Source organism: Dermacentor andersoni, chromosome 1, assembly GCF_023375885.2.
Source record: "Dermacentor andersoni chromosome 1, qqDerAnde1_hic_scaffold, whole genome shotgun sequence".
Lineage (NCBI taxonomy): Eukaryota > Metazoa > Arthropoda > Arachnida > Ixodida > Ixodidae > Dermacentor > Dermacentor andersoni.
Genome location: NC_092814.1, coordinates 232570773 through 232628117, shown reverse-complemented (window position 1 = coordinate 232628117; position 57345 = coordinate 232570773). Strand labels below are relative to the sequence as shown.

Sequence of the window (57345 nt, the reverse complement as noted above, 5' to 3'; positions counted from 1 at the left end):
GGTACAGTTGATTAAGATAGGGCACTCAAACTCACGAATGTTGTTGTTTAGGCGAAGTTAATTAAGGCATAGGGAATTAAGGTGGACTTAATTGATGCACTCGAGCCCACGACTTTTGTTGGGAGTCGAACCCACGATCTTGCATTGTGGCATAATAGACAGTTTTAGTTACACGTACGTAGAGGCTTTGCGTACGTAGAGCTTCTACGTGTGAGCAGTGCGCATGCGTAGAACGTAGCGGGCGCGCGCGCGTCTCACGGACGTATGTGAGATTCAATTCTTTGCGTGCGTTTCTTGCGAACGTAGACAGCTTCGCGCGGGAGTTCCGCAAGATCACGAACAAGCGATAGCGGGCCGCGCGCGCGCAGACGGCTCGCATCAAAACACGGCGACAGGATTGAATTGGCTACCGCCGTGGTCACATTTCCCGATAGATGGAGCTACGGGATCCCTCTTGGCGTGCGTCGCGTACGTGTAGCTAAAAGCGTTTCAGATGGCGTGCACGTAAGGTACGTAGGCTGTTCACGTTTGCGTACGTGAAGCCTCTACGTACGTGTAACTAAAACTGCCTAATGTCTAAGCATGGAGCTGTGGTCGCAATGCTTTCGCATTCATCCACGTAGGGATAACTAAGGGCCCCCGGAAATTTGTTCATAATTTGTGCTCATAGCATTTGCATTGCTCTCGTGTGTGGCTGGCATTTGAGTTTTAGCCATTGTTTCTTTTTTTAAGACGCGTTTCTTTGGAATAATATTGTTTAGACATTACAAATCTACGACTTTTTGCCCTTTTCACTGGATGGATGGATTGATGGATGCTATGAGCGTTCCCTTGGGAATGGGGCGGTGGGTTGCGCCACCAAGCTCTTGTTATTATTTTTCCTAATGTCCTACATATATTTTAAAAAACGAGAAAGGAAACGGGAAGAACTCCCAACGAATTTTCTGAATCCCTATTGGGAACTTCGTTTTTGTACGCCTCCGTTGTTTGTCGTCGCCCTACTCACTGCTGCATTCGGGTAGCACCCTCTGGATTTATAATGCGGATCTTAAAGGCTATGCTTTTGCTGGTTGAATGCGCTGGAATTGATTTTGGCAGCCAGAAACACATTATAGACGTCGTGCTTTTTACACCACCGATTGTAATCAAAATTAATAACCATTCACATCGGCAGTGTACATAACTATTGCGGCTTTTTTAATTTGCCAAAGAAAAATGTATGCAAAGCGGCACGCGTGCGCAATCTAACGCAGCACTGACGAAGGTACGAGGTGTACACAGAACGAGGCGTACATGCTGCGCAGTATTCTTGCCCTGTGGGATACTGTCTGATTATCAGCCAGATTTGATAGCTTTATGGTTACTTAGTACATAGTACGTGAAAGCGATACGTGACACGCTAGGCCATTCGTGCATGCACACCCTACCAACTTTTATATTGATACATACATATTGCGTACTTCTTGTGGACGATGCACGCTGGCGCCCCGACGAAGACGACGAACGCTCTCTGGCCATCGAGCTGTCGGCTGAACTGGCCAGCGCTGCAGTTATCTTTCGTAAATATACGTTGTAAATAGTCTCCAGGGGGGGTATTCTGTAAGAGGCCACCTAGTGGACTGTCCATTTCGGCCGCTGCTGATTGGATGCAACTGCACAAGCGAGGAGTATACAATCGGCCCTAGCCAATCAGGAACGGCTGAAACGGACAGTCCACTAGGTGGACTCTTACAGAATACCTCCCCTGTTCTTAATCCTTCGTTCGCGTAACAATATATACCCTTTCGTTGTTGACAAACATAGACCCTGGACGGCTTCCGGTTTTGCTCACTGACATAGCCCACTAAATGTAGCGAGAAAGAAAGGCATTGGCGGCGATATCGAGTAGCAGAAGTGCGTTGAAATCTAAGCCCGCAGATTTTCAACACTTTTTCTCTCTACATAACAACAATTTGACAAGTCAAAGTTGCCGTCAGTTATACGAAAAATTTGATGTATTTTCTTGAGGCGTAATGTGCACGTCTTTTATCTCAAAACTTAAAGATAGACTTTGCGCACAGTGAAACAACATTAAAATGCGCTTGTTTTTAGGCGCAGCTAGTAAACTGATAAGACTCGTGGCCGGAAGTTTGTTGGGGTTGCTCTCGTCGGATGGGGGGATGGCGCCAATGCATGCTGCTGGCCGAGGGCTGCCGAGGAAAACCATTTCCCAGAACATGAATGCCAATTATTGGTTATGTTGGTGGCTATTGTGCGCATGCTACAATGAAAGTTCCAAAGTGTGAAAGTTGCCGAGGGCACTTGGTCGTTACGGGAAATGAGACCGCACAACTTGACCGAGGTGGCCTCAAATTTTCCTCTGCCCTTGTGATTACAGTATGTGTACGGAGGTTGTAGTTACAAAGCTTGTGACACAAAGTGCCTGCACACAGTTTCTCCATGGGCCCAACCAAAGGAGTGTCGTTCGGCAACTGACTCTAGACTCTCTGCCGAGGCTTGAGGACATAGATGCATGTGAAAATGGGCACGCCTACGAGCTCCTTGTCGCACTGGTTGCAAACTGTGCAGCAAACATAATGCTGAACAACTTGTGCACACGAAGGAATGATCATCTAAATATTAGAAAAGAACAGAGGGCAAAAAACCGAAAAGCTAAAATCTTTCTTAAAAAGTAATTTTTCAGACCTTGTACTCTGCACATTTAATTGTGTTAAATTGCACTGCGGGTATTTTATTGCAGTTTTCTGATGTGATTTCTTCGACCAACTTCTGCCTGTTGCAGTACAATGAGCCTTCTTTTGTTTGTGTCATGCATATTTTCTAGCCTAGATTTAAACGGCAGTTCGTTGTTTGGTAATTTGAAATTGTAGTGTTTTCTGCATCTCAATGCGGCATGTTTCTTTTTTTCTCATTGAACTAAACCTCAGACAGTTCTTGCTGAGGTTGGTGAATGACTTTTATTTGTGATAACTTGTGGCTGTGTGTGCTCTTCTTGTGCAGAGTGCATACAGATATATTGTGCAATTTGCTTTGTGCATTGGGATTTCTTGTGGATGCCTCTACCTGTAGCAGAGCAGTAAGTGGTTCTTTGCGTCAGGTATTTATCCTACTGTAGTGCACAATCTGGCCACGAGAGTGTTTAATGGACAGTGGTTTTTTCGCATGTCTTTGACTCTGAAATGCAATGTGTTGTGTTTGATGCCTTTGAAGTGCAGCATTTTTCAATCTGATAAATGAGTTAAATAATATTTTTGTCTAACGTATACAATTAAAATGGCAGTGTGGTTCTGGTGTTCCAACTTTTGGCATGGCTTTCTGTCATTATACTGTCGTAGGTTATATGTTCTGCTTTCTGTCATTATACTGAGGCTCCTAGGGCGTACATTAATAAACAAATGGCTATTTTCGGGTATCGTTACTGTGCGTGCCTCTTATCAGTGCAATGACTTCTTTTGGCTGTCAGTTATGATTTTATAGTACACAGTATAAAAGGCAACATGTGTCTATATTACCGCGCGATATCGTTTGCTGTCGTCCATTTCAGCCGCGAACATTGTGTAGTGGTAAATATGCTTACAGACAGCGTCTGCTGTGATCAATAAGTATGTATAATTCCCTTCGTAGTATTAATTATTTCAATTACCCTGATAAATCGTGCGAACCTGGCGGTCGAAGAACCTGTATGTGACATCAGTTCTCGCGAGGCGAGCGCGCAGCAAGCGCTCGAGGCCCTCCCAGCCGGCGTGTAGTGACGTCGTCGACGTCACATCACGTGACGCGCAGGCCCGAAAGCTATTTAGGGGTAATGGGAGAACACCCTGCCATTATATAGGTGTTCTTTCTGTGGCCCTGCCACTTCCCCGTTGCCAGTCACGATGCAGCCGACCTTGTTCACTGAACGCACGCTTGAGAGCAGCACGATACCACTTCTCAACCGCTCCGTCACGTGTTTTTTTTTTTTTCATATTTCGCGGGCTTTCTTTGCAACCCGGAAAAAGGACTACGTGAGACGTATCGTACAGGATATCACTCGATCGGTGGTTTCTGAAGGTGCTCTACAAATTTGCGTATCATACTTGGGGTCCTCAGCCAATAATTAAAAAGTTGGGTAATTAAACTTAATTAATTAGTGAGTTACGGGGAGAACAAAAAATTGCTTGAGTTTAGGCTAGTGCGAATAGTATGCGTTCGGTTCAATTCGCTTCCGACGCACCCTTCATTTTTAAAATCTTGGTTCAAGTTACGTGGGACACCCTGTATATATCATACTGGCTGTCAAGTTGGGGGTGAGGCTCTTACACGGATTTACACGGTAAGAATCTTCGTGTAATTGTCTACTTCGCTACCACTAAAACGTACAGCCAGTTCCACGCAGTGAAAGCCGTCAAAACAGCGAAGCTGGTGGTTGTTTTCTCAACTTTGAACTCGTGTTTAGCGCGATTTTCATGAAAGTATTTTCTCTCGTCGTCGTTTTGCTAGATTCGAGCTTCGGCTCCGGATTGCACACACTCTTCATTTGCGTGAGGTCGTGATCACGCCACAGTTCATCACACACCTTGCAGCTGTAACCGCACTCACGGTCGAGGAATTCTTTCTTGAACCGTCCATCGGCACCCTCCGTGGAAGGAATCTCTCTGCGTCGACGTCTCTGCTCGGCCTCTTACTCTCGAAGTTAGGGGTTAGCTTGCCTCTGCTGGCGCTTGGCTTGGGTTGCCTTCTCTTGAATGCGGGGGTTGGCTTGAATGCGGGGGTTGGCTTGCCTCCACCGGCGCTCTGCTTGCGCTTCTCGCTCTCGAAGCTCAGGATTTGCGCGAAGTCGGCTCTGCCGCACTCGTGCGAGCTCCCGCTGCCGCTAGCACCGTGTCGTCAGCCGCGGCCAATCGTGTGAGGCGAAGCTGAACACAAACTGAACGCGCGTTTCGAAAAATGATCTCCGATCGCGCCCCATGGCGCGAAAGGGCGCCCGCCGGCGAAGCACTTGCTCCTATACCAGCAAGATTGATGCCTTCAGGTAGCATGTGTGGGTTTATTGACCGGTTGCCTTCCCCCAAAAAGATCACGTTCTCGTGACGCCTGCGGCAGAAAGGATGTTCCACATCCGCCGCAAAGGTATGTGAGTGGTCGCGCTGGCTAACACTCCCAGGGTTCTACTAGGAAGCATAAATACCCAAGAAAGTGGATGGGAAAGCGGCGCCGCGGTAGTTCAATTGGTAGAGCATCGCACGCGAAATGCGAAGGTTGTGGGATCGTTCCCCACCTGCGGCAAGTTGTTTTTTCATCCACTTTCATTTCCATTAATTTATAGTTTCTTTGTTTCATTTACTAAGCACAAGTAATTTCCCCTATGTTGTCCTTAGTGTCAGTATTTGTTGGCTTATGATATGACTAATAAAAATCGGGCCCCTCGGTTAACTCCGTTTCTTCTCGTTTATATATATATATTGTACTGTAAAATAAGGAGCAGTGGGGCTGTGGCTAGGAGAGAGACAGCGACGACGAGAAAGAACAACCTTGTTTCGGTGCTCGGTCGGCTACACTACCTCTCGCTGCTTCAGCGTTCTAGTCGCGAACGTTTTCTGCTCAAAGTGCTTCGCGACATTTGGTGGAGGTGCTGGACTTATTGCAAACCTGGAACTCCGAAGCCGGACGATCCCTCTCACATCTCCCATGCCTGAGGAGACTAGTACTACCGCGCCACCCATGGCACCGCCTCCAGTCGTCTGTCCTGGTGCGCCACGCCAACGGGATCCTCCCATATTCAATGGCACTGACGATCATGACGTAGAGGACTGGCTGTCATCATACAACCGAGTGAGTGCACACAACAAATGGTCTGAAGCTGACAAGCTTGGCTACGTACCATTCTATCTTTCCGGCGTCGCCCATCTTTGGTTCCGCAACCATGAGGCTGACCTTTCCACCTGGACAGCATTCCGAACGGCACTTCAGGAAGTATTCGGTCGCCCTGCTGTGCGCAAACTTCGGGCTGAACAACAGCTTCGCTGTCGTGCCCAACAAAAGGGCGAAACCTTTACGAGCTACATTGAAGATGTAGTTGACATCTGCCGGCGTATAGACCCAGGTATGACCGAAGATGCCAAGGTCAAGAACATCTTGAAAGGCATAGAAGATGACGCCTTCCAAATGCTCTTGGCAAGGAATCCTCAGACGGTCAACGACATCATAACGCTTTGCCAGAGCTATGAGGAGCTGCGCAAACAACGGCTTTCTACGCGCCAAGCACTCGCTCCGGACGTCGCGCTTTCAGCTCTGAGTGATGGTGTCACCTCTACTCCTTGCAGTCCAGAAATTTTTGACAGAATCAAGCAATTTGTACGAGAAGAAGTGGCGCGCCAACTCTCTCTTCTGCCAGTCGCTCCAGCCTCAGAGCCGCGCTTGTCTCCAGATCTCCGTCACATTATACAAGAACAAGTCGCTAACGCAGTACCACTTGCTCATCAACCGCCTCCTACGCCTGTGCCACTTACGTACGCTGCCGTTGTCGCTAATCCAAGGCCTCCTTCTGCAGGTAATCAATCCAGACTTACCAGCGCCTTTTCCTCACCTCCGCAAGCAGCTGCAACATATTCTCCTGCCCCCCCAAGCAGCTACTGGTCGCCACAGCAGCCCGTGCGCCCACCTCGCCAATATTTCCAACAGTCTCCGCCCGCTGTTCTCAATCCATGGCGCACCCATGACAATCGGCCTATCTGTTATTCGTGCGGCCTACCTGGGCATGTAGCACGGCTTTGCCGTCGGCGTGGATGGTATCCTTCGGATTCTCCGAGGGCACAAAGTAACGGTTTCGACTCTCCGTCCCGTTCTGCTACTGCCGCTCAGCCCTTCGAAGCCTCGTCTCCTCTTTCCCGACCCTTCAATACCCGTCGGTCTCCGTCTCCCCGTCGGCGTTCTCTGTCGCCGCTTATCCGTCGTCCTGAAGCTATCCGAGAGGAAAACTAAGGACCGCAGTTCCGGAGGCAAGAACTGCGATCTTAGCGAACTCCTCAAGACCTCATTTATTTCCTGCGAATGTCCTTGAAGTTTATGCAGAAGACATTGCCGTTCATGCGCTTGTAGACACGGGAGCAGCAATATCAGTGATCTCGGACCAGCTTCGTCTTACCCTTAGAAAAGTAGCGACGACTTATTCAGCCATTTCATTACGTACAGCAAGCGCTGCGCCGATTGAACCCTTAGGGAAGTGTACCGTGCGTGTTGTTATAAGCGGTGCTTTATACCATATTGAGTTCGTTGTTCTGCCTCGCTGCTCCCATGCCATGATTTTAGGATGGGACTTTCTGTCCTCTCATCATGCCGTTATAGATTGCGCCCGTGCTGAACTCGCGCTGTCGCCATTCGGCACCAACGTTTTTGAAGATACTGATGACACTTCCGGTCGTGTGTTCGTCACCGCCGACACCGAGATTCCTCCATACTCTGCCGCACTTGTACCCGTTTCCTGCGTTGGGTTTTCCGACTCCACAGTTTTTTTCACGCCGTCTAAGCTTGTTACTCGCCGCCATCCTTTCTTGCTTCCTTTTGCCCTTCTTGCCATTCGACAAGGTTCGAGCGCACTTTATGTATCAAACCTGTTTCCTTGCCCTGCTAGGCTGCTCCACAATGAGTGTCTTGGTTATGCCGACGGAATCGAAGCCAGTTTCCTTTACGATGTGCCTGACGACCCGGCTTCTCCTCCGGTTGACACTCTGGGCCTTCAAGTTTCTCCTCCCACGCCGCCGTGTGACCCAACATTTTACCAGAGTATTGATCCCAACCTCACTCCAGCGCAGCACGCCCAGATCGTCCATCTTCTAGACCGCTTTCGCACGTCATTCGACCTACAACAATCTCGCTTAGGCCGCACTTCTACTGTTGTCCATCACATCGACACCGGCAACCATGCGCCTTTACGCCACAGGCCGTATCGTGTATCCGCCACGGAGCGTAGCGTGATCGCTGAGCAAGTTGCAGACATGCTCGAACGCGGTGTCATACAACCTTCGCACAGTCCCTGGGCTTCTCCTGTAGTGCTGGTAAAAAAGAAAGATGGCACAATTCGCTTTTGCGTGGACTACCGGCGACTTAATAAGATCACACGCAAGGACGTTTATCCGCTACCCCGTATTGACGACGCGCTAGACTGCCTCCAAGGCGCTGAATTCTACTCATCCTTAGACTTACGATCCGGGTACTGGCAAGTGCCAGTGGCTGAGTCAGACCGTCCGAAAACGGCCTTCATCACACCTGACGGTTTATTTGAATTCACCGTGATGCCATTTGGCCTGTGTAATGCGCCTGCCACATTTGAAAGAATGATGGACAACATCTTGCGCGGCCTCAAATGGCAGATATGCCTATGCTATCTGGACGACATCGTTATCTTTTCACCGGACTTTCCTTCCCACTTACTTCGACTTGAACGCGTCCTAAAGTGCATCGCCGATGCTGGCCTCCAGCTTAACTTGAAGAAGTGTCACTTCGCTGCCCGCCAGCTGGTCATCCTCGGCCATGTCGTGTCGAAAGAAGGTGTACTCCCTGATCCGGCGAAACTACAAGCTGTTGCCCAGTTTCCCCGACCAACGACTTTGAAACAACTGCGCAGCTTCATTGGATTAGCGTCATACTTTCGCCGTTTCATCCGCAATTTTGCCTCTATAATAGCACCTTTAACGCAGCTTCTTCATGGTGGCCACAACCTTTCAACCTGGTCACCGGATTGCGATGCCGCCTTCACGAAGCTGCGTCGTCTCTTGACGTCACCACCAATCCTGCGCCATTTCGACCCAAGTGCTCCAACTGAAATACACACGGATGCCAGTGGCGTTGGCCTTGGGGCCGTTCTCGCTCAGAGAAAGGCTGGCTTCGATGAGTACGTCGTTGCCTTCGCCAGTCGTGCACTCACTAAACCTGAATCGAACTATTCTGTCACAGAAAAGGAATGCCTGGCTATAATTTGGGCCATAACCAAATTCCGTCCGTATCTTTATGGCCGCCCGTTTGACGTCATAACTGATCACCATTCGCTGTGCTGGCTGTCGTCCTTAAAAGAACCGTCCGGTCGTCTTGCTCGATGGGCCCTTCGACTGCAAGAGTATGACATTCGCGTGCTGTATCGTTCTGGCCGAAAACATTCGGATGCGGATGCCTTGTCTCGTTCGCCGCTAACAGACGAGGCTAGCTTCCCGAAGGCTTCATTGTCCGAGTCTTCCCTTGCTGCCACGGACATTCTTCTGGAGCAGAAGAAAGACCCATGGATTGTGTCCATGCTACGTTTTTTGTCCAGCCCATCGACACCCACTACCAATCGCGCATTACGTCGCCAAGCACATCACTTCTCCATTCGCGACGGGCTCTTGTACCGTCGCAACTACCTCCCGGACGGCCGCAAATGGTTGCTTGTCATCCCGCGACACCTGCGTTCGGATATTTGCGCAGCGTTCCACGACGATCCCCAATGCGCGCATGCAGGGGTACTGAAGACATACGCGCGTCTACGCCTTCGTTACTACTGGCGGGGGATGTATCGATTCATCCATCATTATGTCCGCTCCTGTCTGGTTTGCCAACGCCGTAAAGATCCCCCTCGTCGTTCAACCGCGCCATTGCAGCCTTTGCCTTGCCCAGCACGTGCTTTTGATCGAGTAGGCATCGACATTTATGGACCTCTGCCAACCACATCAGATGGCAATCGCTGGGTAATCGTGGCCATCGACCATCTTACGCGCTATGCGGAAACTTCCCCTTTGTCCAGCGCTTCTGCACGTGACGTCGCCTGGTTCCTCCTGCGCCACATCATCCTTCGCCACGGAGCTCCCAGGGAACTACTCAGTGACAGAGGCCGCGTCTTCCTCTCCGACGTCATCGAGGCTCTCCTCAAAGAATGCCGCATCATTCATCGCACCACTACTGCGTATCATCCGCAGACTAATGGCATGACCGAGCGCTTTAATCGCACTCTTGGTGACATGCTGGCCATGTACGTTGCATCCGACCAAACCAAATGGGACCATGTTCTACCTTTCCTGACCTACGCTTACAACACCGCCACGCAGACTACCACGGGATTTTCGCCCTTCTTTCTCCTGTACGGACGCGAACCTTTTTCCACAATGGATACTATCCTTCCGTACCGCCCTGACTCCACGGAAACGACTACCCTATCCGAAGCTGCTGCACACGCAGAAGAGTGTCGCAAGCTTTCCCGTATATTTACGTCAGAAGACCAGCAACGCCAGAAGCACCATCGAGAAAGTTCCAATGCTCCTGTATCGTATGCTCCTGGCTCGCTAGTGTGGCTTTGGGTTCCAGCCTCTACCACCGGACTGTCACCGAAACTCGCGTCGAAGTACCAAGGCCCATACCGCGTGATCAACCAAACGTCTCCAGTCAACTATATTGTGGAACCCCTCGAGCTACCTTTGGATCATCGCCGTCGTGGACGCGAAATTGTGCATGCCCAGCGTCTCAAGCCCTACTATGATCCGCCTGTGCTGTCCTACCCGTAGGTCGCCGGGACGGCTTCCTTTTCCGCGGGGGAGATAACTGTACTGTAAAATAAGGAGCAGTGGGGCTGTGGCTAGGAGAGAGACAGCGACGACGAGAAAGAACAACCTTGTTTCGGTGCTCGGTCGGCTACACTACCTCTCGCTGCTTCAGCGTTCTAGTCGCGAACGTTTTCTGCTCAAAGTGCTTCGCGACAATATATATATATATATATGACCTCTGTATACGTGCAAGTGGCGATGTTTTCATCCCTAATAAATGTTGTAACTTGTTAGAATAGCTTTTCTTTTTCATGAGACATTAACATTGTCTACTGAAAGAGAACCAATACCGAGACACATCATCCATGCACGTGCATTTCAGACGCCGCTGATGAAAGGCTCTGTCGAAGGTGTCATTGAAGCCTGCAGGTGTTTTTTTTTTTTCGGGATAAAAAGAAAGGCGTGCAAAGCAATCTGAACCGAGGCAAACATACAGCAACATATTCATTCTCTATAGGCATAGGCTATCCATACCATTAGAAATAATTGTTAGTTGGCTACCTCATTATCTTTAAAATCTCCAAAAGATAAAATAAACTTTGTCCTATGTATATATGTAAATATGTTGTGTTTTGCATGGTGTTCACATTGGAAATTGAAAAAAAAAAAGAATGTTGAAGTGAAAAAATACGGATGAGGTAGCCGCTGCTGGCGCTTCTAATGCGCTTGTCCTCCTATATTTTCATTATTTGCAGAAATAAACCAAATGTATGAATTAAAAGCCGTGCATGACCGCGCCAACAGTGATGCAGTAAGCATTTGGCCACAATAAAATTTTTAAGAGAGCTTTGCTGGGCGAAGACTCACTCAAACATAGTAGGTAGGTCATGAGAGACTGGGAAGCCTGAAGTCGCAGAGGTCACGACTCAGCTTCGTATACCACTCTTTTGTTCGATGCCGGCTGAGGGCCTCCCAGGCACAGTCGAAGGCCTTTTCTATGTATGGCTTCTAAGCGCTCGTATTGACTATTTGTGGGTGACATCAGATTAAATCAGATATCAGATAAGGGTAAGTAAGAGGCCGCGCTCACATTTTATGCAACGCTGAAGACGCTTCGCGTCTTGGGAATGCGCTGCTCGAGACAGAGGGAAAGGTAGGCCCACCATGTAGATTCGAAGATAGCACATGCAACTCAAGGGTACCACGATTGCAGTCAAAGATCTGCATTCCATTTGCAGAAGCCAAGTCGCTAGTTCTTGAACATTTGGACACGACTTACCCGAATAACCTCCAAGTATACAAGATGGCCCTGTTCTGCTGCGGAGCTGCGTTCTCTATTCCCTCTGAGATTTGCGTAGTCTGGCCATCTGGACTGTATAGCCTCGTCGACAGTTGTGGAAGGCGCGGTAATATCTGTTACTCTACGCAAACTAAAGACTTTGCCTCCACAGAACATGGTTCTCCTTACGGACTAAAGGCCGCGTTGCAACAACTCTACCGTGGTCTACCGCTCATCAAGATCCCGCGCAAATCACAAGCCATCGTGAAAGAACTCGGCAATAAAGGCTTCACAGTAAACTTTCAGTCGATTCCCTCCCACACTGGCATCGCTGACACCCGCCGTGGTTGCTTAGTGGCTATGGTGTTGGGCTGCTAAGCACGAGGCCGCGGGATCGAATTCCGGCCACGGCGGCCGCATTTCGATGGGGGCGAAAACACCCGTGTACTTAGATTTAGGTGCACGTTAAAGAACCCCAGGTGGTAAAAATTTCCGGAGTCCGCCGCTACGGCGTGCCTCATAATCAGATTGTGGTTTTGGCACGTAAAACCCCATAATTTAATTTTTTTGGCAATGCTAGCTGGCAACAAAAAAGTTTATGCTCTTGCATGCACAGCGCATTATCATCCTACCAAAGTCAAGGCCCCTAGAGAGTAATCAAGTTTTAAAATCTGACATTCGAAATCACTTTGGGTCACTTTGGTTTCCACCACATATGCCCTGCGTAACCAAGATATTACGTCGAGAGGAAGCCTCATTTCTATATCGAATAATGACAGGATCTGCTAGTACACCAGAATGCTTATTTAAGACGGGCTTATCAATTCTCCGGACTGTACGGCATGCAATGAGATAGGAGACACTGAACACCTTATTTGGTCGCGCCCGAAATTCAAAGATGAAAGGGACGCTCTCCTGGAAAATCTGCAAGAAAAGGACCTTCCGCATGCGTGCCTGCAGCACCTTGCGTTCTCCGAAGGAACAGTTACAGCCAACAAAGAAACTTCACGACATGTGGTGAAACACCGCAGTGACATTATAAGAGCCGCTGGGGCGGAGCAATTGCCGGCCTTGATCGCCAGGCTAAACTCACCTGTTGTCAAAACTCACCACCACCAACACTATAAAATTTTAAGAGGTAGAGACAACTTAAAAGAAACGTCAAGAGATGTGGGTAACAGAACTCTGGTAATGACACTTTAGAGGGGGGGAGGGGCAGGGTTAGGCTTCGGCCTCGCCTGGGGCACCCTCCCCCTCCCCCCCCCCCCTCCCCTCTAGTCATCTCTTATAGGGTGTACGAAAAGTAATTGTGCATGTGGAAATTGTGGTCTTAAAATTTGAATTTTTTGCTTACATCAGCGCAGTGATCACTACAGGAGATGCTGAAAATGCCCACCACCGGCTTGAGGACACGTCTGCACACGACGTTGCATATTGTTAAACAGTCGGTAGGGGCCGGGTTGCTGAAGTTGTGGGTGCAATGTGCTGGGTAATGGCGTGACTGTAGCTCCTCATGCAGTGTGTAACAATTGTTCTTGTGCACCGCCCTTTGGGTGCACCCCACAGACGCTATCAGATCTACAGGTCTCGCGCTAAGCGCTATCATATCGCACGTGAAACTGCGATGTCATTCAGAATTATCATCATATTTCTTTATTTTTTCACTGCGCAGTTACTTTTCGGACACCCATTACATGAGCAAACGGCGTCAATGTGTTAACCAAATTCTGGTAGATAATTGACGACACCTAAATACGCAGACGGCCCGTCACAGGTATTCAGGAGAAAAATTGAAAAATAAGTTAAATTTTGCACCTGTGATAGTTTATCCCGGGATCAAGTCTTGGAACTCTCGATTTGCAGTGACTAGCCCACCGACTTAATTGAGCTGCAGATTGCGCTCGTAGGAACATGTGTAATGCTGCTTTTGAATCGTGGCGAGCCTTTATGGAAGGAAAAAGAAGTAGCCTGACGAAGAAGAGGAAAAACGGTGGATGTTAACAATGAAGTTATCTCATGGTAACAATAAAATTCAAACAGCGCTAGACGACAGGACCGGAAAGAGAAGACAAACACGGCGCTGAAAGAGAAGACAAACACGGCGCGTCTTCTCTTTTTGATCTTGTCGTCTAGCGCTGTTTGAAATTTATTGTTACCATGGAACACCAACTGAACACCAACTCGCCCAATCCGCTGCCCTTCTGAAGTTATCTGATTTGGTAGAAGGAAAAAAAGAAGGAAGGACTGAGGAAGCTCGGCGCCGAGGACACCCGTACAAAAGAGGACCCGTGCAACATAAGTCATATATAGCTATAGTCGTGTTGCAGCTCGAGATCTGTCCCATGCACCCGCAAAGTAGCTTGCTGATTGTTCCTTTGTCTCACTGCCTCATTTTTCTTCTCATATGCAAGAGCACAGGCCCCATGAAGCATTCCTTGTACTTCACCGTTCCGAGTAGTGTTCTCCTCTGCATGGGCATCTTCGCACTGACACGATGATGAATAAACTTTATTGGTCTGAGCAAGCAAAGTCTTCGCCCGAGGTGGGCGGCCTCCTCATTCCAGGAGGCCGCGGACCCGCCGTGGTTGCTTAGTGGCCATGGTGTTGGGCTGCTGAGCACGAGGTCGCGGGATCGAATCCCGGCCACGGCGGCCGCGTTTCGATGGGGGCGAAATGCGAAAACACCCGTGTACTTAGATTTAAGTGCACGTTAAAGAACCCCAGGTGGTCCAAATTTCCGGAGCTCCCCATAATTTACAGCGTGCCTCATAATCAGACCGTGGTATTGGCGCATAAAACCCCATACTTTTGTTCTTTCTTTGTTTTTTGGAGGCCGCGAGCCCTGGCCGCCTGTGTTTTCCCTGTAGCTTAGTGTTCGCTGCCAATTTATTCTCTTTTCGCTTCCTCCAGTCGCACTAAACCAGTTCCTGCACGCTGCGCGCACCAGCTGGCGGTGATGCCTGCTTCGCTATAACGTATGAAAGGCACGCTCATGAAAGGCACCATTGTTCTCTGAATATATTGCTTCATTAAAAATCCCCGTGCAACGGCTTTCGTATTGATTACCAGTCCGAGGTATGTGAAGGCGCCCGTATAAAACGAGTGGCTTGTCGCAGCTTCAACCAATACGCTCTTTTGCCTCGTTAATAAAGACCACGTTTTCTCAGTCATACAGTGTACTATAGTATATTCCCATCTTCGTTAAGCGTTAGGCTCTGCATCGCTTTTCTGTGGAAATTTAGACCATTTGTCTTTTCAACGGGCATAGCGGAGACGGGCTGAATTCGTCGCCCATCTCATGCTCGATTTCATTTTCAAATGGTCTACATTGTTCTTTGTTCTCAAAAAAATGACAGACTTAACTTGAAATAATTTTATAGATTCTTTTCTTTGATTTAAATTTTTACCATTACTGCCTCATCGAACACTATGATATACGGTACACCATCGACCGTTTTCTTTCTTTGTTTCTTTCTAAGCTTCCCTCTTTCTTTCTTAAGGCAGGAATACATTATATTCCTTTAAATTTCTTTCTCCCCTCTACACAGACGTTCGCAGTAAGGTGGAGACGGGAAGTGATCAACCCAGGTCCCAGGGCACTGATGAATACAGGTCATCTTGTCAAAAGATTGCCTCCAGCGTCAGGCTCAGTGGTACATCCTCAGTGGTCACCCACTGTTGATCAATTCATGCATCCACGAGTTTCACAGACATTGGTTAGATCCACCTTAGTCTAATCACTGAAGAAACGGTAACGGTCCTCATATAATGCGCGAATTTGATTCAGTGTTTAACGTGCAAATTTTCTTATCGTGCTATATACAGACGCAAAAGTATGTTTCAGAAGGTGGCTGCGCTTTTTAGTAAAATGATGAACGAAGCTAGTTGGTGCATGTTCATGATTTCACTGAATGTTCATGAATGTTCACTGAGAAGATTAAAGAGTTCGTAATTTCCGCTTCGTCTTTAGTATACTCGTGGTCTTTCATTCTTTCTGTGGCAAAGCTCGGTGCAACACGATCAAATACAGTTATTCCTCAGTTCGATTTAGTCTACCCAACAGCCGGTAGCCCAGTACAAGAGGCCGGAAGCCAATAAATCCATCTATACCCAACACATGCTTCTCTAACAGCGTTACCCGCTCTGCGTGGTCATCGTGTGAGCTGCCAGTACGTGACTGGCGTGTACGCGACACGATGTGTATGCGACATGCCTAGATGACACAAGGTAACTTTGACGCTGGACGGGATGTGATATGTGAGTCACAAATCGAAACATACACCGATCTTCAAAGCCTGGCTCTTTTGACACTAATAAGGAGACGTATAGGCATCATTATTTCGGTCGATATAGCTGTTTTTACGTCTCACTACGACCAGGCTATGAGGTGTGTAAACTTTAATAGAGGGCTTTAAATAATTTCGATCTCCCCGGAGTTTCTCAACCGGCACCGAAATCCTTATAGTACACGGGCTTTTTCGCACTCCATCACCAGCGCAATGAATGCTGCCACGGACGAGCGATCGATTCCAATGATTCACCACTGAGGCGAGTGGTCATCACAGGTCGGTACGCTAATGTACGTGCCTGTAAAACTTAAAGCATTAAACTTTCAGCTCCAGTGCGGTATAACCGAGTAAGCTGATCACGAAGACGTTTCCAGGTTGGATATTTACAGCCTCTCATTCGGCAATATAAACTCACAAGTAATATTAGTCAAAGGGAAATCTGCAGGCGTTTAAAGAAAAGGTGGGAGGGCATGGAGCCGGGACGGACGGAGACCGTTGGCAGTTTTTACGGCATTGTATACCTTAGGAAGAATCCTCAAGGTAAGAGCTAAGATGGCCTTCTCTATATTGCAGCTTCTGGCTGCAGCGCTCGCACCTTGCACGGAGCGAGGAGGGCGCGCGTGCGTTCATCTAAATTGCAATCAGGTGGTCTCCGTCCGGCGTACAAGCGCCGCAACAATAAGGCTTTTTCCTCTCTCGAAAGGGAGGAGGGGGTCAGGTGACAGAAACAATGCGTGAAACACTACGGTCGTTTTCCTATGTCCGTGACACGGGGTGCCAGGAGGAAACATTAAGAGGAAGCTTTAGCTCGGGCCCAACTACGACGCGGCCTATTCAAATACATGTAAGAAGCAGAAATGCATTTCTGAGATAACCCCTGGACCGATTTTACTGAAATGTCTTGCATTCGAGAGAGAAACTTAAATTCTAGTGACTGTTGCAGGCGGAATATCTTTTAGGTCCTGAATTCTGTTAAAACAATTTTCTAAAATTCGGAAGTTCGAAAAAAATAGAAGCCCGAAGTTTACAAATTAATATCTCTGCATCAAGAACAAATATTGCGGTTCTGTAAACGGCATCCATTAGATCCTTCAAAGCGGACAATTACGATATGTCAATTAATACCTTATGTGAATTTGTTCTATTGTGTACAAGGGTTCTGCAAAAGCTGTATTTCCATATTGCTGATTTTTTTTTTTTTTTTAGATTCATGTGCAACATATCAATTTTGTGCGATTTACATGTACTATTAGATGCAATTCACAGAATTGTGATATCATTTTTAATTGCTGAGTTACAAAGTTGTAAACTTGATAGGGATACGCTTCCCTTCCAAGGGAAGGGAAGCGTAGCAGGGGGCGGTAGAAATTTAGGTGGGCGGATGAGATTAAGAAGTTTGCAGGGACGACTTGGCCACAATTAATACATGACCGGGGTAGTTGGAGAAGCATGGGAGTGGCCTCTGCCCTGCAGTGGGCGTAACGAGGCTGATGATGATGATGATGATGATGATGATGAAACTTGATAGTTTCATTTTCTGAAAATTTGGATTTTTGCCAATTTTTAATAAGGACATCGACGACCTAAATCGAAAATTCGAAACCAGCAGTCACCAGATCTTCAGTTTTCCTTTTAAATGCAACAGACCTCGTCAAATTTGGTGGAGTGGTTGCTGATAAAAACGAATTCTGCTTTTACACGTATTTATATAGAACAGAAAGAAAGCGTCGCAGTTGAAGAAAAATTTGTCCTGGTCCAGAAATCAAACCCGGGACCAATGCGCCTTTCCAGAGCTGTCGCTCCACCACCTAACCAGAAGGCTAGTAAAGAAGCCTAATCTACAATGACAGCCTCAGCGCAGTTAGGCAGCTCAAGCAAGTAACAAGAACGCTGCGTATTTTTGAGCAGATTGACAAACTTGACAAGTCTTCACGTGTGAGCATACTATCCACTGCATGAGTTTAGGCACTTGGTCATGACCACAACAATGACACTACGGACCGCAGTGCTCACTCTTTCTCGCCGCCTGTAACACCCCTTCTGTCCTCATTGCCCAAAAATCTATCTTCCGGCGGGACACGCGTGCCCCTGCTCCCTTTCCCGCAATCTTTCTCGGGTGGAAGTCCCTCTCCGGAGTCTTCGGGCCGAAGCGGCCATCACTTGTACCTGGGGTCAATCAATAAACAGTGGCGTCACTCGACCTACAATACATTATGGTATCAGTTTGACATGTCACATTTGGACAGGCCGCCATTGGAATATGAACCTGGCAACGTTTAACGCTAGAACGTCATCTAGTGAGGCGAGTCTAGCAGTGCTATTGGAGGAATTAGAGGGCAGTAAATGGGATATAATAGGGCTCAGTGAAGTTAGGAGGCCAAAAGAAGCATATACAGTGCTAAAAAGCGGGCACGTCCTGTGCTACCGGGGCTTAGCAGAGAGACGAGAACTAGGAGTCGGATTCCTGATTAATAAGAACATAGCTGGTAATATACAGGAATTCTATAGCATTAACGAGAGGATGGCATGTCTTGTTGTGAAACTTAATAAGAGGTACAAAATGAAGGTTATACAGGTCTACGCCCCTACATCCAGTCATGATGACCAGGAAGTCAAAAGCTTCTATGAAGACGTGGAATCAGCGATGTGTAAAGTCAAAACAAAATACACTATACTGATGGCAGTGGGGGAATATGGCATAGGCACTAGGAATAGCAGGGGAGAGTTATTAGTAGAGTTTGCAGAACAGAATAATATACGGATAATGAATACCTTCTTCCGCAAGCGGGATAGCCGAAAGTGGACGTGGAGGAGCCCGAATGGTGAGACTAGAAATGAAATCGACTTCATACTCTGCGCGAACCCTGGCATCATACAAGATGTAGACGTGCTCGGCAAGGTGCGCTGCAGTGACCATAGGATGGTAAGAACTCGAATTAGCCTAGACCTGAGGAGGGAACGGAAGAAACTGGTACATAAGAAGCCGATAAATGAGTTAGCGGTAAGAGGGAAAATAGAGGAATTCCGGATCAAGCTACAGAACAGGTATTCGGCTTTAACCCAGGAAGAGGACCATAGTGTTGAAGCAATTAACGACAATCTTATGGGCATCATTAAGGAGTGCGCAATAGAAGTCGGTGGTAACGCCGTTAAACAGGAAACCAGTAAGCTATCGCAGGAGACGAAAGATCTGATCAAGAAACGCCAATGTATGAAAGCCTCTAACCCTACAGCTAGAATAGAACTGGCAGAACAATCTAAGTTAATCAACAAGCGTAAGACAGCGGACATAAGGAACTATGATATGGATAGAATTGAACAGGCTCTCAGGAACGGAGGAAGCCTAAAAGCAGCAAAGAAGAAACTAGGAATAGGCAAGAATCAGATGTGTGCGTTAAGAGACAAAGCCGGCAATATCGTTACTAATATGGATGAGATAGTTCAAGTGGCTGAAGAGTTTTATAGAGATTTATACAGTACCAGTAACACCCACGACGATAAGGTGAGAGAGAATAGTCTAGAGGAACTTGAAATCCCACAAGTAACACCGGAAGAGGTAAAGAACGCCTTGGGAGCTATGCAAAGGGGGAAGGCAGCTGGAGAGGATCAGGTAACAGCAGATTTGTTGAAGGATGGTGGGAACACTGTCCTAGAAAGATTGGCCGCCCTATATACACAATGCCTCATGACCTCGAACGTACCGGAATCTTGGAAGAACGCTAACATAATCCTAATCCATAAGAAAGGGGACGCCAAAGACTTGAAAAATTATAGACCGATCAGCTTACTGTCCGTTGCCTACAAAGTATTTACTAAGGTAATCGCAAATAGAATCAGGAATACCTTAGACTTCTGTCAACCAAAGGACCAGGCAGGATTCCGTAAAGGCTACTTAACAATAGACCATATTCACACTATCAATCAGGTGATAGAGAAATGTGCGGAATATAACCAACCCTTATATATAGCCTTCATTGATTACGAAAAAGCATTTGATTCAGTCGAAACCTCAGCAGTCATGAAGGCACTACGGAATCATGGTGTAGATGAGCCATATGTAAAGATACTGGAATATATCTATAGCGGTTCCACAGCCACCGTAATCCTCCACAAAGAAAGCAACAAAATCCCAATAAAGAAAGGCGTCAGACAGGGAGATTCGATATCTCCAATGCTATTCACAGCATGTTTACAGGAGGTATTCAGAGACCTTGAGTGGGAAGAATTGGGGATAAAAGTTGATGGAGAATACCTTAGCAACTTGCGATTCGCTGATGATATTGCCTTGCTTAGTAACTCAGGAGACCAATTGCAATGCATGCTCACTGACCTGGAGAGGCAAAACAGAAGGGTGGGTCTGAAAATTAATCTACAGAAAACTAAAGTAATGTTTAACAGTCTCGGAAGAGAACAGCAGTTTACGATATGTAGCGAGGCACTGGAAGTGGTAAGGGAATACATCTACTTAGGGCAGGTAGTGACCACGGATCCGGATCATGAGACTGAAATAACCAGAAGAATAAGAATGGGCTGGGGTGCGTTTGGCAGGCATTCTCAGATCATGAACAGCAGGTTGCCACTATCCCTCAAGAGGAAAGTGTATAACAGCTCTGTCTTACCAGTACTCACCTACGGGGCAGAAACCTGGAGGCTTACGAAAAGGGTTCTGCTGAAATTGAGGACGACGCAACGAGCTATGGAAAGAAGAATGATAGGTGTAACGTTAAGGGATAAGAAAAGAGCAGATTGGGTGAGGGAACAAACGCGGGTAAATGACATCTTAGTTGAAATCAAGAAAAAGAAATGGGCATGGGCCGGACATGTAATGAGGAGGGAAGATAACCGATGGTCATTAAGGGTTACGGACTGGATTCCAAGGGAAGGGAAGCGTAGTAGGGGGCGGCAGAAAGTTAGGTGGGCGGATGACATTAAGACGTTTGCAGGGACAACATGGCCACAATTAGTACATGACCGGGGTAGTTGGAGAAGTATGGGAGAGGCCTTTGCCCTGCAGTGGGCGTAACTAGGCTGATGATGATGATGATGATGATGATGATGATGATGACGACGACGATGATTTTGTTAGCGTTCTGAAAATTGTGCCGCTAGACACTGCACTGCACAGTTAGCAGATAAAATATTCTACATAAAATCTATGTTTCCACAGATGCTATTGTTTGTCATAAGCAGCCCAGCGGAGTGTTCTTAAAATTATCACATAAATAGAGTAACTCGTGCGCGTCGCTTCTCATATTACGCTGCTCACGCCACGTCTCACGCCACGTATATACAAGTGCCTGAAAGCTTTCACCATGCACGCTGTTCCATCAGCACTTCTCTGCTTCAGTCCATTATCTCCAGGCGCAGACGTTTACCGCATTCGGCTACAAACCGCGGAGAAAACAAAGGCTCGAGTGATGACAGCACAGCCGCCGCTCAGCTAGCTGCGCCCTGCAGGCACACATATGCACACGAGAACGAGAGAAAACTGAAAGGCCAAGACATCGGAAGGATGACTATTCATGTAAAGGTTGAAAAAGATCCAGATGCGGTATCCTTACGTGACCTTGATAAGATATCCGAAATTAGGTGTCGTGCGGATGTCTAGAATGTTTTCATCGGGAAGGTACGTCTCTTAAGCTAATCACGCAGTTAAATTGACCACAAACCAGCAGAAGTTAATATTTAGGTGCGAAGGTTCATGCGATAAACATGCACTCACACAGCCCGCACATTACGGATTGTATTTACATTACGATATGTTTGGCAACGCCAGAAGAAGTGAAGAAAGCCTTAGGAGCTATGCAAAGGGGGAAGGCAGCTGGGGAGGATCAGGTAACAGCAGATTTGTTGAAGGATGGTGGTCAGATTGTTCTAGAGAAACTGGCCACCCTGTATACGCAATGCCTCATAACCTCGAGCGTACCGGAATCTTGGAAGAACGCTAACATAATCCTAATCCATAAGAAAGGGGACGCCAAAGACTTGAAAAATTATAGACCGATCAGCTTACTGTCCGTTGCCTACAAAGTATTTACTAAGGTAATCGCAAATAGAATCAGGAACACCTTAGACTTCTGTCAACCAAAGGACCAGGCAGGATTCCGTAAAGGCTACTCAACAATAGACCATATTCACACTATCAATCAAGTGATAGAGAAATGTGCAGAATATAACCAACCCTTATATATAGCTTTCATTGATTACGAGAAAGCGTTTGATTCAGTCGAAACCTCAGCAGTCATGGAGGCATTACGGAATCAGGGTGTAGATGAGCCATATGTAAAAATACTGGAGGATATCTATAGCGGCTCCACAGCCACCGTAGTCCTCCACAAAGAAAGCAACAAAATCCCTATAAAGAAAGGCGTCAGACAGGGAGATACGATATCTCCAATGCTATTCACAGCATGTTTACAAGAGGTATTCAGAGGCCTGGAGTGGGAAGAATTGGGGATAAAAGTTGATGGAGAATACCTTAGCAACTTGCGATTCGCTGATGATATTGCCTTGCTTAGTAACTCAGGAGACCAATTGCAATGCATGCTCACTGACCTAGAGAGACAAAGCAGAAGGGTGGGTCTGAAAATTAATCTGCAGAAAACTAAAGTACTGTTTAACAGTCTCGGAAGAGAACAGCAGTTTACGATAGGTAGCGAAACACTGGAAGTGGTAAGGGAATACATCTACTTAGGGCAGGTAGTGACCACGGATCCGGATCATGAGACTGAAATAACCAGAAGAATAAGAATGGGTTGGGGTGCGTTTGGCAGGCATTCTCAAATCATGAACAGTAGGTTGCCACTATCCCTCAAAAGGAAAGTGTACAACAGCTGTGTGTTACCAGTACTCACATATGGGGCAGAAACCTGGAGGCTTACGAAAAGGGTTCTGCTGAAATTGAGAACGACGCAACGAGCTATGGAAAGAAGAATGATGGGTGTAACCTTAAGGGATAAGAAAAGAGCAGATTGGGTGAGGCAACAAACGCGGGTAAACGACATCCTAGTTGAAATCAAGAAAAAGAAATGGGCATGGGCCGGACATGTAATGAGGAGGGAAGATAACCGATGGTCACTAAGAGCTACGGACTGGATTCCAAGAGAAGGGAAGCGTAGCAGGGGGCGGCAGAAAGTTAGGTGGGCAGATGACATTAAGACGTTTGCAGGGACAACATGGCCACAATTAGTACATGACCGGGGCAGTTGGAGAAGTATGGGAGAGGCCTTTGCCCTGCAGTGGGCGTAACTAGGCTGATGATGATGATGATGTTTGGCAGCGGTAGGAAGTTCGCGTTAAATTATTCAGTCAGCATGGGGTACAGACATCCTTTTAAAAAGCTTCACTATAGTACTCTTCTCGAAAAACTGAGCGAGACGTTTGCCTTTGCGCGATGTTGTATTCCTTAGCAACTTTTAAAGTTTCAATAGCGCGCGCTTCCTGAAGGCCGAAAGTAGCGAAAGTGACGCAGGCCCGCAGGCGCCGCCAGAAGGCTACGCTAGCGACATTCGCCGGAACTACGTTTTCTCCACAGCCTCAGCCAGCCTGCCTCAGCTGCTCGAGTGCTGGGCATGCGTGCTGGCGCCCTAGCTTTGGAATCGTTGCGGTAAAACGGATCGATGCAAACAAACAGCGAGCTGCGGTGCTGGTTCCGAGCGCTCGTTCTTTGCTTCGCAGGGGCCAGGGAAGTTTAATAATTAGGAATAAGACGCCATATAGCAACAGGCTACATAGAAACAAGTGCCGCGTACGCAGCCAACCATGTCCGAGCTTCGGAAAAGAGCCACGGATTCCGAGCAGAAAGAATCGAAGGTAAGCGTTGTTTCCTTTCCGTGTTCAGGCTCCCCGGGCGCGATGCTCCAGCCATAGAGAGCTCTGTCGTAGAAATCGCCTTATCCGTTGTGTGCCGAATTCGCAATTCAGGTTCTCTCCTTAAATTTGTACCTTCGCCATTTCCTTGAGCTAACTGGCTCTTTTCCTTGAATGATCAGCGCTTTCTTTTTCAATGTTCGTAAAAATCGTCCTGCACCAAGATTTTGACTGCTTATGATCGCCGCCGCACGATGTTTGTTTTGGGTTTTTCTGGCTAGTTTTAGACTGCGCATGCGGTGAACAGGCGACGCTCAGTGCAAGCTATTTGCCGAAGAGGTGAGCTTGTGGCCATCCCTCAGTGATTATAGCGCGCGCGCTCGGGATCTTGCGATGCTCGGGCGAAGTTCATTGAATCTGCAAGCTGACGTTGCAGTCTGAGAGTGATTTCTCTTGATGCCTCCCACGTTAGGAGCATGCAGTCGACTCTGATGACGAAAAGCTACCAGAGGAAAGCCAAGTAGACAACCTGACGAAAGACCTGCCTCAGGCGACTGACGAAACCACAGCTGTTTTGGACAATTACTTGAGCGGTCTGTCGAGAAGGTTCGTGCATTTAAAGTGCCTTCTTTTACCTTCCTAGCTCGATGAACAGATGCGCTGATTCCTGAATGGTACGATGCCGTTGATATTTGTTTACCTGTGTGCTTTGACTGTTTGTTTTGGTGCGCTAGATGGAGGAACTGGGTCGTCAGAGGAATCTTCACGCTGCTCATGATGTCATTTTTTGCATTCGTCATTTGGATGGGACCTTTGGCTCTAATGATTCTAGTAAGGCTACATTTTGCACTCTTTTTTACTGTTATTTTGTACAAAGCAAGCTATACTGTAAAAGGTTAAACGTGCCAGGTGAAAACAACTGACCGAATGCCTAGCTTGTACAGCTTTGTTTTATTTTTAATTTTGGGTAGCTTGAACTGTTTGCAAATGGCAATTGGACTGTAATCCAGTTGGATATTTTAACGTGGTACATCTGTTGACATTTACTAGGTGAATCAGCACTGTTTTCTATTATTTGTAATTCGTGAACACTGCAAAGTAAGATCGCCTCATTTGTTAACATGGTTAAATGGCTTATTACCTCATATAAATTGTTAATTGATAGTTCTCGGTTTCCAGGAATTGACGTGTGCTGTGCTATGTTGCTATTGATGCGGTTTATGCAGTGCCGCCCTTACTTAAGCATTATAGTCTGCATTGCCACAATGTACTTGTAGGCCTTTAGTGTTCTTTGATGTAGTTATAGTGAACTTAAATGCAGACTTTTCGAAAGCGCTAGTTTGATTTAAAATTTGTTGCCATCACTCTAGCTATTTCGTGTGAGAAATGTCTAGAGCTTTGGCAAGAGCTGTGCAGTTAAATAGAGAACCTTGCTTTTGTGACTTAGCTGTAATTTGGTGTGTTGTTGCCAGGTGGGGTTGTTTAAGATATGGCTTAAATTGTAAGCACCCAAACTTTGAAATGCTTTGCTGTGAAGCACCATTAAAATAGAGAAGTCATTTCTTATATATTGAATGTGCTGAGTATCTGTAGACACTTGTGTTCGCAGAAAACAGTTTTTCATGCATCACCCGTTTTATGCAACGGTTCAAGAGGTAGCATTTTGCTTGGCAAAATCAATTCAACTTTTGTAACAAATTCAAGAGCTTAACATCTCATATGTTACTTATAAAATTGTCCGATGGCCAGAGCACTGTTGGCACTGTTGTGAGTGGTTGTCATTAGCATACGCAATTGCGTGCTCTGTTTCTGCACCTGTTTCTGGTTTGCTGCCTGTTTCTAGTACAATTAGCTCACGACTGATTGAATGTGAGGGACTACTCAAGTGACAGTGCCCGCATTTTTCACAGACCCTAGCAATCCAAGTGAAGTGCTTCCAGGAGATTATTGCCATTGGCTATGCTGTCTACCGAGTGCACGGGCTTCCGTGGTTTCGCTCGCTGTCCTGGTACTTCCTCCTGACAACAAACTACTTCCTATATGGAGAAAGTCTCGTGGATTACTTTGGTGTTCTTATCAGTCGAACGGTATGTTATTGCTAATTATGGCCTCTTCATTGTATTTAATATTTCTGTGACCGGTTGTGTGAGAAGATTAAAAGAAATTGAGCTTAAATCTATGATATGCTAGAGAAACTTGAGTACAGTAGCATTATAGTTAAAGTTAGACTACATTGGTGGGAGCAAGTCATTCATAGCAGGATATAAAATGAAGTTCCTGGTCTTACTAATTGATCTGCGTTATCAGGGTCAATGATCTGAAGGCATTATTTATCATGCTTTCAAAAAATTGACTCAACTGAGATATGCAATAGATCTCACTCGGGGAACTAGCTACGTATGCTACCATAAAAGAGAGTTAACATTCCTTTCCTACTTCATCTGGAAACTAGTTCAAAATGTGTTGGCAACTGTAGGGCCAGTTGATTGCTATAAAATGCAAGCCTAAACCCATTTATGGCTCTGCATAAAAGAAAGCAGAGACAGCTGAGATCAGGTCAAAACTCCCTTCACTGATGCAGTGTATGTAACACATATGTATTTAACATTTATATAATGTAATTAGACTGCATACATATGGACTGCAAACGGCAATACCAGCAATGATGGTAGTTTGTTGCATATTATTGCTGTTCTTTGTGCCATTTTTCTGTAGTTGGTAGTTTGAAAAAAACTGTTCGTTCAAAGGCATACTGAGAATTGTGACTGTACAAAGCAAAGGTATTAATGCACCAGCAGTGAGCTCAGCCTTCATTGACTGTATCTTTGTAGTAGAGAGAGAAAAAGAAAGAAAAAATGTTATTGAAAGAAAAATGGAAAAGGCGGGTTCTACATGATTGCTGGTGGGCCACCTAAATTAAATTGATTGTCTTGCTCTTTAACAGGTGTTGCAGCAAGCTGTCCTAGATGGCCTTTTCATGGGCACTGGCCCCTTGTGGCAGAATCCACTCTTTGATAGTACCTATAGTGAGCTCCACAGCCTAGTAATGCAGGTGTATCAGAGTGTGGATAGTCCCGGACTCATCCATAACATGTGGTGCACTGTAACTGGCTCACTTGCATCACAAGAACAACAGGACAGGTCCAGTGACTTGTTGATGTATCGGGCTCTGAAGGCGAGCATTCGGTGGTATCCTGCATAACAACTGCATCAAGAGGAAAACACTGAGTATGTCACAGTTATCTTTGCAGTAGACATTGGCAGACTATAGTGTGCACAAATGACAGCATTAAGACCTGCTTATGGGTTACAGGATGCTCAAAGGCTTGTCTGGTGTATGCACTAGTTTAATCTAATCAAATTGCCATATGCATGCTAATTACAGAGTTACTGTACTCATATCAGATGCAAAACAAAAGCAATATAACCACCACACCTAGTGCACTAAACACACGTTTATTGCAAGGAATTAGACAGATTTTGAAAGTGCATGTTGTCATTTGTTGGCTTGTGCCCACCAGCCATATTTCTATAACCAGCTGGCACCTAAAACAGTGGTAATTGTTCCAGAAAATATATTCTCAAGAGAAATTTATATGTGCTTAAAGGATGATATTAGTAGCTACTTTAAAGTATGGATGAGGTTCTTTAGCATTATGTGCTAAAGTAGCTTTGTAAGTCAGCCTGCCCATTTGCAAAATTATTGTGCATGTGTACAATCACAGCAGGTGAGCATTTATTTTTATTTCATTCAGGAGCCTTTGCTAGTTGGGCATTATTGTAGGGGGGTCTAAACAATAACAAGAATGAAAACATGGGAACAACAGGCACAGTTGTCACTTGCACATTGAACTAAAGCATACAGCTTGCAAGGATGAGAACAACATATTTACGGGAATGTTCACAGCACTCGCATCCAACTGATTCCACTTGGGAATTGTAAAAGGAAAAAACAAATGCGTAGGTACATCTGTACGACATTTTATTTCTCGAACCGCTTCATCATGACCATATGTGCAATATATAGTATGGGCTCGTCATGTAGAAGCTTTTAGTAATACCAGTTGCATCATTAAAAAAGAAATACAAAAATTTTAATTGCAGAAGTGTTCATCATTGCTCAAAAGCTTTCCAACCTAGTTAATCTTAATGCTAGTTGTACTAGAAATAATTTTGTAATTACAAGTGACAAAGTGTGCTGCACAGTTTGGTATGCATTCAAGCTTATATTATAGATAAGCGCTTGGCCATGAGAACCCCGTACTGTATAGGCATGTTCAAAGATTGGTTGCATATTGGAGATACACAGAACTTCTTTAAGGCTTTTTGGGGCAGATTTGGAATTACATTTAATGAAATTTAACACACTGTTGGCTTTACCAATTACATAGCCTATATGTTTCTTCCTAGATAAGTCGGAAAAGAAATAGGCACCAAGGTATTTAAGATATCTTATGGGATAAGTGGGGTACCAGACAGGCTACAACAAGAATAGAAGAGTTTGTGTTTCCTGGTAGAACTAATAAAACAAGACTTACTTACATTCCGATACATTTTTCATATTTTGCACCACAAAACCACATTGTCAAGATCGCGTTGTAAGACATCAACATCATTCGTTCCATGTATAGATCTATATATTACACCATCATCTGCGTACAGCCTGACATTTGAAGTTAACGGTTTGACCAAATCATTAATACACGGCAAAAAAATTGCGGTCCTAACATTAAACCCTGTGGCACCCTGGAAGTTGCATCAACATTTGAAGAACCATTCATGACAACAGACTGGTATAAGACAGGTAACTACTCTGCCAACCAAGAATAGAAGCAAGAAAGCCTAAAAATGACACTTTATGCACTAAAAGAGCATGTGAAACAGTATCAAATGCCTTTTGAAAATCTAGGAATATGGAATCAGCTTGAAGCCCCCTATCATATAAACTTAAGACATTATGAGAAAATTCACACATTTGTGTACCACATGCTAAACCGAACCTAAAACCATGTTGTACTGAAGAAACTATTGAATTCCAAATGTTTTATAATACTGTGCTATAAATTACATGCACAAGGGTTTCACAGCAGAAACTTGTCAAATAAATTGGTCTGTAATTAGTTGGAGTATTTTTCTTGCTGGACTTTAGTATTGGCACAACATTAGCAAAATTCCACACAGTTAGGAATTCCTGATCTTCTAGAGAGTTAGAAAACAAAATAGCAAGAAAGGGTGTCAAGGCTCTTGCATCTCTTCAATATGTGATAAGAAATGGTGTCAGGCCCTGGAGCTGAGTTTGAATTAAGATATCAAAGAGCACACATATAATTTGCAGAGATAACAATGCCAGCCATAGATTAAAAAATGTGGTGACTCAGATGGCATTTCACCTTGAAATTCTCCAGAAAATACAGATTGAAAATATTGATAGATTGAAAAGCACATTGAAGCCAAGCATGGTGTCGTCATGGCAAAGGAGGGATTCTACCTTGTTTGGGGAGTTATTGATACTGCCATATCCCTTTCACCAACTCTATACTGGAACAAAGCTTGGTGACAGAAGGAAAAAAATGCAGAAATGGTTTAGTGGTGGAGGAACATTGAAGAGTTTATAGTATCCTATATCCATTTTGATATAATCAGCATGCAGAATGATCATTTTTAAGTTTTACTGAATTTTTAAAAATTGCCTTGAGCAGATAGCATAATTCTTGTCCTTGAGCTGTATTATTCAAAGAAGCGGGCATTATTAGCATGAGAAATTAAAACGTATCTTCAACTAATTAATGAAAACTTTATAATTAATTTCCTAATTAATTAATTTCTGGCACATATTGCAATATACTAATTGTAGCCGGTGAGCTTGCGAGACTCGTCCACTTGAAATGAATTTCCAGGATTACACCAGTTTCGAGATATTATTTCCAGTGTGGGACAAAATACATGGGCATTCCAGTTACTTTCGTGCCTCAATGCATAAAGGAGTATTTAGTTTAAAAAAAATAGAACAGTGCATTTTTACGGTGAGTCTGATGGCAAATATCTCCAAACTGGTGTCATTTTGGAAATTCATTCCAACCCGCCGTGGTTGCTCAGTGGCTATGGTGTTGGGCTGCTGAGCACGAGGTCGCGGGATCGAATCCCGGCCACGGCGGCCGCATTATTTCGATGGGGGCGAAATGCGAAAAACACCCGTGTACTTAGATTTAGGTGCACGTTAAAGAACCCCAGGTAGTCAAAATTTCCGGAGTCCCCCACTACGGCGTGCCTCATAATCAGAAAGTGGTTTTGGCACGTTAAACCCCATAATTTAAAAAATTCATTCCAAGTAAATGCACTTTGCAAACTCAGCAGCTATGATTCGTGATTTGCAATATGTGCCATAAAGTAATTAAGAAGTTAATTGGTGGATTTTTAAAAGTTTACTGAATATGTGTTTTGATTTCTCATGCAAGTAATGTCTGCCTCTCTGAATAATCCAGCTCAAAGACTAGAATTGTGTTATCTGCAACAGGCAGTTTTTAAAAATTCTGTAAAAATTGAAAATCATCACCCTGTATTTTGCATCAGTGGCATTTATACAAGTGAAATTTGAGGCAGAGCACAAATGACTGTATTTGAGTTCATGGTAATGGTATCACCATATCCTGCACAAGTGCATCAAAAGGTGGACACAGAGGATGTCGCCATTATATTGATGGACATGTATATTTAAGCGATGATTATGTCTCAAGATTTGGAAATTATCCCAACAGACATTAAAGAACAAAATTCTTCCATATTAAAGACATCTTAGACTACTAAAAGTAGGTTCAGCACCTTGTCCACTTATAAATTTTTTGCTTAATTAGTGTAATATTTACAAAATTACTAGAGGCCTGTAAATCATGACTTTCATGAATCATCATGAATTTGAAAATTATGATAGTCTGGAGGTATTTCTTAGGGGATTTCTTAGGTTGCAGCGGTGGCGTAGAGGTAGAACACCCGCCTCGCGTGCAAGAGGTCCGTGGTTCGAATCCCGGTGCCGCGCAATTTTCCACCGGATTAAAAAAAAAAAAAAAAAATCCGCGTGTTGATAAAATTGCATAAACAGGCCTGGAGTGTGGCCTGATGCCGGTGACCAGAACCGGTAACACACTCCCTCACCAGAGCAGGATTGGCCACCCTGGTGCAGTACTTGGCCACAACCTCCTATATGAATACAACAATCGAACCCCGGCCCTCAGTCCCCAGCAGCCGCGAAGCAACTGACCACGGCGGCGGTCAGATCTGTGACGCTGCAGAGGGTGCTAAGAATCCCTGGCTCCGGACAGGCCGCCATTGGAATATGAACCTGGCAACGTTTAACGCAAGAACATTATCTAGTGAGGCGAGTCTAGCAGTGCTATTGGAAGAATTAGAGGGCAGTAAATGGGATATAATAGGGCTCAGTGAAGTTAGGAGGCCAAAAGAAGCATATACAGTGTTAAGGAGCGGGCACGTCCTGTGCTACCGGGGCTTAGCGGAGAGACGAGAACTAGGAGTCGGATTCCTGATTAATAAGAATATAGCTGGTAACATACAGGAATTCTATAGCATTAACGAGAGGGTGGCATGTCTTGTTGTGAAACTTAATAAGAGGTACAAAATGAAGGTTGTACAGGTCTACGCCCCTACATCCAGTCATGATGACCAGGAAGTCGAAAGCTTCTACGAAGACGTGGAATCGGCGATGGGTAGAGTGAAAACAAAATACACTATACTGATGGGCGACTTCAATGCCAAGGTAGGCAAGAAGCATGCTGGAGACAAGGCAGTGGGGGAATATGGCATAGGCACTAGGAATAGCAGGGGAGAGGTATTAGTAGAGTTTGCAGAACAGAATAATATGAGGATAATGAATACCTTCTTCCGCAAGCGGAATAATCGAAAGTGGACATGGAGGAGCCCGAACGGCGAGACTAGAAATGAAATAGATTTCATACTCTGCGCTAACCCTGGCATCATACAAGATGTGGACGTGCTCGGTAAGGTGTGCTGCAGTGACCACAGGATGGTAAGAACTCGAATTAGCCTAGACCTGAGGAGGGAACGGAGGAAACTGGTACATAAGAAGCCGATCAATGAGTTAGCGCTAAGAGGGAAAATAGAGGAATTCCAGATCAAGCTACAGAACAGGTATTCGGCTTTAAGTCACGAAGAGGATCTTAGTGTTGAAGCAATGAACGACAATCTTGTGGGCATCATTAAGGAGTGTGCAATAGAAGTCGGTGGTAACTCCGTTAGACAGGATACCAGTAAGCTATCGCAGGAGACGAAAGATCTGATCAAGAAACGCCAATGTATGAAAGCCTCTAACCCTACAGCTAGAATAGAACTGGCAGAACTTTCGAAGTTAATCAACAAGCGTAAGACAGCTGACATAAGGAAGTATAACATGGATAGAATTGAACAAGCTCTCAGGAACGGAGGAAGCCTAAAAGCAGTGAAGAAGAAACTAGGAATTGGCAAGAATCAGATGTATGCGCTAAGAGACAAAGCCGGCAATATCATTACTAATATGGATGAGATAGTTCAAGTGGCTGAAGAGTTCTATAGAGATTTATACAGTACGAGTGGCACCCACGATGATAATGGAAGAGAGAATAATCTAGAGGAATTCGATATCCCAGAAGTAACGCCGGAAGAAGTAAAGAAAGCCTTGGGAGCTATACAAAGGGGGAAGGCAGCTGGGGAGGATCAGGTAACAGCAGATTTTCTGAAGGATGGTGGGCAGATTGTTCTAGAAAAACTGGCCAGCCTCTATACGCAATGCCTCAAGACCTCGAGCGTACCGGAATCTTGGAAGAACGCTAACATAATCCTAATCCATAAGAAAGGCGACGCCAAAGACTTGAAAAATTATAGACCGATCAGCTTACTGTCCGTTGCCTACAAAGTATTTACTAAGGTAATTGCAAATAGAATCCGGAACACCTTAGACTTCCGTCAACCAAAGGACCAGGCAGGATTCCGTAAAGGCTACTCAACAATAGATCATATTCACACTATCAATCAGGTGATAGAGAAATGTGCGGAATATAACCAACCATTATATATAGCTTTCATTGATTACGAGAAAGCGTTTGATTCAGTCGAAACCTCAGCAGTCATGGAGGCATTGCGGAATCGGGGTGTAGACGAGCCGTATGTAAAAATACTGAAAGATATCTATAGCGGCTCCACAGCCACTGTACTCCTCCATAAAGAAAGCAACAAAATCCCAATAAAGAAAGGCGTCAGGCAGGGAGATACGATCTCTCCAATGCTATTCACAGCGTGTTTACAGGAGGTATTCAGAGACCTGGATTGGGAAGAATTGGGGATAAGAGTAAATGGAGAATACCTTAGTAACTTGCGCTTCGCTGATGATATTGCCTTGCTTAGTAACTCAGGGGACCAACTGCAATGCATGCTCACTGATCTGGAGAGGCAGAGCAGAAGGGTGGGACTAAAAATGAATCTGCAGAAAACTAAAGTAATGTTTAACAGTCTCGGAAGGGAACAGCAGTTTACGATAGGTAGCGAGGCACTGGAAGTGGTAAGAGAATACATCTACTTAGGACAGGTAGTGACTGCTGATCCAGATCATGAGAGTGAAATAATCAGAAGAATAAGAATGGGCTGGGGTGCGTTTGGCAGGAATTCGCAGATCATGAACAGCAGGTTGCCATTATCCCTCAAGAGAAAAGTGTATAACAGCTGTGTCTTACCAGTACTCACGTACGGGGCAGAAACCTGGAGGCTTACGAAAAGGGTTCTACTTAAATTGAGGACGACGCAACGAGCTATGGAAAGAAAAATGATAGGTGTAACCTTAAGGGATAAGAAAAGAGCAGATTGGGTGAGGGAACAAACGCGCGTTAATGACATCTTAGTTGAAATCAAGAAAAAGAAATGGGCATGGGCAGGACATGTAATGAGGAGGGAAGATAACCGATGGTCATTAAGGGTTACGGACTGGATTCCGAGGGAAGGGAAGCGTAGCAGGGGGCGACAGAAAGTTAGGTGGGCAGATGAGATTAGGAAGTTTGGAGGGTCAACATGGCCACAATTAGTACATGACCGGGGTAGTTGGAGAAGTATGGGAGAGGCCTTTGCCCTGCAGTGGGCGTAATCAGGCTGATGATGATGATGATGAAGATACTGTCATTATTATCAGATGTTTGTCGCTTTTAACATGCACAATGATATCAAAAAGCACATTGTGATGTTTTTTTATTGTTTTTGATATAGTCATTTGCAGCCCTGACACTTTCATGCACCAATATTGAAAAAAAGTTACCTTATCTGCCATGCCAAGCTATGTGATATCATAATGTGATTATCTTGTAGTTGCAAAGTTATGTGAAATATGTTTCCTAGGATGCTTAGCTTATCGCTTTTCATTTTTGTGGTCAATGTGCTTTTACTCTTAGTTGTCAAGGAATTTTTGTTTCATGCATAACTTTGTGTTTTGCATTAATTTATGGCCACGGGGTGCCAGAAGTGCTTGTTTGGTCTGGGTGCAGAGATGGGGTGCAATGGTTATTTGCTTGCTACTGCACTGTCTGACCAGAAGCTCGGTAAAGGCAGTCTCACAGACTGAAGGGATATGAATCACCCCTCACCGCACACACTCACACTACTGTCTCTTGTTCTTGGCACTTTTTGAAGTTTTATGTGTTTTTGCTTTCATTAGGACTCACTGAAGCCTCTTGTCCGCTGCCACCGCTTCATTTCATTTTGCCTGTACTTGCTGGGCTTCATCTGGTTTGTGCTGAGCCTTGTAAAGAAATATTACATGCGCCAGTTCTCTTTGGTAAGTATGTCGAAGAAGCTTTTGAAGTTTGTGAAATATGTGCAAGTGCATTGACTTGAACTGCTTATCTTCCTTTTTCTCTCTGAAGTTTGCCTGGACACATGTGACATTAGTCATCATCGTGACCCAATCGTACTTTCTCATTCAAAACATGTTTGAAGGTTTGATCTGGTGAGTGAGAATTATTTCATCTCATATGTGAAGTATTGTTGCAAGTGTTGTAAACAGCCATTAGCAGTGCCACTTAGTTATTCACTAACCTGCTGTGTGAAATTTCAGCATGAAAGTAATAGAAGTGCTTGAGGCTGAAGTTTCTCTTTGTCTATGCAGTGCACAGAAATGAGTGCACCCATGAGCCACTTGCTGCTTCTCATACTTTTATTCTGTTGCACTTGCAAGTAATGAAAAAGGACACTAAAGACAATTTACTTATTACCTCTGAAAATTTGAATGCGGAGTTCGTACATCACATTTTGAATGCAGAGTTTGCACATAATATTTTGTGGTTTTTACACTCATTAAAATGCATATTTCTCGAAAACGGGCAATAACAATCAATTTGTGCTTTGTGTGCTCCTGATGTGAATAAATACCACTCATGAGTGAGGCACGTGTGGTATTTATTACCATGCTAATGGAGCTGCATGATGCTTGCACAGTTTTGACCATGGCCAGGCCACGTTCATGACAAGCCATATCTTCCGTGTCCTTACAATGGTTTCACAATGCTGTTAAGCTTGCATGGACAGTGGTGCTAGATTTCCTTCTAGATAATATTTGGAAAACTTGAGTCTCGAAATGTAAGTGGATGAGGAGACACATTGTGCAAAGCAAGGCTCACAATTTTGTGGGGCCTCTTGAAGGCAAGATGTTGCTGTACAGCGCTCAACGATTGAAACGTGTTACTCGGGCAGCATGGCGGCCGGCGCTTTTTGTGCCACCGGTGATCGCTGGGTGACCACTGAGGAGGCCAAATGCAGTTACGATGCATCAAAAAGATTCCTGCTTTCATGTGACACAAAAATACATCATCTCAGTGTCACCAGCGCCCACCGGTGGCACAAGAAAGTACGGGCCGCCACGTTGTCCGAGTATTGCGTTACAATCGCTGAGCACTGTACATTTGTCACATAGCTCCTTCATTGACCAAAGGCGCTCCTGAGTATAAACAAGTAATGACTATCCTAGCATATACAGATACAGACTGCTGTGCACATCCTTCCAAACTACAGCTCATTTTATGGTTTCAAATTCATCCCCCACTAAATTGATTCATGGCACCAACCAGTATCCAGATGGTACGAGTAAGTATACAGCGATGGAGTTACCGTATATGTATACACATGTGTAAAGGCTACACCCCTAAACTTGGATCTAAATATTTAAGAAGAAAAAAAATATTTCAAAAATTATCCCCTCATGCTTGTGCTTCACAGTCTTTTGCAAGTGTGCCCCTCATCGGCCACAGCTGTGTGGCACACGGTGTATGATCTCCTCATGTTATTGCTGCAGTGTATAGAGGTATATCAGGCTTCTCTTTGGTATATTTGTTGCTTTTACGCATTATAATTTGTTAGAGAGGCACTCGTCAACTAACTGTTGATGTAATAACTGAATTCATATCCAGGCACTCCACAGCTTGTCTTGTTGCACTTTCCCTCAGTGCGTATGCATTTGTGCAATGTGTACGATCACTGCGCGCTAGCCTAAAACATCGACATTTGCACACAGACTTTCTGAGCTTTGTACATGCTTACGTTGGTGCCTAAAGCATACACAGGCACTATGAAACGTGACATTCACATTTTGCGTGAGAACCCCAGTAGCTTTTTTCATTGTGCAAACTTGCATGTGGCACGACATCCGAGCCTGCATATGAATATGACTGGCTTCACCTTTGAACAGCATGCTTCCAGTGAACTAGACTCCAGCTGCTTAGCACTGCAGTTTGTGCTACCGATGATAAGTAACTGAACCTAAAACAAAGGCATCCAAAGGTTGTCGCATGTATGTTCCGCAAAGCAGATATGCATTTATGCACTTTTTACTCATCTGGACTGCACCCAAGAAATTCATATCCATAATTGAAGGCCTCATTGAAAGTTTTGATTATACACTGAAACTTTGAAACCTTTCTGCCTTTCTTATCAAAGCCTAAGATCCACATGACGTTCAGGTCTCTACTCCCTCCTTCTGGCTTGTGTGCCCTCCCCCCACACTTTCTCTTTCTTGTTGCACAGCACATTTCTGGTGACAGTTTTTGCACACTCTGCATTTCATGGATATTCTCAAGTTGTTTGTGTTGCTGCTGGCTATTTGTGCACTGCAGGCAGGATGCTTGAACTTGAGATGAGAGACGAGCCAATGTTTTTACTGGTGGGGAGACTGGCTTTTCTGAGAAGGAGAGTGTGCCCTGACTTGTGTTAATATTGTACGCACAGTACCCCCAATAAATTTGGAGAGCTGTTGACTCTGCTCATGCATGTGTCTTTTGGGAGGGACAATCGCATAGATGATCACATGTGAGGGAGCACCATGCCCTACGTTTAGACTAGTGGCAGCGCAGTGGCTGCAGGTTCATGCAAGAGCTTGTAAGCAAATTGCACGTACTGATTGTGTTGGCCATATTCAAAAGGCTCTGAGACTTGGCGTAGCCCTTTAATGGATCTCAGGACCAGATTATTGCTTCTGCTGCAGTGTGGGAAAAGTGCTCTGGTTCCTTTACATCTTTGTCTCTGTGGGGCACTATATTGAACTACACAGTTGTTGCTCAACTGCTTCACTGTGGAAATATTTTTCTTTAATGCAGCATTTAGGCTGCTATGTTGTGCCAATCAGCTTCTGGTCTGTGTGCACCTTTTGCAGGTTCATAGCTCCAGTGTCTATGATTGTCTGCAATGATGTCATGGCCTACATGTTTGGCTTTTTCTTTGGCCGGACACCATTGATCAAGCTGTCGCCAAAAAAGACCTGGGAGGGCTTTGTTGGTGGAGGCATTGCAACTGTCATCTTTGGTGCTGCTGTAAGTTTCTATTGCTGTAGATAGACAAGCAAAGTGAAGGATACGTTAACTGCTTTGTTCAACCCCAGGAACACCTTCACACCTGCACTTGAGAGAGGTTACACAGAACTGCATAGTAATATTGAAAAGTGGGGTGGGCAATGTGCAAGAACACAACACAAAGAAGAGCAGCATTTGTGTCGTCTCCTCTCCTTTGTGCACTGTCCCCCTTTTCAAGATGATGGTACACCAACTAGTCCAATTATCGACATTATTGAACTGCATGTGTAATTTCATCAAGGCCAGGTGAGGTGTTGTGACTAAGTTGTAGAAGAGCAACACAAAGTTCAGCTAGTGTGAATTGATTCATTTGTCTCGATCCGGGTTGGCAACTGGTGGAGAAAGTGGGGAAGGGTTGAAGTCTTGATAGAAGGTACCCTTTACTTCCCAGAGAAGCTCAGCAGTGATGCAGCCACGTTAGAGCTGGTATCTTTGGAGTGCACAGGGGTGCAGCAGCTGCACCAAGAGTGTGAAATTTGTTGAAATTTCGCCACGCTGCACCAAAATGCCCTGACTAGCTGCAAAAGTTTTTAGCTGGACTAGATTTAGCAGAAAGTAAGATCTGTGTTGGCAACCTGCAGTTTTGCCATCATCATTCGTGTGTCAAATGTTGCCGATCCAATCTCTACTCATGGAGACACATCAACGGTAAGGCACTGACAGAGTATACTAGTAGTGTGGGTGTGCTTGGTATTGGGCACCCAGAGTGTTGCTTTTGCAATGCTGCTTGCTGGTTGCAATGCACCTTTTAAAGCGAATAGCTTTATTTGGGGTTTGCAGCTGTTTTCATGGCAGGTTGGTAGTACGATGGTGGTTGAACTTGGAGGAGGGAAGGCGAGGAAACATGCAGAGTAGAAAGGTGCAGCAAAGAGATGGGGGACTGTCGCTTGCTCGTTTGTTCAGCCTATTCGCTTACATTGACAATCATCGTCGATGGTTTCTGCATAATTTCTTCTCTGTTAAACTGCCCCAAATTCGGAATTTTGTGCTCCAAAATGGAATTTTCTTTCTTCATAGGCTGCTCCAAAATTTGATATTTCTGCTTCAAAACTAAGGTTTTTCTGCCCCAAAAATTGCTCCCAATCCTATTTCAGCTGTTGCACCCCTAAATGTGTGATAGGGTTTGGATTGAACCATGTGCAATTGAAATAGTTTGTAGAGCCATGGTAAATGAGACGGACACACGTCTTTTCGGTATCAAGGTCTAGTTTATTTCTGTTCAGAAGAAAGAGAATTGAAAGGGCGCGCACAGTGCGCCGGAAGTGACGAGAGCTTTAGAGAGAGAGGAGAAGAGAGAAGTGCGGTGCGCGGACCTAGTGCTAAAGGAAAGCAGTAAATAAAGTAATCAGAAAAGGGAGCTTGCAGACGACATTTGGCGCAGTGAGTCGGATCATGGGTCCGTGTGCCTGGTGTCCAGCACTCATGAAGGTCCGCTTGCGGGACGCCCCGCGGAGTTGTTTATGGCTGCAGGGGTGGTGCGCAGTTCCATCGCCACGCCTCTACAGATTGCTGCCCCCTTAGAGAGGAAGCTGAAGCAAAGAACGATGCTCACAATGCACAAGTGGCACTTGTGCAAGTGCACTTGCACAAGCGCACTTGCAAGGCGGAGTCCGCATGTCCTGGGAAGGAAGGCACAGTGAGATAATTAAGTGTGGGTGCTTCGCTGAATGCTGGCTTGAGTCACTCAAGCGCAATCGTATCTCGTGTCCGTGTGCCTGGTGTCCAGCACTCACGAAGGTCCGCTCATGGGAGGCCCGCGGGACGCCCCGCGGAATTGTTTATGTGGCTGTGGGGGTGGTGCGCAGCTCCATCGCCACGCCGCTACAAGTTCTTGGACTTGAGCCCTGTGAATCCGGCCATTCATTTTTTTGCAAATCTGACTCCAATGCTGTGCTGCAAGCTCCTCCGTGCACTCCTGACTTTCTTGGGTGATTTCAAAGATGCAGTGATGAAGAGACTTGTGCTTGTACTGTATCTTTTTATAAGTTTGGGACACTTCTTCCATAGGGCATTATAAAGGATGTCAACATAGGTATGATCCTCTGTGTTAGCTATAGAAGACAAATGCTGACAAACAACAGAAGGGATGTCCCAAGCCCAGTCCCCTAGGTCAGTGGTGTCATTGGGGAATCCTTCTGAATATGTGCTTTTTTGGTTCAATTTGTGATGCAGGTGGTTCGGTTGCGAGGAGTTTTGTTACCACAGGTTTTGCCGAGGAACACATTAATTTCAGCGATTAGGATTGATTAATTTCGGCTCAAAGGCAGTGGTTGTTGCCGAGGGAATCGCGAGTGTTTTCCCAGATGCTTTTATGAGCAAGCACCAAGGCAAGATGAGGGTCTTATTCTGTTCACGAGAGTTAACCTGTTCTGGTTCTGGTGTCATTGAGCAGAGATACGTAGTAATTGCTCATGATAGTAGGTATCTAGCTTGCTTCCAGTCACAGAGGTGTTGGAATAGCCCCATGTCATATGGAAGCAGTTGAAGTTGCCCAGAATGAGCAGGTTACGGTCAGGTCTTCTCACTGCACGCAGGAGACCTGCGTTGGAGGTGAACCAAGATCGATGGAACCTTTTGGGAATATTACATGAGGAGATGACTTTGAACATATCACATGACTGATTTTGTGGCATAAGTGGCACCTTTTGAGGAAATTAACACAGAGCTGTATGACTTTCTTTTAAGTGTCTTCATGCCCACCTCTAAGTAATAGGCGTTTTTTGCAGATATCACAGTACCTGTGCCAGTTCAAATACTTCGTCTGTCCGATTGAGTACTCTGAAGAGTTGGAACGCATGACTATGGACTGTGAACCTTCACCACTGTTCCAACCAACAGAATATGGTTTTCCAGAGTGGATTGAGACAGTGTGCAATCTTGTGAGTGCCACCTTGCATTTATATTACACTTTGCCTGTGTCACTTTACTCCTGTACTTTTGCATGTGTTGTCAGTTTTTGTGGGCAGTTTGTATGTTAGTAGGTATCCATTTGAAAATTTGGACCAGCTGAAGCATCACAAGCCTGTTCAAGTGAAATGTAAACTGGCACATTGATTGTGCTGTTAGTGCAAGTTTATATTTAGGGACTGGAGCTCGTGCCACTAAGCAGCTGTATCACTGAGAGCATACACCTCAGAAACCAATATTTTATTATTTTAGATAGTTGTGTTATAAAATTTAAGCCAGTGATAAACGATGTTTTTTCTTTTTTTTTTCAGAAGTGTGATTTCTTATGTGGCTTGACTTTCTGATATGTGGCTTAAAACAGTAAAATGTTGCCTTTCATGTACAGGCTTTTTTTTTACTTTTTAACTTCTTACAGGCAGTTAACTTGGGAAAGATGTAATTTTTTGCCTTTCTCAATCTATAGAGAGTGCAATTGTGGGCTTAGAACTTGCTTTCAAATAAATTGTTTTCAAATAAATTTTAATGACCAGTACTCATGTTTCTTCTTTCATAAATAAATATCAGATATATTCTGAAACACTGATAGCTAGTTTCACTCTGTGTACAATGGAGAGTACATTTGCAAGAGTTAATACAGTAGACCTATCACAGGTAGATAGGCAAAAAATCATCCACAAAATGGGAACACCAAAATGAGGAGGCACTGGGATGCTATAGAAAAACATGCCTTGCTGTTTTTTCTTAAAGTTAAGAAAAACTGCATCTACTATCAGGTGTATTTCTCTACCTCTTTGATAATTATATACTGGTAGCTGTTCCCCACACATGATAAGGCAAACTAAACCAAATTTGTGACTATTCAAGCTAGCATGATTGTATTAAAATAATTTTTCCATTCATTTTAGTTGGAATTGTGCTTTCGTGTTATTGGTGTTGCATGAAAAAGTCTGTTAGCAATCTTTTCATCTGTTGGCTGAATAAAGTGTTGTAAGACAACTTTTTCTTGCGAAGGTTTTTTTTTTTTTTTTTTTTCAAACTGCCTGATTTTTCAGTCATTCGGTGACTCCCGTCACATCTGAAAAATAAGTCAGCGACTAGTTTTCATTGCAACATAGAAAAGCAAACATAAGCTAATGCACAATGTGACTGCCTTTGTTGAGTATGTTGTGTGACCAAAGGTCGTTATTAGCTTTTGATGATTGTGCGAATGGGGAAAGACTTGACTTTTGCTGTGCTTTCTGCACTGCAATGCTGTTGGCAAGGATGACGGAACCGGTGCCATTGCCAACTGTGTTGAATCCTTTAAATGAAAAACACAGCACCGAACAGCAAAAAACCTTGATAGCGAACGTCGAAGCAGCTAGGCCTAATGACAGCACTAAAAGACAACTACAGCTGCCAGCGAATCAGTATGCAAGAGTGCGGGTTAGAGGCTGTGAAATAATCGAAATGGCGGCCATGGTGTCTTCAATTAATGCCTTTTCGGACCTGTGGTCATGGCAGAAAGTCTGAAAAATCATACTGCGAAGGATTTCAGCACCTGAAATTGCAAACATCCTTATAAATTGGCTCTAAGGGTACGTGGCGGTGCCACAAAGGCGTTTGAATTATGAGGCATGTCCAAAAAATCAGTTGTTAATCACATTCAGTAATTTAGAATACTGAATTTTTGGATCGAACACAAATATAAATAAAATAGCCAATGCTATTTTATTCTTATTCAAAATATGGCATGTTTGCACACCTCTAGAAATTTTATTTGAGTTGTTTATTTGAGTTGTAATTTTTTTATGACATTTAGTTTCATTACTATGAGGTTCAACTGTAGTCAACATAATATATGCATACCAGCACGCAAGTGTCCTGCTCATACCATGTTGTTCGGTGAAACTGTGCATGCTGATTGACATATTGTAGTGTGTGCAGGACTGTTCTTTTGTCCTTTATGATATGAAGAATGCCTTTGCTTATGCACTTCATTGTTTTTGCAGTTGCACTTGAAGACTACCATCACACTCTATCCTTTTGTACTTCACTCGTTGAGCTTCTCATTGTTCAGCTCCATCATTGGACCTTTTGGAGGATTCTTTGCCAGCGGTTTCAAGAGGGCCTTCAAGATTAAGGTACGGCAGTCACATGCCATTGACATCCAAATTCATTAAAGGGGCCCTGCAACAGTTTTCATTACTCGGATGTTCCCAACAGTATTGTCTAGTGACATAAGTTTATTTAACCAGCTCAAAAAGTGCTGCAGGGCCCCTTCAAGACAGAACATTTTGTAAAGAGCATTATGTGATACTACATCCATCGAAGCAGCTGTCATATATGTTGCAAACTGTGTTTTATTGCCTGAATTTTACATTTTGGGGGGAGCCACATTCTCAATTGATCACTTTCAGGGATACTTTCATTTTTGTGTGGCATGGTATCTGGTTTGACACTTCGCTCTAGTGACAGGTGTTCTGCCTGTTGGCTTAGCCATTCGGCATATACTGAAATTGATATCCAGAAAGTGAAAAGGGAGAATACTGCTCCAATTTTGTAGAACTTGCTTGGAAGCTTGCTTGGAAGCAAGCATTGCTTGTGGTAAAATTCATGTGGCAGCCAGAAGCTGGGAGGCTTGTAAAAAAAGAAAAAGAAATCTTTAAGTTGAGCATTTTCTCCTTAAACACAATTTGAATGTTTCTCAATGGATACCTGTGCACAGTTGTATCAATTTGAGCATCTTGCACTGTGTACAGGTCCACTTACACTCTATGTCAGCACTTCCTTGCATTGCTGTGAAAGCTGCAGGGCTCCTTAGTTAATAGGAGGAGCAAATGCCCCCTAAGATGTGTTCATCTGTGCCACGTTGTCTGCTTGCTGCATCATCGAACCGCGTTTTCTGAATTGCATGTATGTTGATGCAAGAGATTCATCGGTGCTATGTATCATAACCTGTATTTAGATGAACACGACAGTGGACATTTTCTGTACTCCATTTCAGTAGTTCCTCACAACCTCCTTAGCCAATAGCAGGTGCAAATATAATGATACATTTGACTGGTCGCTTTCAAGCGCTCAGAATACATTCGCCTGGTTCATTCAGAGCACTGCGCTGCTGCCTAGAGTGCTCGGAGGTGCTCTCATCTTCACCCTGGGAGTGCAACTGAGATACGACAGAAAGTTGATCATGTGGCTACTCCGATTGCCCTGAGAGCAAGCATGTTCAGCTGGGGCAGGCTTTGTTTGGCTCCATCATTGAGAGGGCTCCACATTGTTGCAAACCGAGTTGGAGTGCGGTAGGAACCAGTCAAATGGTACCATATGATATGTTTATGCTGCATCATCTGCTTGGTGTCTGGTTGCCACCCTGCTGTCTCTATTTGTTTGGAGACCCACTGGTACAGGCAGCACTTGCTGGTGTTTGTGAGCAATGCGGCTCTCTTGATAACTGTGCTCATACTAGCACTCTTCCTAAATTATTTCTTGACTGCATTAAGCACATTCAGCACCAATAACCTCGCCTGTTTTGGCAAGTGCAAGATCTTAGATTTTTAGCGCTCTGGAAATAACAGCCGACGCCATTTTCCCGAATGACAGTGTAGTACCCTGCGACAACCCTCCACTGCGTTGTGACTGCTCTCTTCAGACGTTTATTAATCTGAGGCCAGAGTCATCGATCAAACTTTGCATATACACTTAACTAATATGTTTTCAGCAGTATTGTGTTATATATTTGTGCTTATTTCATAATCCATAGTTTTGATGTTCATAACAGCAATAGGGAAACATATGAAGCATCATGATCAAGAACGAACGTACTGTGTCCTTAAGAGTCGCAACTGGAACTATAAGCTACCTATATGGCATTTCTTTTATTTTTAGATCATACAGAATTTTCAAAAATCACCTGCAGCAGGTAGCACGGCTATAGTCCTTGAGCTGGATTACTTGACAAGGCGGGCATTATTCACATGAGAAATTGAAATGCATATTTGACTAATTTTTTTTGTTAATTAACCAAATGAAATTCACTTAAGTTTTATGAAGTAATTTACAGCACATATTGCAATTTACGAATTGTAGCTAGTGAGTTTGCAAGGCATATTGACTTGGAGCAAATTCTGAGAATGGCACCGGTTTCGATATAGCGTTGTCAAAAACTTGTGATAAAAATGCTCCGTTGTTCCCTTTACTTTTTAATGAAAACGCTGTTTTATGCACTGAAGCACAGAAGTAAATGGAACATCCAGGTATTTTTTCACACAATTTTGGAATGAATGCCTTGAAACTGGTGTCATCCTGAAACTTCGTTCGAAATGGATACACCTTGCAAACTCACCGGCTACAATTCATAAGTCGCAATATGTGCTGTAATATAATGAATTTTTGAATTTTTGTTAATTAGTTGAGTGTGTTTTGATTTATCGTGCTAGTAATATCCACTTCTTCAGATAATCCAGCTGAAGGACAAGAATTATGCGATCTGCCACAGGCAATATTTTTAAATTCCGAAAAACTTAAGAATGATTACCCTGTATACCTGTGTATGTATGTTATTCCATTTCTCACAAGCGTCGGTACAAAGACCACCAGGTTGTTCTTGGGAATGTTAATAAAATTCATCGCTTGATTGATTATTAAAAGTAGTCTTGTTGTTTTCGTCTTAAACAATTTTCCTCAAATGTTTCCAACAGTCTTTGTCAGCTGGTGGCAGTTACTTTTCCTGAGTAACTGGAACTGTTTTGGTGGGCAGGGTGAATCAGCTGGGCTGAATTCTGCGCCACATTAAGGAATTTTATGGTTCTTGTATCTCTTGATCATGGTTCTTTACCTGGCGATCTGCCGCGTCACGCTTTCACAGGCGGGGCAGATCTGGCGCTAGATAATGCGCCAGCTCTGCCACTAACTGCTATCGAGCTTGTTTGAGGGCGCTGCTTTTTGATGCAGGCGGACGGTTAGTCACGTGACATTTTTCATTTTTCGCAGGCTTTCTTTATCGGCCAGATAAAATAAACAGGCAAAACGTACGTGACTGAAAACATGCCAGCTTTGAGTTTCAATTTCCTACAAATTCTTCATTGACGACATTGCAGCATTCAGAGCAATAAATAAGAAAGTAGCTAATTATCAATTTGAATGGCATTATCAAAAAAGTTACTGGCGGCTACTCTACTCAACTGTGAACAATAGGCACTTGGTTATTTTTGCATAGAATGTCCTGTATTTTTTTAAAAAATGCAATGCATGATAGCTGGGACACCCTGTATATAGATATTTTAATTGTCCTAAGGCAATAACCTCTTCCCTGCCATAGACGAGTGGGGTTCATTTGCATGCTCCTGGTAAAAACACCCAAGGACAAGCACAGCTTGTCAATGATACTTCTCATTTTCATGCAGTTCCCATTTTTTTTTTTTCATTCACAATACTTTTCAGTTTCTTTCATTTTCTTGTATACTGCTGTTTAGCTTTAATTTATGATAAAGCTTAACATTTTATATAAATAAACAGTGTATAAATAAATTGACATTGTTTTTCATAAAGAATTCCACTGTAAAAAGATTTGGCCATTCGTTATCAGAATTCAGAATAGTGGCACAGAAGGGGTTAATCCGCATAATTTGGTTCCATGTTTACCATGAAGCTCCTAAATGTAGTTCCATATCCTGTACATTTTTAAATTGGAGCATAATTTGCATGACATTGTTGAAGTGGTACTGCTTACTTTATTGAAGAAGAGTGTTTGTTGGCCATTGTATGAAAAAGCTGCAAAAGAGTTGTAAGCGTATTTTACAGAATAATTGCAAGGTTATGGTTACAAAATTTTAATGCCATGGGTGTGACCATATGCAGGGGACAAATGTTCCAGCATTGCTGAGCATTCTTCAGAAATATAATGTGCTAAATTTCCGTGTGTTGATCAAGGTTGGAGCTTTTAAGGGCAACCCGGTGTAATGGATAATTTGCTATGGTATTGCGCTGTGTAGCACAAGGTCCCGAGTTCTGTTTGCGAACGCCACATTCCGATGGAGGGCGGAATGCAAGAACATTTATGTTCTGTGCTTTGTGTGCAGATTAAACCTACAATAAATGAAATTTGTGCGAGTTCGTAAGAATTCATACTCGACTTAAAGCACTAAAAACGAGGACACAAGAAGGAAAACCAGACAGGACGGGTGCTACTTCAGACTAAAGTTTATTTTCGGAAAAACATGCCTATTTATCAGTCGACACAGAGATCAAAAGCAAAGTACATCATTGCGCAAGTGCACTCCTAACCCCCCAATAGTTCAAGAAAGTTGTGAAAGTTACGGCTATGCTCATACAAAAACACAGAAAAATGAAAGCTCCGAAAGCTAAGACTTATAGAAACGAGCTCTGACTTTATCATGTGGGCACTGATAGCGTTGGATTTGCAGCGAAAAACATCTTATCGAGATGTGCTATTTCACTTGTGTGAAGGTTTATCGAGGACTGACTGACATATGTGGAACCATCTTTTTTAAATGTAGAAAGCTTTTACAACCTACCTAGTTGTCCTATCTCAGTGCTGGAAAAGGACTCGTTTTTTGCACCTTAAGTCAAGTATGAAGGTTAAACCCTAGGTGGTAAAAATTGATCCGTAGCCTTCTACTACGGCGTCTTCATAACCTACAGTGCAGTTCTGGGATGTTAAATCTTGCAATTTTATTTTTCTTAAGGACCATTACAGCTGTCTAAGCAACACCTTGTTATTGCTGCATTTAGGTAGTTAGTGAGAAATGCATATTTGAACTTGGTTATTTGAGCCCTAGAGTATACTTCCGCGACCTATTGACAATAATAAGAGCAGTGCTTAATGTTTTTTCTGTACACCTAGGGTTGGTAAAGCTTGCTCTTCTTGGCAGAAAATGATGAAGTTGTATTGTGAACACCCAGGTAAGGTGTAGATTTCAGACCAGGCATTAAAGGGGCCCAGACACCAAATTTTCGAGCTTGAATCCTGCTTTGCATGTTAAACCATACACATCCCACAGCAGGCTGGCAAAATTTTAGCGAATTCGGTGTGGTAGAAAATTTGTACTCGAATTTATTTTATATCGATTTTGAACCATACAGCAGTCTTGCAACACTGAGTGGTGACGAAATGAACTCGCACTTTCCGGAAACAGCTCCCTCGGAGTAATGGAAGCTGATCTAAAAGCCCATACTTTTGTGCACTGTAAGCACCGGAAGTGATTGGCAGGAGCTGGAAATCAGTTGTGACTGCTATACGTTGTTTTGTTTTTGCATGTGCATCTCGGCGGCTTGCGACTGCTGGTTTAAATTTAAATTTTGAGTTAAATGTGTGCTGAGAGCCCAGTCATTTTGTGTATTACCATATTGGTCAGTTACAATGATAATCTGAGAATGGTCTGACAACTGTGCCATGGCCCCATTAATGTTCAAGCCTTACTAGAAGAAAATTATTGCCCTAGCACCAACATGTATTTACTGTCTGATTCCTCTGTTTTCAAACTAAATGTAATTGTTTTAGACAATGAACAGTTAACATAAATCATTCAAGTGGTAGATGCCAAAATTTTGTGGTGTTTCCTGGATCAGCTTTGCATATCCAAAGATGGAATTTTCACCAGTCTTTCACTTTTGCACTGCTTTCCAGCTTAGCAAATTTTTGGTGTCTAGTTTCTTCTATATGTGGTGTATTTACTATGTATTATATATGCCATTTTGTGCATCTATTGTCTTTCTCCCTCTGAAGGACTTTGGGGACATCATCCCTGGCCATGGAGGCATAATGGATCGTTTTGACTGCCAGATTTTGATGGCTTCCTTTGTGAATGTTTACTATCACAGTTTTATCAGGTATGTTGGCTATTTGTATGTGCTGTTCTGTTCTGTTTTAATGGCATTGCAATCATTTCAGCTCAGTTCTGTATTTCTTATGTGAAAATTTTAAGTATTCCAAAAAGGCAGGTATTGCAGGCTAATGAATAATCAGATTTGTTTACTTTCACAGGGCTCCAAACCAGCAGAAGATTCTGCAACAGATCTACCTGATGAAGCCAGAAGTACAGCTGCAGATTTTTGGCAGCTTGCGGGACACACTGATAGCACGGGGCCTGCTCCCTTCCTAAAGGGAGCACCATCAAGGAAGCAACAGTCGCTACTGAACTAGTCACTCATGTTGTGGGCATCACTACCTTGTTCTATACTTAAGGTTCATTGCCCTGCCACCCCCCTCCCACACTCTTTCCTGCTTTTTGAAAATTGGCTGTAGTAGAGCTTTTCAGCTGTTGCGGTCACTCGTAAATTGAGGAAACCACCAACAGTCAACGCATCGATGTGGGAGTATATAACATACTATCCAAGGTGCAAAGGAAATCATGGACCAAAAAGCTGTCATATGTGTGCTTGAGTCAGAATACTATTTCGATGCATTTAAAAAGGCTCCAAGTTTTACTTCAGGTGTTCTGTCATATTCTTTGGTATCAGCAGTTGGCATAATGTGCTCCTAAATGAATTACTCCCACTTGTGTAGGATCTGCTATGCCTATAATGGCAACGGTGCTTGGCAGGTTGACTTGCTTGGCGTTTCTTCTGGCTGGGTGTTGCGCATTCCATTTTTTTTATGCACTTACTCATTCGTCTTGTGAAACCGTATGCTACAGCGTATTCTACACAGTTAATTGTATGTCTAATTGTGATGTGTGTTTTAGTTCTTTAGTTTGCTCACAAGTCTTGAAGTTGCATCAAACCCAGAAGTTCTACAGGATGTTCTGATGTAGTTGGTCAAATGCATGGATCTCTTGCTTTGACAACAAAGATGTACCATGCAATTGTGGGTGCATCCATTTCAGACTTTACCAATGTTGGAACCATTATACTTGTGCGGAGGTAAATTTAAGCAATGTGGCAGCGTTCATACGCAGCATGTACACTTCTAATTTGCTTTAATTTGCTTTTACAAATGACAGTGCAGTAATGTAAAATATGCAGCATGGTATTCTTGGATGCTCATTAAAGATTGATTACAAATGGGTAATTATGATGCCAAAAAGTGTATATGTTGTGCTACGGTGTGTTGAAAGAAGAGGCAGCCTTGTTAAATACAATGTGGCAGTAAAAGTACAAGCACATTTGCTCTGAAACTTGGAAGCTTTTGTTTGTGTTGTTCATTCATTGACTGTAACTTCTCATATCTAACTAACATTATTTTTATTTGGGTGTTGGGCAATCTTGGCTACTTCAATAAAGGTACACAAGCTCCAGGAAATACATGTCGCAGCATGCAGTACTGCTTTTCTGTGAGCCAATACTTGTTTTGTTATGCTATACGTGCCAATGTTTCATGTTTGCTGCATTCCATGTTGCTTTATTTTTTTGGTGCACTTTTGTGAAGCTTGCATTCAACTTGATGTTTTTGACATGTCAGCTGCTGTAGAGGTGCACATTCCTAGTCGATAATACACCTCTTATCAGAGGAAATCAGTTCAAAAGCACACACCCGGAGGAGCTTTGTGGAAGCAGAAGCATGTGCATTATGTACAATTTACTGTATTTCCTGATGCCCTCACTAAGGAAGACAGGTGGCTTACAGTACTGCAAACGAGACGTGAATAGAAAACATTTTTACTCCATTAGCATGTGACGTTTCATGAAGATCCAAAAGCTATGCATTGTTGACACTAATGCATTGGTAACAGTTGTTTTTGAGTGTGTAATGAACACGTACAGCCATGGTTGCTGGCAGTATTTCAGAACAGATGTTGTAATACTTCATTTTTGCTAGCTGTTGCTTTGACTCTGTGATTGCCATGGTGCAGCTAATACTATATCTGGACATGGGCATTTCCCTTATTTATGTGACATATGGTAGAGTGAACTTTTTGTGCTGCTTTTATTTATGGTGGTGTGGTTGTCTATGCACACAGACTAATCCCACCATTTCTGTTCTTAAAATAAAACTCATGGATCACATGGTGCCATGCAAGTTTGTTTGATAAGGATGCTGGCAATACTACGAGAGGGCAAGTGCAGTGCTGTCGGCTGAAGATAAGAGCCTAGGTTGCCTACTTTAACAGCCTAAACATGAGCAGGGTGCTTCACACAGTAGTACTTCAGAGTCGCATAATATAAAAATGCACATGCAGGTGTATCATCAGTAAAATGGACCAAGCTTCGGAAATATTAGCATTTTCCCCATGTGTGAAGTTCTGCAGCTCGTTTTAGTTTTGCTGCAGACCTTGTGGTATCTTTAAAAGATTAAGAACTGAATATATATAGATAAAGATGACTCCATTAGAAAGTTGTTGGATCTCAAATGAAAGGACTAATACTATAGTTCTTTAGAAAATTTCAGGGAGATTTCCATGTTTCAAATAGTGTGAAAAAACAGCTTAGCACCGCAGACTTCAATGTGGTTCTAGTGGATGTAGGCTTGTACACCATGATATTGTCTGTAGTAGGTACCCTTAAGTATGCGACGTAGGTTTCTTGAAAACTTCCTTTTCCAGGTAGTCATGATACAGCTTAGTATTTCAATTGTCACATTATGTTTGTTGAAATTCTTCTGGTTCTTGGACCACTTTAACTAATCTGTTTATAATAATAATTAAAAGAATGATATATTAGTATGTCACATCTTATCTGATACGTCTGACTGATCTGTCCACTATTTTTGATCTTGGCCCACATTACACATGACACCCTGTAAATGTTCATATACCAGTACAATGTGATGCTTGTTCCATTATATTGCCACGTTCAGATATTTCAGAGTTAGTGTCCCAGGCATCTGGAGTGCACAGAAATGTTGGCCGTTTCCATGTCTTCAGCAGTCGTTCTTGTTGCCATGTTGTTAATGCACTATTTCTTAGTGTGGTGTTTGCATTGATGAAACCTTTGTCTTGGTTGTGAAGTATTTCCTGCACTACTGAGGATCAAAGATAGTAATAAAGAGATATAGCAAATTTCGTCCTGATTGTCTCATGGTTCACCAGTAGAATGGTCATGTGTAGGTGAAATACAGAATAAAAAAAGCTGTCTGTTTTAAACATTTGCCTGTAATATTGTTAGAACATTAAGGACTGTTGAAGCAACTGAAAGCCTATTTTGAAGCCAGAGATTATTTTAGTGCAGCAGAAAGCTTACCTGCTGCTAATCTTGCAGCATATATACGCAAAATGCAATGGATATCTTTTTCTAGGCATTTTGGCAATGTCTGTGTAGTCCTATGCTGCATACTGTGATAACTGAGTGCATTTTTCTTTTTTGGCCTGATACTATCGTAATCACACGCTTCAAAGGGCAGTGGTTTCATCATCATTGGCATAGTAGTGAGAATGCAAGAATATGAGAGAAGCTGAAAACAAGTGTGGTTCAGTTAAAAGAATTATTTTATAAAGGCAGTCTTGCCATAAATCGTGCCTTCAGAACTGTTGAATAATTTCTGCAACAATGTTGATGCACCTTTGATAGGGCTTGTCAAGCTGTCTCTTGTGCTGTTCTCATTTGACTAGCCAAACGAAGTCGTTCAATGCGAAACACTCTTGTGACTATCTGGTTTCTCTTCTTGCTGTACTGACACTCCTTCAGAGCACAAAAAGTTTACAGCATCTTGTAGCTGACGGAGAGAATTGTGAACTCAAATAAATACAAAAGCAATTTTAGTGTGTTGCTATGCAGTGAGCATCATTGCTGTTTTGCCATTCCATGTATTGACGTGAAAGCAACACTGCTTTTTAACATGAGCTTTCTTTACGTTGTAATGCACATTAATGGTAATAAAACGACTAATGAAACTTTAAGGGGGGAGGGGAGCCTACAACGCTTTCTGATGGTAAAAAGACCTGCTTAGTCGCTAGTCAGTGCTATCATTAATATCAGCCAAATAGTATTATTATCCTACGTGCAACAGGGAGACTAATTTCATTAAAGGAACTGCCTGCTTTTCCCTTCACCACCTAGAAATATGCCACACATGCAGTGGCGTAGCAACGGAGGGGGCCGTGGGCCCCGGGTGCAAGGGGCCAGTTGTGGGGGGGGTGTCATATACGTCTGAAGACACCCGGAAATTGTCTATATCCTCGCCTTCCTCGACTACACCTGGGGGGTGACTGAAGACCTATGGGCCCCGGGTGCCAGACAACCTTGCACACATGTACAAAGTCTGTCCTGAAAGTCCGTGCAGCGAGTCAGTAGAAAAGTAGTAGAGGGTGTAGCAGCTCTCCACTATAAAGAACCCAGTTGACCTCTAGTACAAGCTGCACTGCTGTATGACAAAGCAAAATTTTATGTGTGCACATTTTATGCAAACCATTTTGTTGAAATCGCAATATATGAAACGACGGAACAAACGACCAGTTATCAAACTCCTTGTGACATTGGGCAAGGATAGTGCAGAAATGCATCAAATGTTGCAAAAAACCTATGGAAAGGCTGCCCTAAAGGAAAGTAGTGTTCAAGTGAGTCCAGTTTTTTTTTTAGAAGGCCATGAAGACTCCAAGGACAATGCAAAATCGGGATGCCCTTCCACCTCATGCGAAGATGAAAACATGGATCATGTGCATTCTCTTGTGCTCAGTGATCGCAAAATAACTTAGAATAACAGAAGCATTTGGTTTGGGAAAATTGTCCGTTCACCAGATTTTTACAGAATTTGGAAATTAGAAAGGTTTGCTCCAGGATGGTGCTGAAACTGGCAACTGCCGACTCCTGAGCAAGTTCTGACGAAAAGACTTGCATTGATTGGAAAACTTCAGGTGACAGTGATGAATTCTTGCAATGCGTTGTCACTGGCAATGAAACATGGATTTTCGAATATGATGTCGAGCTGAAGTCGCAGAGGAAGGAGTGGAAAAAAGAAGATGAGCTGAGGCCACAAGCGTGGAAGAACGAAGCAAAGATTTGTCAATGTTGACTGTATTATTTGACTGCCATGGAATTGTGCACCACAAATTTATACCTCAGTCGAAATGTCAATGCAGCTTTCTATGTGGAGATCCTGAAGTGTCTCAAAGATGGTGTGTACCGTGTGCAACAAAATTCGTCGAAAAGGGGGCGCTGGATTTTGCGCCACAATAATGCCCCTGCACTCTGCACTGATAGCGCACTATTTTTTTTTTCAAATTCCATCACTGTACTGGAACTCTCCCCCTACTCGCTGGATTTAGCTCCCTGCAACTTTTTTTCCGATGTTCAAACCACAGAACATAGATGAAAAAACAGCTACAGGTGCCACATCAGAGCTGGTGCCACACGAAATGCAGTGTTAAGGGCAAAGCAGCTTTTGAAGGCTGAAAATTGTCCAAAAAATTTTACTTGCAGTGTTTTTATTTTCATGCTTCCTAGACCATTAACTCTACAAGATTTCATTACCCTTTATTTTCACACAATTTTATAAGCTTTGTCCCAATAAAAATGCCTCGGAATGTTTTTCCTTCATTTCTCAAAGCAACTTTTGTATCATTTCTGTTGAGAAGCAGTATCTTTGGCTATCATTATAATTTTAGGCCCCTAGAAACATAAATAGATGTATAGGGAATATCTATCTATGTTAAATAATTTTCTATGCAGGCAAAATGCAAAAATACCTGTGTACTTACATTTAGGTGCAGGTTAAAGAACCCAAGGTGGTCCAAATTATTCCAGAGTCCCTCACTATGGCATGCCTCATTATCTAATAATCAAATCTAATATAAATAGATGTGTGTCATGAAGTAGATTTTATACTTTTTTTCACGGGAATTTTCAAAATTACATTTCTTTTCCTAGTATCAAGGTGGGCATTTTTTATGACCAAGTTTGACAACCTCAAAATTAGCTAAAATGACTTGTAGCTTACGACACACTATGAGCATTCAAGATCGATTTCATGTGCTGTACTTAATTGCACAAGTTGCTGTTAATTAGCCAATCAGGCCTTAAAAAAAGTACCACATCTTGCTTTGGATATCAAAAAATATTTATTCTAGGAAGAAAATAATTGCATTTCTGAAACTGGCTGGTAAAAACACACCAACTGCAAATTTCATCCAAACTGTTAAAAAAAAAATTATTAAAGTAATTTTTAAGGTGCGCAAGACAGATTATCGTTATTGTTTGGGGACAAGATAAGCCTTGGGGACGTATTCTGCGACAATCACTTTCGGTAATAGTATCACTGTGAGGCACGCACCAATTGGCTGGGCAAGCACTACGTGACACAAACGCGATAGTATCGCCGCAGTGATCACTGCAGAATACATCCCCCAAAGGGTGCACACTTCTAAAGAGTGTAAGCTTCAGAAGCATATCTTTATTTAGACTTTATCAATATATTGAACTATTCTGCAATTCCCTTTGAGTTCGGTTTAGTATCCAGCATAGACATATCATTTACCAATAGACTGTGCCCATAGCATACCACAGGTGCTCTTTGTTTGAATATTCAGAAGTCACCCCCAACCCGTTTTCAGGGAATTCAAGTAATGCATTTACTTTCAAGGAGTTTGAAGGGCCCTTGAATCATTTTTTACAAATTCCAGGTTTTGTTAATTCCTGCAAGCCTTATTTACGTAAAATACATCTTGCAAACAGCCAAGTTCCTTTAAAGCCAGCACTTCATCATTGCCTGTTTGTCATTGAATTTCAAAATGCACGCCCAAAATGCCCCCACACTGAGATTTTGACAGAAACAAATTGGCAGTCATTAAAGCAAATCCCATCGTATGTGAATGTGGCATGGCTCAATACCATACATACCATGTCCAAGAATGTGTCCACTTAATTGGCATGATACTATAATCAAGGCACAGCAGCAGCGGATCACCTCATATTAAAATTGAAAGGCCTGCATGCAAGAAAAGGTCCCCTTTCCGATGCAGGTACCAATGCATGTGCACCACATTCAGACACCAAAATGGGCAGTGGCATAAAAATGCACCAGCCTTAAAATTAATATGAACTAGCCCTACCAGCCTTTGCTCAACTAGGCACTTTTTACTTGCATTATTCCGTCATCTATTCTATGCAATATGTATAATAGTTCAAAATATTTTTGTTAGGTTTGTATTAACTAGATCTAGCGTAATTTTCTGATCTTGGCACATTGCCCATGTGTTTGACGTAGTAGTTCTGCGGAAACCCGCAAGGTGGAGAGAAGTAATGAATAAAGGGAAAATCAGACATCCACCGACGTTCGTAGCAATTGCTACAAAGGAAACCCATACGGGTTCCTCGAAAGGAAAGCCTCAAGGTTGAAGAAAAATTGTAGCAATTGCTACGAACGGGTGGATGTCTGATTTTCCCTTTATTCATTACTTCTCTCCACCTTGCGGGTTTCCGCAGAACTACTACGTCAAACACTTGCCTTTGCTTCGTGTTGTCGACAAATTCGACTTTGCCCTGCCATCTGCTAGCCGCCTGGTTAGCTCAGATGGTAGAGCGGCTGCCCCGGAAAGGCGGTGGTCCCGGGTTCGAGTCCCGGACCAGGACGAATTTTTCTTCAACCTTGAGGCTTTCCTTTCGAGGAACCCGTATGGGTTTCCTTTGTAGCAATTGCTACGAACGGGTGGATGTCTGATTTTTCCCTTTATTCATTGCCCATGTGTAGTTCATGTTATAGGCACAAGACAAAAGCCTGTAATCCTATGTCTCGAGACACATGACGAGAAAACACAATGAAAAAGCAAGGGACATTACAAACACAGCTGCTGTTTCATTGTCCAACATCTCCAGCTACTGCATAAGGTTCCCAATTTGTTGTCTAACGTACTGATTCAGAAGGTTCACAAACACTGGTTAGGGTGGCTACTAATATGCGACATTTTGTGCACATTAAGGGGAGACATTGCTCTTTGGAGTTTTAAATTGGCCCAAATATGTTTTCACATTACTCTGCTCCAAGTTGGTATACAGCACTTATTTTTGCTTGATTGGACCCATGTTTCATCCGTTAGTGATTGTCTTTGCCATAATAACCATGGACATGAATGCTTATCCTGATAACTATGGTCCTACTTATTCCATTACAATATTTTTTTACCACAAAGGTAGACGATTAGAGTGCAGTGCAATGTAAATAATTATTACACAAATTTTCAAAAGTTGGCCTGTTTGTTACTACTGGTTCTTACTTGAAAAAATTTCTATACTCTCACTTGATAGGAAATTGGCTTAGAACACTATTCTAGCTGTTTTGCACTCTTTGTTGGTTCCAGATAATTTTAGTTTGCTAATCTTTATTACACCACATACACTTTAGTAAATAGTTTACCTACATGCAAGTTGTGGCAAAAAGCATTTTCTTAATTTTTAAAAAGTTATTTACTCAGCAAAAAAAAACAAAAAAACTCAACATATATTTTAAATTAGCATATTGAAACACATAATCCCAGCAAGTTTCTTCAAGATCTAAAAAGCACAGGGTCCTCCCTTAACAATGTGCAGCAGTATGCTTAGCTGTGTATTAGATGTGAAGGTTTCGTATCGAACTCCTAACTGGCCGTACCATGTGGATCCACTTTTGTAAAGTCTTGCAATGTTAATTAAATTCAGGTCCAGGAACAAAGTTAAGGGTGCAAATCTCTTCTGCAATGTGCCAACCTGTGCAACACATTTAGCAACATCTAGCATTTTTCTGAGCATCACTGGTTAGCTAGAGCTGTAATGTGCAATGAGACATCCTACTGCAAAAGCGACCTAAGTTGCCAGTGGGCATGCCCTGCAGACTGCACTTCCAGTTACAC

The 57345-nt window shown here is 43.7% G+C and overlaps 1 protein-coding gene across 1 annotated transcript; it reads left to right on the top strand.

Moving 5' to 3' along the window:
* Positions 1-23583: 23583 nt before the first annotated feature.
* Positions 23584-51588, top strand: Cds (CDP-diacylglycerol synthase). The gene is made up of 11 exons (XM_050196722.2): positions 23584-23864; positions 24334-24467; positions 24596-24692; positions 25772-25948; positions 34564-34683; positions 34772-34854; positions 37549-37705; positions 40471-40623; positions 42643-42774; positions 48378-48481; positions 48636-51588. The coding sequence occupies exons 1-11, from the start codon at positions 23814-23816 to the stop codon at positions 48751-48753; spliced, it is 1326 nt and encodes a 441-aa protein (XP_050052679.1). The 5' UTR covers positions 23584-23813; the 3' UTR covers positions 48754-51588.
* Positions 51589-57345: the final 5757 nt, after the last annotated feature.

What these genes read in the sequence shown, in the direction of transcription:
- Cds (XM_050196722.2), top strand. Translation starts at nt 23,814, where the DNA reads ATGTCCGAGCTTCGGAAAAGAGCCACGGATTCCGAGCAGAAAGAATCG. An exon ending in CCGAGCAGAAAGAATCGAAG is followed by an intron (nt 23,865 to 24,333) that starts GTAAGCGTTGTT and finishes CTCCCACGTTAG; the next exon opens with GAGCATGCAGTCGACTCTGA. An exon ending in TTGAGACAGTGTGCAATCTT is followed by an intron (nt 40,624 to 42,642) that starts GTGAGTGCCACC and finishes TTGTTTTTGCAG; the next exon opens with TTGCACTTGAAGACTACCAT.